The following is a 72,089-nucleotide window of genomic DNA, read 5'->3' as shown; positions in this document are numbered from 1 at the left end:
TGCCAGTATCGCGGTAACGGGCGGTGGTACAAGACACAAAAGATTTATTCACATTTAAATGCTGGAGTGCTCTGACGATAGCCACTTGTGGTTTTCCAGCCAAATATAAAGAAATCACAATATCACGCTTGAATTCGAAAAACTTTTTTTTTGGAAAATTCTCACCAAAATGCTTTTGTACGCTTCTAAACAAGATAATGTGCTGACAATGGAATAATTTTAACAGCTGTCGGATGAGTGGCTTAGAAATGACAGCAGTCTGAAGTTGGTTGTAGTTTTTTTCATCTCACCCTACATGGGTCTACTACCTGTGTTAACTCCCACGCAAAGAGCCACATATTATATTAGGGAGTACAAACATTTAGTGTAGTTTTGAAGGCTGTCTTAAACTTGCTTTCTTGTAGGTAGGCAGGATCACATAGGGACGTACAAAGAAACCAAGAAATAATAACTTTTCGATGTAAAATATAAGAAAATGTTAGAGAATTAGCTATTTCGGACCACCAGGTCCCCAACCCCACCAAGCATATGTCCTTTCTTCATAATAAGTAGTAATGACAAGTAAGTATTTATATTTTAGAGGGCATTTCATATAATTCCCAAATCACAAAATCAAATCAATTTCGTTAAATTGAGATTTAAATTAATCCAGCCTAAAACAAAAGACTTAAGACACAAACCTCAAAATATTAACAATTATTCACGTAAAACTGGAAAATAAGGATTCGATTTTCTTTAAATTTTGAACAATGAAATATTTACACAATTAAATATTTTTATTAGTATTATATGAAGTGCGAAAATGGAGTGCCTCGACCCAATATATTTGTTAATTCACACACATTTCAACATTTTCCAAAAAATATCACGTATCCCATATAAAGTGAATGAAGTAGTCGAGTAGTGCAAATCTTCAGAACCTTTTTGACTGCGGATTCAAAATTATCAAAATTTTATATTGGCATAGATATTTTGCCTGATCATTTCCTATGTCATATTTTTTAATTAATTCTTCACGGAATTTTTAAAAAGAGAGCTTTCAGAAAAAAAAATTTTCTCTTAGAATTGCTGATTAGGACTGTGAGATTTCAGATTTATAATAAAGAATTTCTCAATTTTATATCCGGTCCCCAAACTCTGTAAACAAACTTGGATGGGTTTAAAACAAAAGACTTAAGACACAAACACACATCATTCTCAAATCACCACCCCATAAAAATCTCTTCCTCTCCATTCATTACAACCATGTTTATGAGCGATGCTTGAAATTTTTACTACATGCTCGCATATATGACAATAAACCAAATTTCCGTTTTAATTATGAATTTGTTTATCTCTTTTTTGGAGATATCGAAATAAAGCACAATTTTGACAAAAGTCTGGGAACGCAGCATCAATGGCAATAAATAATTAATTTATTTGATATAAAACGGCCAAAACATGGGAACATGGGAATTGATTGTTGTTATCATAGAAAAAGAGATGCAGAGACACTTAGAGTTGTGTTTTTAAGGCAAAATAATAAAAATTAATTATGCAAATGTCCAAAACTAAAAAAAGAAAAAAAATGAAAATTATTTATGGCCATGTTTGAAAATTAAACCATTAAGAAATAACTATTAACAAAGCTACCGTTAAATCAAACAGAAGCTTATGGCTCATTTCCAACACGTGGAGATGTAAAAAAACCTCAACCAAAAATGCATTTAAAAATCCCCTCCAAAGACATCAGTCAGTCAGAGTCATTCGTCACAAACCTCTTTTAGAGCTAAGTTTTCCAAAAACATAAAAAAAGAAAAGCAGGAACTGTAACCCCAGTCAGGTTGGCAAGACACTGACTGCCCCGGTAATAAATGCCATCAAATCAAGAAGAAAAATAGCCCATAAACCCTCCAAAAGAAAACATTTTTATTAGTGTACGCCGGCCCAAGGAGTCAAACGACATCATCAAAAGAAAGATTTCAACAAAAATGTTAGTTTAATCTAAATTAGAACAAACTCTCCCCCCGGTTAGGAGAGACGTAAAGAGTCTCATATCAATTAACCTTTTTGCCTTCAATGTCATGGCATGGTGCTGCGAGCTAAAGAAATCAATCTGGACCAACAGTAACCATGTACATGTGTCCGAAACCATGATTGCCTCTATAAGGCCATTTAGTCAGCCGGTCTAGTGACAAGTGCAATGGTTAAATGCCCAATGTCCAGTTAATGTGTCTTTAGTTTAGTAAATAAACCATAAAAAATTGCTTAATTTGGAGCTGGCTTCTTTCGCTTAACTTCTTTTTTAACCCTGCCGACCGAAACGCGACAACCGGACGAACGAACGGCCAAGCATACAAAGTCGTAAAACGATTTCCAGAGAAATCCGAGAGAGATGTATTAGCGTTTTTACAATTAAGACATTCCGGGTTTTGTTGTTGTTTTCTTACAGAGCATCTGATAGCGGGAAAATGAACCCTTTTGCCTTCTTCTCTTTTAGGCAATGGGTCACCATAACCACCTGACTCCGGCAATGGAAGAGGCCATTTTATTTTCCAAATTTAAGAAAGAAAAAATGAACAGCACTTTTGTCGTAATTTAATTTAAAACTAACTAATTTGATAAAATGCCCTGCAACATCAAATGATTGCTGCTTTGAAAATTTTCAACATGCCTCATGATCCGTTTGATGGATGGGATGAGCACGCCTTGGCTTGCAATGTTATCAGTGTTGTTGTTATTGTTATTGTAGAGCATTAATGTACTGCAAATAAACATTGATTGCCTTTTAACGATACTATGTAGCAGCGATCCCCTCTCGTTTCCCAAAATAATTCCTTCGTAAATGGCTAAAATGATAACCATGATCATGACGAACCAGCAATGATGATTACCTTCTTCGTTTGTGTTTCGATTCGATTCGTTTCTTTCTTCCCCGTTTTTTTTTTCACCCGACGACCAATCGAACATTTCGTTCTACATTTTGTTTAGCAATGTCAAAACATTGGTCCTGCTAATCGCGTAAAACATAACACCATTACCGCCATAAAATAAATTTTCTGCCATGATATCTGTCCGACTTGGCCAAGCCCGGAATGGACATCTGTGCGGCAAAAAACTATTCAAAAGTAGCTGCAGACACACACGTACATACACATGTGTGTGTGTGTGCATCATAATATTGGTCAAGTGCGGAATGAAAAAGTCAAAACAGCAAAAGAATATCAACAACAGCAACATCAACAATAATATAAGAACATGTTTAATATCATCAATGAGAGAACACAGAGAGAGAAAATCGGGATGATATTTCAATATCGGTATTGAATTGAAAAGGACGTTTGGAGGGTCTTCTATTATTGAAAATCTTCTTCTTTAAGAAAATCTTCTTTTCCACGGACTTTTCCACAGAATATGTCATTAATTCATAGAAAAAAATGAAAAGGTTTTTTTTATCAATAAAACAATTTTAGATGGTGTTCTATCCATAAAAGTCCTTTAGAAGCTCTCCATCCTTAGAAGAACTTTAAAATGTCTTTTTTTTTTCATTTGCAAACCTTAAGAAGGCACTTTATCTATAAAAGTCCTTTAGATGGACTTCCATCGACATACGATATTTGGAAAGCCTTCTGTCCATAGAACCTTAAAGGAGTATGGAATATTTTTATGTGTATGGAATATTTTTAGGAGATCCTTCATCTTTACAATTATTTATATTAAATTTATTCTAAATCTAGAAGTCCTATAGAAGATCTCTGACCTGGGCCTTTGACATTTGGCCTTGAAGCGTAAGAGTGAAAGGTTCAATCGTCTGTGTCTCCTGCTCATCTTCGTAGTGGGATCTGCAGGAATCAACGCCACTGTCTCCACATCTTGAATTCAGAGATGGAAGGCTTCAAAGGCCTGTGAGTAATTTTACTCCAACCTTCATCATAATTCTCTAAAGATGGGTTCGATTAGCAATCTGCTCCACACCAAGTATTGCCAAGCGGCACAACCGACAGTTGAATGCCTTCCAACTGTGAAGATGAGGATGTCCCCAATGTACTTTCGCTGATTTTTCCATTTTTGCCAAAGATTACTATTATGAATTTCTCTGAGGCAAACTTGGCGACTGCTTCTCGTTCTTGTCGACCTATAGCTAGAAGAGCTTTAACTCCCCCGAAGAGTTCTTACAATGCTCTCCACTTTCTGTTGAGAGAATATGAAGCGGTTTGGAACTGTCTTCTATAATGGGCGAGGTTTCTCTATTGTCTTTACAGTCTTAGGTTATGAGCTGAGAGAGGTTATCATTCAACGTCCCTCATACAAGGAATATTTCGGAGTCTCAGACGCCTAAAACTCTTTTTTTGTATATGGTGTATTTGCTCCGCCTTTGTGGTATTTTTTTAGACTGATTGAGCGTTCACATTCACCCCACCCTTAACAGATTTACGAGGGTCGTCCCATATCCTTGGTGGGAGGCTTGATAAGGTCCACATTTCGATATGTAGGAGTTCTTTCTATGGGAAATTTTATCAATATTAAATGCAGTGTGTTCTTCTTGAACTCCCTTATGACTTTATAGATCTCTTAGCCAACTCAGGGTTCTTTCATGTCATCTTAATCTCATCTGCGACCATGTACCATCTGAAGTAATTGGCCGGTGTGCGATCCGACATTCACATTGTTGCATATTTGGTCTTGACACTTTCTGTATCAAGTACCGCGCTTCTTCTGGAAGAAGGCATCAGGATCACCGAAGTAGCCAGGGGTTGGGCCCAGGGGGTCCGGACTCCCTCCCAAATGGTAACTGTTTATATATTTTTAAGACATTTTGCTTGAAATCCACATCCACTATTTTCGGTCAGAATTTTCACGGACAATTTTGTTTAAAATTCTTTGATTTTCTGTTCGTCTAATTTTTATATTTCAAATTTTCGAACATTGATTTTCTGTTTCGAAAAAAAATCCAAGATTTTCCACTTTTATTTCCGTTCAGGAAGTCTTTGAAAAATTATTCATTTTAAAATTTCTCTGAACAATGATTTCAAAATTGTAGAAGACACATCAAAATCTGTAAATGTTTGTTCTCGAGGATTTTATTTAAAAATCCGCTATTTTTGATCTGACATTCCACCGACAATTTAAATAGGATCTTTAACAAAAACAAGATTATCGCTCAGGATATTTAAAAAAAAAAATAAAAAAAAATAAAAATTTTTTACAAAAATCCCCAAAATTTAGTTCACAAGTTCTTTAAACAATTTTTTTAAGCAAAACAAAATAATGATTTTAGGTCTAAAGGTCCCGAAGGAATTTTGTTTTAAAAATTCACTATTTTCGGTCAGAAGTTTCACAGACAAATGTTCTTAAATATATACGAATTCCGGTCGGTAGGTCAGTCCGTTGATTTTTTTAAGCATTAATTTTTTTTTTCGAGCATTAAATATTTTTTACCAAAAAAATAATTTAGATTGGAAGGTCCTTGAACAATTTTTGTAAAAAAAATCTATAAATTCCGATCAGGATGTGCTTAAAAAAATTAATTTAAACAACGAACAGTCGTTTCATCTGTAGAAAATAGAACAAAATCTGTCAATTTCATAAAGAGGTCCTTTAATTTTTTTCTTAAAAATCCTCCATTTTTGGTCTGTTGTGGGTGGAACTCCACAATTGACGATCTTTAACAAAAACACAATTTTCGCTCAAGATACTCTTGTAAACGATGTCTTTAAACATCACGAGTTTCCTTCCAAAATGTTTTTTCACAAAAAATCACAAATTTAGTTCAGAAGGTCCTTGAACGATTTTTTAAACCAAAAATCCACGATTTTAGGCCAAAGGGACCTTGAAAAGAAATTCTTAAAGCCTTCTAAATTTTTAAAGTCCTCTGAAGAGAAGAAATTGTTATACATTGAAGACTTTCTCGGATTTCTATATAGAAAATATTCATAATCCTAAAAAAAAACAATTGAAGGTTTTTCTATTTGTAAAAAGTTCCTTTATTATTTTACAAATCTTTTAAGAATTAAAATTTCAGCTGAGAAATATTTTTCTAAATGTACTTTAGCCTGTACTGGAGGCACCTAAATAATTTCAAGTGTTTGCGTTTGTCTGTTTGTCGTGTTGCTGCAAATACCCAATACTTTTTTCTCGTAGCAGGAAATTCATGTGTAACGATGCGCATATTGATTGCGATGCGCAATTTGATTTATTCCGGCCAACATCATCCGAACACAGAATACAACACAAATCAAACGGGCGCACAGTGCAACGAATATACTCCACGCATTGATAACTGAAAGCGAAGCGATGGAGATAGGGGAGGGGGACGCAGACGGACAGCAGACATACAGGAACAAAATTGCTAGCCACTACACCACCAAGCAAAGTAGCTGACTGGCTGTGGCCAAAAAACACCACCAAATCCCAAATAAAAATTCCAGACGACCAATGTGAGGCACAAAAAAAGCGCCTCCCTGTCCAGCGTTACCGGGAGATGGCCAGAGAAAACACGTACAAGCGAGAGATTCGCGCAAAGCGTTTTTGTCTGACATTTATTGAGAACATCGCACCAATGAACGACAGAACGAAGAATTCAATTCGAAGGCGATGTCAGTGACAAAAATCTCGCGGCCACAGCGAGAACGCAAAAAAAGCCATTGAAGCTCATTGAAATTTTAAGCGCGACCGTATAAAAATATTCTGTTTGGGAAAATAAAAGACATTTTGTCATGAGGGGTTTTTGTGATATATCGCTATGGGGTGGGAGGGTATTTTGAGTTCGAGAGGTAGTATGTGAAATTTTGATTTAAATCACTTCGAAGGAGAAATATTTGCAAGGATTTTAGACAACACATTAAAAAATCACGAATACTTATCTTAAGAAACACACTGGTCTTTGAATAGTCAGGAGGTCCTTAAATATTTTTTCGTAAAAATTCACGATTTTCGTTCAGAACTGTTCATGGACAATTTTTCTTAAAAAGTTCACGAATTTCGACTGTAAGGGCCTGAGAAAGGATAAATTACAAACATTTTTTTATTTTTTTTTTTAATTTTTTTTTTTTTTTAATTTTGAATTTAATTGAGATCAAAAGTGTTTTGCGAAGGAAATTTTTGAAAACATTTCTTTAAAAGATCCACGATTTTCGGACAGAAGATCCTTGAAAAAAGTACTTAAAAATCTTTCTCAACAAGCTAATATTTATTAAAATGATTAAAAATATTTTCTCAATTAATCGGGATTTTTGGTCGAAAAGATTTCATAAAAATATGTAGTCAGATGATCCTTGAAGAAACTCTACGATTTTCGGCCTGAAATTATTTGAAAAATATCAAAAATATTTTCAAATTGAAAGTCCTTGAAAAAAAATTCCTAAAAAATTTATAATTTTAGGTAGGTGGATCGCCGAAAAAAATCTTAAATACCCAGGATTTCGGTCAGAAGGTCCTTTAATTTTTTAAATTCAGTATTTTTGGTTCTTGAAAAAATTTCCTTGAAACTACTATCATCGACAATAAGGTTCGTCAATTATTTTTCCTAAATAACCACCATTTCCATCAATAAGACTTAGAAATGAATTCCATATAAAAACTCCAAGAATTACTTGAATAAAATTCTTAAATATATCAAAGATTTCTTAAAAGGAAGTCCTTAAAAATATTTTCTTTTAAATAACGATTTTCGTTTAGGAGATCCCTTAAAAATTGTCATAGAAAACCATGATTTTCGGTCCATGAATCCTTTAAAATTTTTCTTAAAAAGTTAAAAATTTCGGTAAGAATGGCCTTACGATTTTATCTTTCAATTTTTTTTTTTTTTTTTTTTTTTTTGAAAAAAAAAATAATATTTCGATCTTTCTTCTCTCTTTTTTTAAATATTTGAATAGGAGTTCCTTGTAAAAACTTCCCAAATAAATGCAGGATTAGAAAATTTTCTAAAACACTACAATCTTTGGTCACAAGATTGCCATCCAAATCCAGGATTTTCGGTAAGTGGATCCTTGAATTTTTTTCTTAAAATGCCATTTTTCGGTAAGAAAGTCCTTAACATTTTTTTTAAATTTTCCACAAATTGAGTTTTTTTTTTAATTTTTTTTTTAATATTTGAATAGGGGTTTCTGGAAAAATCCTCAAATAAATGCACTATTTTAGAAAGTTCCAAATCACTTCAATCTTCGGTCTTTTTTTCTTATAAATTAATTCATAAAAATATTGGTCCAAGGGTTCTAGAAAACCACTATTTTTTCTAGAATAAAGTTCTCAAAACAATCCACAAGTTTCGGTCAAGATGTAATTGAAAGCAATCCTAACAATTTCAGTTATAAGGATTATCGGTTCGGGGAGAATCCTTATAATTGTTTTCTTGAGAAAATGTAAGATTTCTCGTTAGGAGATCCTTCAAAGAAATCTATAAGAAATTCATAATTTTGAGGTCAATTGTCATTGCAAAAATCCTAAAAATCTAAGGTTTTCGGTCAGTGGGTCCTTGAAACACTTTGCAAAAAGTCCACTATTTTCTGTCAGAAAGATCTGAAGTATTTTTTAAAAAACGAACAATTTTCTGTCCTTACAAACTATGCATAATGTCCTTAGTTTTCTATTCTTAAAACAACCACGATTTCAGGAAGTCATCAAAGTAAATTTCATAAAAAAAAATATTTCGCCAGGAGGTTCTTAAAAAAGATTTTCGGTCAGGTCCTTAAAAAATTTATTTAAAACTAAAATTTTTGGTCAGGCGTCCTTGATATTTTTGTAATCTCCGAAAAAAATCTTAAAATAATCCAAGATTTTCAGTCAAGTGGTCCTTAATATTTTTGTAATCCTCGAATTCACGACACCTTTTCCTTGAAAAAAATCTTAAAATAATCCAAGATTTTCAGTCAGGAGGTGCTTGAAAAAACTTCATAAAAAAGATAACGATATTTGGTCAGAAAGTCCTTCAAAAGTTGTTTTCTTAAAAAGTCCTTGATTTATATGACCGGCAAGTTTCAATAAAATAAGAAATTTGGCCTTTGTGACCTTTCGAATGTTGATATTAGAAAGAGTAAGTTCGAGAAAGACGTCGTCTATGTTGAAACTCTTATTTTTTTTTTTTGGAAATTTCGAACTTGTTATAGCTTACTGAGCGAGGAACTAAGTTTGGACCAAATCGGATTTTCCCATAGGATATGGTTAGATCTACTCCAAATGTCTCAAAATCAATGTCGCCTAACGAGACATGGAGTCTAAAACCATTACCATTTTACACTGAAAAATGTAATGACCCCTTTTTTGGTTGGATTTTTTTTTTGAAAGAAGAGATGAAATGGCGATTCATCGGACATTAAAATTAAAAAAAAAAATACGAAGACCAGATTTTTTTTTTGATTCCCCCAATTATTGGCATCAATAAAAATTCACTCTAAAACTAACATTGCTGAAGTGTGTCCAAGTGGTCGACCAATGCCTGTGTCTCTAGACCTTATCTTTTTTGTCAACATTCTCATCTGTTAGACATTAAAACGATGATGAACCAGAAGTATCACCTCAAAATGAAATGATCTTGGAATATCTGAACGCAACGGACATCGATCCTTCGGTTCGACAATATGTGTCTGGAAAGAGAAAAGGCACGAGAGAGAGATACAAAAAATTGTGTTTGTTATTTACAACAACAACAACAACAAAGAATGGAGACAAAACTGAGACAACAGCCAATTGTGAGTTTTTTGCCAGCATCTCAGTTGGTCAGATTTTTTGTGGTTTTTGTTTGAGCGTTTCGTTAGCTGTTTGGGATTTGGGGTGTCGTTCGCTGTTGCCTCGGATATTTGAAGCGAGAAATGTTTAATACTGTCCAGTCGTCATGGAATTTTGTTTTCGCAACGCATTGCTTCAACACATCGTGGTCGTGGTCGTTGTCGATCGAATCCTATCATTCCATCAAGTCAACAGGCGAAGCGATCGCGCTCACCCATGGCATACATTTTCAAGTCAAAGATCGATCAGTCGGACAGTCAGTTAAGAGGGGTGTTAGGGAAGGGGTAATCATTGGGCGAGCGAGCGAGTGAGTGATCTGCTGTTAAGTTGGATGGCTGATCTGCCACGTTATCTAGATGACGATGACGATATGTTGACGTTTTCTTGCCCAGCCAAAGATGAGCTTGATTTTTGGCGTTTTTTGTATTTGTTTCTTGGTTGGCTGGTTTGGCAGTTTCTTTCCAAACTTTTTTGTGCCTCACTTGTTGATGTTTATGAACTGTAAAACTGCACTAAAGAAGAGATGATGAATCGTTTGATTGGGCTGCATGGCCAAAAACATCAAATCCTGATGTGGTGTTCACATCGGATGGATGGCTGGATGGATGGTTAGGACGATAGACGGATGGCTGGACGTTTGTTTGTTTGCATGGTTGCACGTGATACAATTATGGTCTTGTTTTTGCTAATTTCACATTTCTTAATTTTTTTACTGCCTCTCTTTGCCACTCTCTCTCTCTCCCATCGTTTTGGGGATGAGGATGATGTTGTGTGAGTATGAATTGGGTGTTGCAGTTTTTTGTCGGTGGCTTCCGTTTAAATTTATAAATCTGCGTAGCTGCGAAATATACGAGTTTCGAATATTTAACGCGATCTTGAATATTTGAAATTTTTTGTAACCACAAATTGTCCAAATAAAAATTTGATTTAAACGAAATGATGGTTATCGTTGTAGGATTGGGTTTTTTGTTATTTCGATAAGTGACAATGTTATGTTCCGCGGCAATTATTTGTGAAGAGGCTTCGGATGTGTGGGTATGACTTTTATGTCTATGGATCCTTATAATAATGATCCATTGCTCCTTTTAAAAGAGATTCGTTTCTTCTATAAAGTAATTTTTTATAATAGTATGAGGACACCTTCTTTACACTTAAATTTGAATATAAATTGAAAATTGAAAAACAATATATAAATTATTAACATAATTTATTTACTATTGTTTATTATTTTGGAAAGAAATTTGGAACAACTATTTTTCAAAGAAATTTTCAAATCAAAAAAATATAAAGTATGATTGTTGAAGTCTTTATATTATATGTAGAAGTCTTCATATCTTCATACTTCTCGAGAATTTAGAAAATCGATTTTTCCGATATTTTCACAAAAGGCATTCTATTTACTAAGGATCACTAAATTTGACACATGTTCTTGTTTGTTCTATTTTTTAATGTTCAGTTTTAATTCGACACGATAACATGATTTAAAAAAAATGGAAACGTCGTTTTTTTTTTAAATATCCAACTATAAAAATATATTTTTTTGGGTCTGGGTTTGAAATTGTTTAAATATATTCTACTAGCAAGTGCCCGCTACTTCGTCAGCGAAAAGTTTTCTTTAAAGTCTCAAATGCGTTGCAACAGTTTTAGTACTTAAAATTCACAATTTGTTCAGTTTGATATTTTTTTTATCAAATCTTCATATATCGGACAAAAAGTTTAAGATTTTTAAAATTATCCAAGTTTTTCCATGATCGAAAAAAATAATGGGAAAAATTCGTTCGTTCTTTTTAAAGTTTACCGAGGTTTAACTAAGCCTTGCACAATGGTTTCACAACCAATTTTCCTGCCCATATCTATTTCAACGTCTTTACATAATAACAAGTAAAAAAGCTGTAAGTTCAGCCGGGCCGAACTTTGAATACACTCCACCATTTGGTACAAATTTAACAATTTTCAAAAAAAAAATTAAATCCGTTAGAAATTCTGTTAAAATCATAAAAATACCGAATGGAGCCGTATATTGGGGTCTCTACGACGTGGACCTGTATAGAATATTCAAACTTGAAAAAAATCTGTAGCTAAAATCATCAAAATACCGAATATCGGGGGATACCATTATATATGAGGGCTATACGAAGACGTGTACCTGCACAGACAATTTTCGGTCAAAGACAGTAGTATTCATTACGAGCTTCAAATACTAAATTTGAAATAGTTCCGCTAAAAAATGTATCTAAAATCATCAAAATACCGAATATAGGCGGGAACCATTCTATGGGGGGCTATACGAAGACGTGGACTTACATTGCCCATTTTCAATACCAAAAGTCCTGCAGACATAATACACATTTGAGTACAATTTTGTCAACCTACTTTATTTCGTTCGGAAGCTAGAATGATTTCCACGGACGGATATGCGGATAGACGGACGGACATTGATAAATCGACATAGAATTTTGTGCTGATCAAGAATATATATACTTTGTGAGGTCTAAAATGTATATTTCGAGGTGTTACAAACGGAATGACAAACTTAATATACCCTCCATACTATGGTGGAGGGTATAAAAACTGCCCACCACCATATCTACAGGGTGAGATAAAAAAAACTGCAACCAACTTCAAACTGCTGTCACAGCGACAGCTGGTAAAACTATTCCAACTCATTATATTGTTTACAAGCATACGAAGCATTTTGGGGAGAATTTTCCAGAAAAAAAGTTATTCGTGGTGGAATTCAAGCGTGATAGTGTGATTTCTTTATATTTGGCTATCGTAAGAGCACTCCAGCATTTAAAGGTGAATAAATCTTCTGTGTCTCGTACCATCGCTCGTTACTATGATACTGGTAACGTAGCCCGACAAGGAAGTGGACGGAAGAAAACAGCAACATCAGAAGAAATGGTTCGAAAAGCAAAGAAGCAACTTGATCGAAACCCGCGTTGCAGTGGCCGAAAAATGCCTCGTAAGCTGAACATATCGCAATATTCCATTCGGCAAATATTGAAAAATGAGCTCCGGGTAAAGCCATTGAAATTCCAAAAAGTGCAGGAACTTACACCGCAACGCTACAGAAAGAAAATAGACTTAAAAGAGCTAAAGAAAAATCATTCGTTGTCCAGCAGATTGTAAACAAACAAAATGATCGTGTTTACTTGCCAAAAAAAGTCAGCTGAAAATGTGCACCTTCGGTTGGCCACCAGACACCAGAACTCAAGCACTGGCCATGGTGATGGTTCGTATTATTCGCGATTATTCGCTCGTATTAATTGACCGTGACATCAGAATAAATGCCGAATATTATCGCGAAAATATTGTGTAGGGTGTATTAAAGCCTTGGGCACGCAAACACAAACCTTGAGCCACAGACCTTGGACATTCCAACAGAACTCAGCACGCGCCGTGGTTACAAAATGAGGTTCCTCGCTTCATTTCCAGCGCACAATGGCCACCAAAATCTCCGGATACCAATCCGTTGGATTATTGTGTCTGGAGAATTTTGGAAAGCAAGTTTGGCACTAAAAAATACCAAAGTGTCGATCACCTCAACCAAGCGCTTTGCCGGGAGTAGGCCAAAATAACGCAGAGCAACATTCGGGCAGCGTGTGACGGCGTGTGTTTCATTGGTCGTTTGAAGGCCATAATTAGTGCCAAAGGTGACCAATTCGAACAAATCTAAACTTATTCTAAAATTTGATGCTAATACCGATTTTTATCAAAATATGGAATATCGGGAGGTACCGTTATATGGGGGCTATGCCAAAAAGTGGTCCCATATATATAAAGTGTCGCCAACAGAGCTAGAACCTATTATGACCTACAAAGACAAATTTTTAGACAAATTCGCAAAAAAATGTGGCAAGAATCATCAAAATCCCGAATATCGGAAGGACACGAGCTAGAACCTATTATGACCTACAAATACCAATTTTTAGGCAAATCCGTGAAAAAACGTGGCAAAAATCAACAAAATACCGAATATCGGGAGATACCATTATATGATGGCTATACCAAAACGTGGACCGATATATCTCATTTTCAATACCAACCATCCTAGACACAATATAAATTGTTCTGTCAAATAATGTGGGCTTTATCGTGATTTTAACAGACAGACCGACCGACCGACAGACAGACGGACAATGTTAAATCGACTTAGAATTTTATACTGATTATAAATATATTTACTTTATGGGGTCTACGATTAATATTTAGGGATGTTACAAACGGAATGCCAAAGTTAATATACCCTCCTTTCAAGGTGAAGGGTATAAAAATAGGCCAATGGTCTGGTGTCAGGGTGGGATATGCCGGCTCACTCCTTCTGGTACCTCCTTCTAATAGCGTCAACATTTTGAATAACCATAACGATTATAAAATGCGAAATACGCCAGATCTAGTTTGGAATACAACGATCCATTCCTTCTGGTACCTCACATACAAAGGTTATAAATTTTGAAAAAAAAATGGGGACAAAGAGTCCGATTGTATTCAAATATCCCATATCCCAATATTTCTAGCAAATCTAGATCTGGTATGAAGATTGGATAAAGTTAACCACCACCCGCCCCTCACAAAGGGTCAACATTTGAATAGTTATAATTCCCATAAAATGCAAAATAATTTACCGATATTTCTTTTTAAAGTTTTACTTTGATGCTAAACCAACACCTCCATTATTAGATCAAGTGTGAATATGGGAATAATGGGCAAATGACAATTTTTTCAATTTTGGAAAAACAATTTCGATTAATTTTCGGACATTTTCTACGATAATCCTTAAAAATACATTTTTTCCAATATTTATTAGATTTTTACAACAAGGACCTTTTTTTCTCATGTCTTTAAAGGTATATTCCGGCATCATCTGGTAATATGGACATACCTATAAGAAACCGATTGAACATAAGAAAACTACTGAGCCTAGACATAATCTTGAAAAGTTGCTGGCCTCCTACTACACAACACCAACACTACCTGCCGCTTTTCCCCATTGCACAAAAGTTCAAGCATTACAAGAACAACAACAAAAAAGGTGTTACTTCTATTGTTGTAATTCTTAATCAGCATCACCATCGTTTTCGCCAATTAGAACAAGAGTTCCCATGAGATTGAACGCCATTTAAGTGTTTGCCAGTCGGCGAGTTGATGGCAACAACAACAACAGTTGCCACACGAACTACAGCAACAGCAGTAAATTGACTTCAACTTTACTCGCAGTTCTTAACTTGGTAACGAAAGTGGCAATGGAAGCAAGAAGCAACGAAGGCGAGAGGAGAGGAGAGGAGAGGGAGGGCAACATTATCATAGTTACAGGTAACCATGATTTTGACCAAATTTGTGTTTTGCAGCTTGGCTCAGAACATGGGAAAAATTGTTACGATTCTTGGCAGTTTTTACATTTGTTTCTCTCGCCACCAGAAGGCAGCCTGAAGACGACGACAACGAATGGTTCTGGCAACGAACTAAAAACCAAAAATTATTTCGCACCTCACAAGATCTGAAATATGTTCCCTAAATGGTAGCTGGATGGCCAATCATCCAAGGCAAAGAGTGTCCACGGAACACCAACTTCCACTCTCAGAAATTTCCTCAACAACAACATGATCGATTATGAATTCTATACACGATTGTTGCACGCTGCGCCAGCAACACCATTGCAATTGGCTAAAACAAACAGCCAAACAAATGTCGCCCAGTTGGGGAGAATCGAAAACAAAAGGTGGGTGCAACGCAAGAGGGGGGGGATAGAACAAACATACATATGTTCATAAGAGTGTTTGTAAATATATTTTAAACATAAAACTCACACCATTTTTTTCTACATGAAATGAAATTCATCGACAGCATCACCGAACGACAGACGGACGGACAGACAGCTCCATCATTCTCATTGCCAACTTCACTGCCACTCATCCAGTGGCAGTCATCATTCTCCTCATCTCCAGCAGCCAGACTTTGTCGTCATCATCGCCATCAGCTGTGACTGTGCTTCACTTCCATTGCCAGGAATAATGAACAGACCAAGTGGTGATCAGTCGTTCGGATGGTTGGTTGTCTCATCACTGTGACTGCTGCCGCAGAAAATATTGCCAAGTGTTGGCTGGCTGACTGTTGGTGTTAATGTATGTCGTTCTGTTGTAGCCGTTTTTGCCTAGTCGCAGTTTGTTATTCGCGTGTATTAAGACTTGTTGACACTTCATTGGCGCGCGAGTTAATTAAAGACTACGTAAGCAAGGTAACCAAACCATCAATCTCAAGCCAAATATGAAATAAATATATTGGCAATACAGTCAGGGGTCAGTGAATGGAGATTGGGTAGGCGATAGAGGATAATGGATCGGGAATATTAAGGGAAAAGCAATAACAGCTCAATAGTTTACTTACATTTTTGGTAGATGTTTTAAAGTTTAAAAATTTTAGACCACAAAAGAATTTGCGTTAAACGAAAACTGAAGCTGCGTAATGATAGCCAGTTTTTATAAAAATTTCGATCTATGGCAAAAATCAGGTGAAATATCTTAAAACTGCTAAAAACTTTAAACAAAAATATTTAAAATGTCTTGGAAATCTATAAAATGAGGGTGCTTTATAAAAACCTGGTCCTGTAAAGACAATTTTCTATCAGGTGAGCTCGCACCCATTTCAAACTTCAAATAGCTAATTTTAAAATTCCATGAAAAATGTCGCTAAAATCATGAAATCGAGTCGAGTATCGAATTAGGCATCGTTTTATGGATACATCGTTTATGGACAACATATTTACACAATATCCCCCGGAACTTAAATTTCCCATTACCAACTTAAAAAACCAAATTTCATACAATTCCGCTGAGAAAGAAAGCCAAAATAAATACTGAATATCGAAATTTGACGTTGGGCGCCATTCAAAAAAAAAAAAAAAAAAAAAAAAAAAATAACCAGCAAAACAGCATTCGAAGCAAGCTCGGCCTTCGCATGCCCTCCACCATTTGGGAGAATATTACAAATAAAAAAAAACGAGTTAAAAAGTATCTGCAGGTTTTGCCGACCCTCAGCCACTGTTTGTTTATTTAATTATATTTTGACTTTATTTATGATTATTCAAACTGTTTATTCTATATTGTGGAGATTCCAAAGGAGTGGGCAAATGTTGTCTATTTCGTATCTGACCTAAGTCTGATATAAATCTGCCACATTAGGCTAGATCGACTCTTTCATTCACCTTTACCAGAGAAATGTAATAATTTTAGGAAAATTAAGAAATGTGGATGAGGTGCCAGATGTAGTGGATCGAAGTATTCCACTTTATCTAATACTGAGAAGAAATATTGGAATTTGGATTACAAATCTTGTGTTAATAGAAATATTGGGATTTGTCAAATTTGAAGGGGATCGGATGTTTACTTGGCCTTTATAAGTAATTTTATTATTCAAAATCTTGTACTCTTTGCGAGAGTGGTACCCGAAGCAGTGCATCGATATATTCCATCTTCACATCATGTCTTGTGTTAGCAGAAATATTGGGATGCGCAAAGTTGGAAAATAATCGGATGCTTATTTCGAGTGTTATGAGCCTCATAGTTATTCAAAATTTTGACCCGTTGTGGGGGAGTTACCAGAAGAAGTCAGCCGATATATTCCATCTTCACACCTAGTCTTATGTTGATATTAATATTGCGATGTTCCAAGTTTGAAAATAATCGAATGCTCATTTCGGGTATTATGAGCTTCATGGTTATTCAAAATTGTGACCCCTTTGTGGAGGAGATACCTGAAAGAGTGAACCGATATATTCCATTTTCACACCTGATTATGTTTTGATAGAAATATATGGATGTGTGAAATTTGAAGACAATCGGACTCTTATTTCAAAGTTTATACGAGTCTTAACAAATTACAAATTTTGACCCTTTGTGTGGGAGATACTTGATGGAGTGGGCCGATACTGACCTGGCACTAGTGCAAATATTGGAGCAAAATTGTATGAGCCTTTCTCTATTTGTGCAGTCAAATATTTTCTTTGAACTTTCGACCTTTCGAGGTACCAGAAGTAGTAGGCCGAAATTACCCATCTCCGAATCTTCAAACTTAGATGACAATAATATTACGATATACTAGGTTTGATTCAGATGCTCCCTTCGAGAGTTATCGTGCGCACCAACCAGGCAGACAGACCGACGAACGGAAGGACGGACACCCCTACACTGACTCCAAATGTCTTGAAACGGATATGATTCAAAAAGACCTAGGGTCTATAACACGTTTTGTCCGTATCAAATGATATATACCCTATGTAGTCATATGGCTAAAGCTCTAACAAGTAAAAAGCACCTTATTTCGGCCGGACCGAAATTTTTAGTACCCTCCACTATTTGGAAGGAACTTGAAATTAAAAAAATATATATTCGATAAATACCTTTTAAATAAATGGAAATCGTTATATGGGAGCCATACGAAGATTAGGACCTGCATAAGTAATTTTTGTCATTGGCTGTAGTACCGTCTCCGAACTTCACATACGAAATTTGAAACAATTCCGGTAAAAAAAATGTCCGTTGAATAATCCTCAAAATGCCGAATATATGGGGGCTACAGGAAGACGTTGACTTGCATGCCCCATTTACGAACTTAACCTGCCTACTGACATAATACACACGAGGGCAACATTTTAGCCTTCTATATCAATTCGTTCGAAGGATAGCTAAATCGACTTCGAATTTTACGCTGATCCAGAATATATATATTTTGTTGGGTTCGACATGAGAATTTCGAGGAGTAACACACATAATGACAAAGTTAATATACCCTCCATAGAATGGTGGAGGGTATTACAATTGGAATTGAAAGGGGTCGCTATACTGGGGGATATACGAAATTTCTGAACCCATCGAACTTAAGGCAGCTGTAACCAAAACCAAAATTTCAGTTGACTACCTCAATTCCTTTGGAAATTTGAGTGAATACAACAGATGGACGAACATCTCCTTACCCTTTTAGCATTTTATTCCGACCAAGATTTTGTGGACTTTCAATTCATTGACCAGCGACTTCATTACCATGTAAGTATGTGGCTGTGTCTCTGCTGATTTGCGGCAATATTTTTGGTGTCGTTTAATAGGTATCGCGTAGTCCATGGTTGATAGTTTTTTTTTGTCCCCAACCAAGGAAAGGGGAGGACAGACAGACATAAAGTAAGTCTTCGGGCCAAAGTGATTCACTACTGGCAACAGCCGTGAGGACCACCAACTGTGCAGGCATTTTTCCAACTCACGGTGCATACTGGGCCAAGCTGAGTGAGTGGCTGCTTCCCAAGCTTTTCCATTGACTTACAATTCAGTAAATGAAACAGAGGAAGAAGAAGTAGCTCTCCGACATGAGGGGAGCCGAGGAGCAGTGTAACACTCACGCCATGTGACCACCAGGCTGCACAAGTTAAGTTGTAAATTCTATATGGTTGTATTGTGTGAAATAAGTTTTGTCCATTGCTCAAGTGTCGCATACCCGGCTCGGTATGTGCAGCAATGCTGTTGGCTGGCTGGATGGTTGCTTGGTTTTGGATCGCTTGGAAGTTGTTATTTCTGTGTTGGAATTCGGAATTTCATGCAGCAACAATAACAACAAGAAACATAACACCATGGATCATGCGCAACATGAACGTCAACACCATTCGATCTGACCGTCTGTCCGTCACTCGGCTCTGTAAATGGCAATTGGTTATTAAAAATTTACATAAAATTAAAACATTTAACTGAGCCCGAGTAGTCTGTGCTCTACTCCTCCCTGGCTTATAATGGCCAAATGAATGGAGAACGGCATAGTGGTTAATGGACCGTTTGCAACAGCATGCATAACGATATGTATGGCAAGAAATTACATATCTCGTTACAGCGTCAACTACCAAATAATGATGTGAGGATGCTGAGGATGGGAGGTAAAATCATCGCCTTGATTACTCGTCGATGATTATTTTAATTCGCTGGTATTAAAGAGAATGGAAATGGGGTTTGAGAGAAAGTTTAACGAATTCAAGTTTCGGGAAAATTGATAAATATGGGGTGAGCACCCTCAAATAATGAATCATTTAGTTGATGTTTACAAATTTATAGGAATATTTCGGAATATTGACAGATTTTTATAAAAATAATGATTATAGGAGATTATAGGAGGAGGAGAAGAAATTCTGATTAAACGCTAAAAAGTGGAACGAAATTGAATTCGAGGTACATTTTGAGAACTTCGGACGATTGTAACCCTCTACATGCCTAGGTTTATTTCTTCTTCGAGGCTCATTCATATTAATTCCTAATAAAACTAAGGGAATTTTTTGACGACTGGATAATTCGAATGAGACAAAAAAAATAAGATTGTGAGCCGAACATCAGCTGGTTGATTTGCTGCTGTTCACTCTTCCCCGCAAAAAAAAATTTTCGACTGGTAAGGCTCTTTCTATTCCTAAGAGGCCATATAAAAGTCGACCAAGGCGATCGGCCGAGAATATCGCTGCCGTACGAGCCAGTGTTGAGAGGTCCCCAAAAACACCCCAAAAACGCCGTTCTCAGCAGTTGGACATGGCTCGGTCCACTTTACAACAGATTATTCGCATTGATTTGCATTTGTTCCCGTACAAAATTCAATTGACGCAAAGAATGCTGCCTGCGGACAAGCCTCATCGATTGGAATGGGCCCAAAGGTCCGTCGAATATGGGCAACCCTGTATTAACAGAAGAAGTTGAAGTTAAATTAAGTTTAAGACTAAGAAGGCCAGCCAAAGTCATGAAGGGTGATCCCACTAAAAGTGTCAACTGAGATGTATGGGTCAACTACACTGTCATCTCTCTGGAAGGTGGTTAGGAGCACCTCAAATCTTTGTAAAAGTCCCAATTTTAAAGAACCAAGGAATGGGCAAAAGGAAATGGCAAAACCATAAGTTGGATGTCGAAGAAATGAGAAGTCTTCCACCTGGAAAAGCACTAAGATTACAACCACCCTGTGGAAGGATTCTGCTAACCATATTGACGAAGCCTTGTGAAAAGAAAAAATGTTGGGACTTCTATGCGACGAGAATATCATGAATAGCGAGGAAATAATATCCTCTTAGTAATAAAGAACCCACAACTAGTAGAAGCGATCAGTGACGTAAAAATGGTTTATGGGCATTGCTAACCTTCCCCTTCACAATGGCTACATTCTGCTGTTTTTGTCTCCGAAAAAACCGTCAACTAGAGGGCCCATGAACTAGAAGCCGTAATTAGAATAACTTCCATTGGATTAAGGATCAAAAAGTGTTTGTGATATCCATAATGGGTTAATCCAACAGCTTTAGACTGTCCCGAACGAGGTTTCATATAAACTTTCAAATTTTTCCTAGGCAGTATCACACCTCTCTTGGTGTCAAACTAAAGCTGGAGTGTGAGTGGTTCCTTTCCCGAACAAAGGAAAGAGATTCTTTGATTTGAAGTAGGAAATTGGCAAAAATTGGCGCGGACGAACAGGCCACCAAGGATATCGAGAAGCCTATGTCTCAAAGAAACAATGACGCTGTGCGTCTACAGAGAAACTCCCTGGAAGTCTGTCTACAGAAGGGTCAATGGCCCAGGAAGAAAATCAAAAACTCTATTAATTAATCAAATATGATACAAATATTGGGTTAATCCAGGGTTTCAGAATCGGATTGGATTTCTTCGACATGCCGATGCCCCTGTGTAAAGGTCTTTATTTTTCTGACCATCGGTACATAAGGTGGAAAATAGCACGGCTTCCGTCACATCCTACGAATTAAAAAAAAAATAATTGAACTGGAAAATTGGTAGAGGAGTTCTATTGCAAGACTACTGTGAATGTCCAGCCATGGAAGATAAAGACAGGAATGACAATAAAATTACAGAAATGTCACTGGAAACATTAGAAAATAGTCGGCCCTTTGAGAGGGGAAATCTGTCGAAGACAATCTGGGGAATCTATAAATAAACTTGCGAAGACAAAGAAGCTTTACAGTTGGTGTCGACAAACTCGGATTTGTGGCTGAAACATTCAAAATATCAACAAGTCAAAAAAGCGCCTAAGTTCAGCCGGGCCGAACTTTTAATACCCTCAAAAATTCGGAAGGAACTTGAAAATTTAAAAAAAAAATGTCGTAGGAAAATACCGATTAAATAAACAGCGATATTTTGGGGGGCTATACGAAGACGTGAACCTGCATACGCAATTTTTTGTCATAGCCTGTAGTACCGATTCAAATTTCAAATACGAAATTTAAAAAAAAAAATCCGGTAAATAGCGTCGATTTTATCATTAAAATTCCGAAAAAAGGGAGATAAATTTATATGTGGGTATTATGAGGACGTGGACCTGCATAGACCATTTTCTGTATTAGGTTGAAGTATTTTTTCCGAATTTTAAATATGAAATCGGAATCAATTCCGACCGACATGGCTTATTTACGAACTTACTACGAAGTATACGAAGACATGAACCTGCATACGCAATTTTTGTCATAGCCTGTAGTACCGATTCAAACTTAAAATACCGAAGTTAAAAAAAATTCCAGTAAATAGCGTCGATTTTATCATTAAAATTCCGAAAAAAGGGAGATACCTTTTTATGTGGGTTATATGAGGACGTGGACCTACATAGTCCATTTTCTGTATTAGGTTAAAGTATCTTTTACGAACTTCAAATACGAAATTGGAATCAATTCCGATAAATAATGTCGCTAAAAATCATAAAAAATACCAAATATCTGGAGGTATCGTTATATCTGGGATATACGAAGACGTAGACCTTCCTAACCAATATTGTGAAAGTCAGTAGTACCCATTACGAGCTTTAAATACCAAATATGAAACAATGTTGGTCTATAATATCTCTAATATCATAAAAATACCGAATATCGGGAGATATCAATATATGGGAGCTATGCAAAGACGTGGAAACGCAATTTTTTGTCTTAGGCTGCAGTACTAATTAATATCTTCAAATATGAAATTTGAAACTATTTCGCTAAATAATGTCGCTTAAATCAGCAAAATTCCGAACATTGGGAGGTATCGTAATATGGGAGCTACACGAAAACATGAATCGACATGACTCATTTATGAACCTATCCTGCCTACTGGCAAAATACAAATGTGTGCAAAATTATAGCCTTATATCTCAATTTGTTTGAAAGATGGTCTGATTACAACAGACAGAAATTGACTTCGAATTTCACGTTTTTGAAGTGTGACATGAGTATTTCAAGGATTTACAAATTTTGACAAAGTTAATATACCCTCCATTGTATGGTGGAGGATCTACAAATCGGCGAGTACTTTTTTATGGGGTATACATAGACATGGACCATTTTCAATACAAAATTTCGAAGTTATCATTTCAACTGTTTTTATTATATAACAATTCTAAGGCTCAACAATATATAATCTGGTCTTCATCTAGATTTCAAAAAAAAAAAAAACAGAAAGGACTTGGCTTATTGAACCTTGAATATTATTCTGATGACTTTCATGGGGTCCCAGGTACATATTTTAAGGATGGAATGAAAAAATGATTCCACCCTCATCACATGGTGAAGTCATAGACAACAGACTCGTTTCACACTACCCTGCTTATAATTAATGCCAACACGTATACGCCCTTTGTACCTCTGATTCATGATCATATATCTTCCCTCCCTTTCTTCCTGAAAAATAAATAAAACCCTCAAAATTCTTCTTTAATTTTGGATTCAAGCATTTATTTTCATACCGATTTTATTTTATTTGTAATAGTTTGCAATTTCTTTTACTTTTTTTTTCATCTAAGGCTAAAAATCATTCAGGCTACTTAAACTAACTAAATTAAAATACATAAATACGCTTATCAAGAAGTTACAACATAACCCTCAAGGTCATTGGTCAGCCATAGCCATGCTGTTACTAAACTAAATCTCTAAACGACTAAGAATACTCTCTTGCTCTCTCTCTCTCTTTCGAATAACTTAAATAAACAGCTACCAACAAAAAATAACACAAATTTGGACACCATTCGCCTTTCACATTGCCTCCTCAATTGACCACTTCAACGGTTTCACAATTTTCCTCCGCATCATTGTTGCCATTGGCCGGATTGTGGAGCGGGGAACGAGTGGTGGCCTCATCGCAGCTATCATCACCCACACAGCTAATGTGACTGCTGTTGCTGTGGCTACTGCTGGCCGAACAGAGGCTTATGTTGCAATCATCCTTTTTGGGACTTAATCTCAGGGCGCCCGACGCGGAGGAGTGTAGGTGGCTTTGTGTGCCACTGAGACGCATACGTTTTTCAGGTTTTTTCAACAGCTCTTCAATGGAGTAGGGATTACGTTTGCGACTGTTGGTGTTGGTTGTGGCATTGTTGTTGCACGATGATGTGGAGGTGGAACTTAAGTTAATGGTGGCCGGCGATGATTTGCCACTGTCACAGTCGCTGAGCGCATCCCCGGCCGAGGGTGTTGTCAAATCAATTGAACTCTCAGATTTGGTATAGCCACCACCATGCATGGAGGCAGGGAAATAGGCAGCCGTTGGAGTTTGTCCCGGATGGCTGGCAGCATAGGGCAAGAATTGAGTGGCCGCCTGAACATGTTGGGTGTAGTAGAGCAAAGAGGGATTCCAAAACCAATGTTTTTGCAATGCCGCCGAATAGGAAAGATCTTGTGGTGTCAGCTGGGGCGTGGAGGTGGAGGGTGTGGCTCCCAGACCCACCATGGGATGTTTTGGTGATGGTTTAATGGGATGTTCGGATGCTGCGGCATGAGCTGGTGTATTGGAAGCCGTCGGCATGTTGATATCAGCATAGCGATATGAGCTGGCCAAGGCCATGGTCTGTTGGGCATGGGCCGAGCGATTGTGTGGAAATCCTGCTGCAGCTTCGCTAACCGCCGGAGGCAAGGGATTGGATGAATTGCTGTACAATTGATTGGGTAGGGAGTAGGGTGCAGTACTGCCGGTAGTGGCTGTGTGATTACCCGAGGCTGCAGCAGCTGCGGCGGCCGCAGCAGCATTTTGTTGATTTGATGTCATTTCATCGGTCCACAAGCCACTGTTGCGTAAAATCCGATTGATGGAACTTATCGAGGGCACCGAACTGGGATCACAGATACGTTGTTGTTGCAATTGTTCCCGTATCTCCCAGGCGAAGAGGCCGCTGTTTTCCTCCTTCAGGCGTATGATTTTCTTTACCACAGTGGGTGTTGCCACTTGCTGGAATGGAAAAGAGAGAGAGAGAGAGGGGGAAATTAGTACCAAAGAAAATAGTTAAATACGACATAAACGAATGTAAGAGGAGAGGAAATAAGAATTTTAAACTTTCGTGCCAGAATTTTGCGAGCGGCAAACAATTAAAAAGCGTGAAATTTCAATTGTGATTTTATGTCAGACATTTATGACTTTTTAAAACGCCAGATTGAAATCAGTGACACGCAATATGTTGCTTGCTTATTTTTTCCAGGTTAAAAGGGGCGTTCGAAAACACAATGCATGTTTGTGAAAAAATGCATTATGTATTCAAACTCCCCTTTTAATTCAAAAAAAAAAAAAAAAAAAAAAAAAAAGACAAGCTATTTGAAATCAAGGAAAGGCCACACCACTTCCTGAGGAACTTTTCAATTTTTTTCTCTAGGGCTTGCATTAGATTTAGAACGATTAGATATTGAAAATGGGCTACATCGGTCCATTTTTTTTTTAAGTCACACTACCTCCAGATTTTTGGTATTTTGAGGATATCAGTTAAAATTTTCAAGTGCATCAGCTTTTTTTTGAAATTTTTGAATTTCCACTGCTCAATGGTAATTTTTAAGCCGAATTTCACTTCATAGAAAGTAGGAAACCACGATACGACTCGGAAGTTCTAATTTTGGTACCGCTATTTGAAAAATATTTTTTTTAATAATGATTTTTATACCCTCTACTTTTGGAGGAGACCCAATAAATGATTGACCTCAAAGTATATATATATTCTGGACCATAGTAAAATTTGAAGTCGATTTAGCGATGTCCGTTTGCCAGTCGTCAGTTGTAATCCGCTATCTTTTGCACAAAGTGAGTTAGAAGGCTAAAATGTTGCACACATGTGTATTTTGCCAGTAGGCAGCGTAAGTTCGCAAATGGGTCATGTTGGTCCATGTTTTCGTATAAACTCCATATAAAGGGTTACTCTCAATATTCAGTATTTTAATTATTCTAGAGGCATTATAGACCGGAATTGTTTCAAATTTCGTATTAAAAGTTCGTATTAGGTACTACAGCCTGTGACAAAAAATCATATGAATGAGTTGAGGTAGAAGGCTAAAATTTTGCAGATATGTGTAAGTTTTTAAATGGGTCATATCGGTCCATGTTTTCGTATAGCCCCCGTATAACGATAGCTCTCAATATTCGATATTTTACTGATTCCGGAGACATTGTTTCAAATTTCGTATTGAAAGTTCGTAATAGGTACTACAGCCTGTGTCCAAAAAAAATACTTATGCAGGTCCACGCCCTCGTGTAGGCCCTTTATATTCTGTATTTGTATGGTATTAGAGACATTACTTACTGGAATTGTTTCAAATTTCGTATTTAAAGGTCGTAACGTATACTACAGTCTATGACAAAAATTTGCGTATGCCGTTCCACGTCTTCGTATAGCCACCATATAACGATACCTCCCGATCTTCGTTATTTTGATGATTTTAGAGATATTTTCCATCGGAATTGTTTAAAATTGTCGTATTAAAAGTTCGTAATGGTTGCTTCAACCTATGACAGACAATTGTCTATGCCGGTCCAGGTCTTTGTATAGCCCACACATAACGGTATCTCCCAATATTCGGGATTTTGAAGATATTGGCGACATTATTAATCGGAATTGTTTCAAATTTCGTATTTGAAGTTCGGAATTTTCTGATTTTTTGCGACATTATCAATCGGAATTGTTTCAAATTTCATATTTGAAGTTCGAAATGGGTGCAACAGCCTATCTCAAAAAATATACAGCCTTTCTCAAAGATATACGTCTTCGTATTTTTTGCACAGGTTTTTTTTTTTAATTATAAAGTTTCTTTCAAATCGTGGAGGGTGTTTTTATATGTTCGAACCGAGCTCACGTGCTTTTTTGTCCGTTTTTTTTTGTGATATATTGTCTCCTTGCTAGGCGGGTAAAATATTAGTTTCCCGACATATCTTCAAAAAAATTTGAAATTTCCTCCACTTCATTAAAAATACATTTGTTTATACCCTGCCCCCATTCTGTGGGGGAGATTATTACAAATTGGTTTTGGCCGATCATTATATCTCCACAGGCAGAATCAATCTAGCCCGTCTGTCCATTATAACTTGTAATCCATTCATGGCCCCAATTATGGACCGATCTACAGGAAATTTAGCATGGGGTCGATATGCAACCAGATATGCTCCGAAATCACCAAATTCCAAAATTAGCTTCTTTCGCGAATTTTTTAATGGTTAATTCGCCAAAAAAAAGTTATTGGGGTTATACACTGAATTTTACCTTTTTTACCTTTTACATCTACGATTTTTTAAACATCCTGCTGCGTTTTTCTCTGCTCTCTCTGAAGCAGTGAAGCAAAGTGGAAATATTCAGGTTGTGTTCTCTCTCTTAATGTATTTCATTTAGGGTATGTTTCTCTATGATGATTCAAAATTGAACAGAATTGGTGTCTCCTTTCAAGTCAATTTTCACAAAAACTTTAGATCTTCCTCTACTTTTTAGGTTCGAAAATACGACAACTATATCATATATTTATGGTTGCCCAAAATTTTCCACATTTCGGATCTGCTATTAACACATCAACCTTGCTCTCCATCCACCATTCACTCAGCCAAGTGTCGGAATAATTTTACAAATTCAAACGCCCATTTGATGTAAGGAACAAAGATATAACTGCTCTTTCCTTTGTATCCTTTGAAAGTAGTCCTTTTTTACAATTCATTGTGGGTATAATGAAGTGAAACAAAAACACACGGACACTTGGACAAAAAGAAGAACACCACCACCACCGCCGGAATGGATAACTCGAATGACGTGTGACTTGGCAGTTCATTAAAAATTCATAAAAAAATCGGAAATATTTGTGGACGGACACAAGAAATGAAATTTTTGTCGGAGGAAGAAAGAGAAAGAGCGAAGGAGGGGGAAACACAAAAGTGGTAGTTCCGTGTATACCTTGAGATCTCTATCACACAGAAATTGTAACAAAACACGCCAACACTATTCTAATGATTAGAGCCGCCAGTTTGGCCATGGGTGGACATACTCATTCATATGGGCATTATTTAAAAAAGGGCTAACACACATAACAGCTAACAACACACACTTACCACAAAAAGAGAGGTGTTAAATGCACGTTTTGTTCTCAAACAAAAAAAAAACGAATGAATGAAACAACAACAATTCGAAAATCTCGATAAGGTGCCAAACAATGTTGTTGTCGTTGTTTGAACAAAAGTGGGTGTTTATGTGACGATTGATTTTCTATTGCCCCTCTCTAGATACGAGAGAGAGAGCGGAGAACGTGTGCTGTTGTTTGTGTAGTGGTATTTTGAGCGCTTCCCATGTATTTGTCTTGTGTACAAATTGTGTGAATCCAAAACCTTTAATTTTTTATTAATTATCAACAAATGATTGATTAACCATTAAATGACAACACCAATTTAGTTAAACAAAAGTATTTTTGTTAAGGGTTAATTAGTGGGGTGTTGTTGTAAAGGTGTGTGGGTGAATGGTGGTTTGAAGTATAATTAGGAAGCTAGATTAATAGAAATCAAGAAATAAAGGAACTGAATATGATACATACATATATTCACAGAGACATTTTGGGCGAATATTTGTCTCAAAAAACTAATAATTGACCCTGAGGTCTTCATAAAAAGAATTTAATAGTTAATGTAAATTGACGCAAGAGTAGAATCTGCTCGATTTTGAATGAAATTAGCTCCCATTCAGATACGGGAAAAATATGCTCACTCCTATTAGAGCGACATAAACTAAATTTTTACTCAATTTTTTCTACTCCCAGGAGTGCTCCCGCTCGAATTCGAGTGAGTCTCACTCTTTGTAGAAATTTGAGCGTGTTTTTCGGGGGTCTGGTACACAGAAATGCATTTTATAGCCATTTCATGGAGCCGAAAAATTTTTTTCCACAAAAATTTTTTAGAAAAGTAGCTATTTCGGCAATGTCCGTCTGTCTGTTGTTATATCGATCCACGTTTCGACATAAGCTCCATAAAGTTCGTGCGGTTGTTTTTGGATGTTTAAAGACTCTACCAGATTCTCCACCCGAAATGACTATGAATTGATATTTCGAAATCCAAAATGACAACTGAATTGCCACCGAGTATATGGGCTGATATCAACATTGACATCTTTACAGATTCCAGATTAATTTTCTTTCAAAGAAAACTGGGAACTAGGCCATATAAGGGTCTGTTACCAACCTATGAACGCCGTTATTTTGCAGAAAGAAAAATTAATTGAAGCTAAATGGTAACGATAAGAAAATTTATAGCCTAAAAAAATAGTAACATTTTGGAAATTATGTTTTCCGCATCTTCTTTCGTATCGAAATACGGAAACAGGACCCAAAAATTCCATTGTCCATTATTTATCACAGAAACGGGTACATATTTTCAATGGATGTGCTACCCCTCGACCTTTTTAGCACTTTCGGTTATTTTTTTTTTTTTCAAAATATTTTCATTGGAAATATTGAAAACTCCGGCAAAGGTATTTATTTCGAAAAATCAAACCATGCCATGCCAAATTCCGAGGCGTAAATACGTAAACAAATTTCAAAATCATTTGTTGTTATCTAACTGCTACCATGTTAACAGCAACAGTATCGCCGCCGTGATAATGTCTCTAAATCAGCACAACCAGTTGCTAATGAAACTCCGCCAGTAGCTGCCACAACCATAAAGTTGGCATTTTGTGGAGATTATTTTCATGACCATAAATTAAAGGTTTCTGATTGATGTTCTGTGGAGAGGGCCAGAAAAATGTTCTAGGGAGCTAAACGGTTACAGTTAATGCCAATGACTGGCTGACTGGCGGGCCAACAAACTCAACCAGGGTCCTGAGAAATTCCTTGACATGGAACACATGGCGAACGTTCAACCTCAATCTCCCGTTAATAACTGATATCTTTGATTGGTAATGTTAGATTTCCTGGTTTATAGACAACAACAAAATAATACAACAACAACAACAACACAAATTGAATATTTTTTGTTGTTTTTTGTTATCTTTGTTTAATAAAACAGATATTTAGGGCATAGCGAAGAGTTTGAGATTGATTTGTAATGGTTGCTGATTGCCATGTTTAACACCCCCGGACACAGATAAGATTTGTGGGTGAAAGGGTGTACATAAGGGAGCGGAGGTTTCTATTAATGTTATGGGTAGTGATTTATTTTGTTATTCAGCAAATTATTTACATATCAGGTCAGGTCCTTCTTCTACCCCGAACATAAAAATTAAATAACATGTGGATTTCTTTTATTGACTTTGTTGTAAATATTGACTTAGCCACAAAGTGTCAAGTGTTAATGTTGTTGCTTGTTTTGTTTTTTTTATGACATTTTTAGGCGTAATGATAACCAGGTACTCAAAATATTCCATCTTCTATTTTTTATTTATTTAATTTTTTTAGTTGCAATTCAACTTACCTTGGTTTTGCTGCCACCAATAGAACCTGGCCGTATGGAGCCCGTTTCATAGAAACGTGTAAGAATTTTGGAAACACAGCCTGCAGATGAGAATGTATTTTTTTAATTAACGTTAGTCTTTAATTTTAACTCCAGTAGTTTTAAGATTACTGGGGCTGGATTCTTGTTCTATGAAAATATCAAAGGAAAAATATTTTCTTTCTAAGATTTTTCATTTGACATTTCTTTCCTTTAAAAAGTTTTCATTTCACATTTTTATAGAACAAGAATTGAGGCCCTGGTTTGGGTTTCAACTTACCATGCGACACCAATAGTTGCCTGGATATATCACAGGGTCTGACACCACACAGCGCCAATTCCACAATACGCCGTCGAACACAATCTGGTAGGGGCCGACCATTTACAAATACCCCTCCCAACTGATTGACACCAGCTTGACCTAAAATTAAAAATATATAAACATATGAATAAAATGGAAAAAATATAACATCGGAATGTCAAGAAGCGTATCTTTGGGAAAAACTTAAAATTTTCATTAAATGTGTTCATTTTTTTTATGAATAAATTTTTTGGAGGATCTCTAAACAAGAAGAGAACCGAAATTAGAAAATATCAGTAGGTTTGTTGAAAGATATACTTCCTCAGTAAATAAAAACTTATCTGAATGGAACCCAAATCTACAATTTTTAAGGAAGGTATGTCAAAGTTCGGAAAAAATCATGGCTCTGCTCACTTTATATGTAATTTGAGATTTTTCAAAATTTTGCTATATTTACAGGGTGAGATAAAAAACCTGCAAAAAAGTCAAAAGCCCCAATTTTTACATTTTTTTAAATTTTATTGAATGAAAGCTAAAAATGTCGGAAATAGCACCAAATTGTAGAATTTGTTCGAATTGGCCACCTTTGCCACGAATTATGGCCTTCAAAAGGCGGTTTTATCGTCATACGCTGCCCGAATGTCGCTCTGATCGACACCTTGATATTTTTAGTGCCAACCTTGCTTTCCAAAATTTTTCAGAGATTTGGGTGCCCATCGTGCGCTGGAAATGAAGCGAGGAACCTCATTTTGTAACCATTCTTGGGAGGCGCGCGCTGAGTGCGATGGTGCTGAGTCCTGTTGGAATGTCCAAGGTCCTCTTTGGCAAGTAAACACGATGGTTTTGTTTGTTCGCAAACTTCTGGAAAACGAATGTTTTCTCATCGCAGAAAAACCAAATTCGGCAGTTCACCACTTTCGGCCCTGCGAAGCAACTCTTTATCTCTTTTGAGTCTATTTTCTTTGTGTTGCGGTGTAAGTTCTTGCACTTTTTGCAATTTCAATGGCTTTTCCCGAGCTCATTTTTCATTTGAAAAAACTGCAACCAACTTAAGACTGCGGTCATTTCTAAGCCACTCGTCCAACAGCTGTTAAAATTAGTCCAGTGACAGCTTATTATATTGTTTACAAGCGTACAAAAGCATTTTGGTGAGGATTTTCCCGAAAAAAACTTATTCGTGATGGAATTCAAGCGTGATAGTGTGTTTTCTTCACATTTGGCTGGAAAATCACAAGTGGCTATCGTTAGAGCACTCCTGCATTTAAATGTGAATAAATATTTTGTCTCGTATCATCGCTCGTTACCGTGATACTGGATGCTGGTAGCGTAGCCCGACTTCAAGGAAGCGGATGGAAGAAAACAGCAACATCAGCAAAAATGGTTCGAAAAGTAAAGAAGCGACCTGATCGAAACCCGCGTCGCAGTGGCCGAAAAAAGGCTCGTGAGCTGAACATATTGCAATATTGCATTCGGCAAATATTGAAAAATGAAAATGTTTTGTTTTCATTCAATAAAATTTTAAAAGAAAATGTAAAAATTATGGCGTTTGACTTTGTTCCATTTTTTTTTATTTCACCCTGTATAGTGAAATTTTGTGTAGAATATTGTTTCTATTGAGATATTCTGTCTAAAATTAAATTTTATTTAAATACATACACCAACCCGAAAAATGTCCAAGAAAAAAAATTGATGAAAAAATGGGATGGTTTTTTTTTTGCAACATTGATGCAAGCATTTTTTTGCCTTATAATAGAAATAGCGATTTCTCTTCTTTGTTGACTTATAGTGAAATTTGATGGAAAATATTTTTGTCTTTGACGTCATATTTCTAAATTAATGCTTTGTAGGAGAATTTTGCACAAACTCACATAACCCTAAAACCCTTTAACCCTAAAATGTGTATTTTTTTAATTTTTGGGGTGTAACAATTTTTTTGACCGAAATAATCCTCCTCTTGTTATAAGTAATATTTCCAACGATATTTACAAGAATTTTAAGGACTATTAATGGGAAAATTTCAAGAAATGAAAGTAAAGGGGGAACGTTCTCCATCTATTTATGACATTTTACAATGTGACATTGTTTAAATAAATACACTTTTTTCTTTTTCAAATTGTTGTCATTTTCTCTTCAGGATTTGATCTATATATCGGTCTTAATACCCTCATAAAATCTCTTTCAAAATTAAAGTACAGATAGAATTGGAAGTCCAATCATTTTGAAATTAAGCACCGCAAAGTAACCAGATTTTTGGACGAAAGTTGTGATTGTCAGTTGAGACTTAGTTATAGCTTCCATATTTAATTCACCTCTATTTTCTATAAGTAATGCACCGTAGTACCATTTTAACATATAAAAGTTCGTCAAAACTTACTACCCCAGAAGAAATCATAAATGACACATTTATCGTTTAAGAACTCCAAATCTTTATTTTTGGTATAAATCAAAAAAAAAAAAAAATATGCATTTTATATTCTCGAAGTCATTTCTTAGCATGTTTTGAATTTTAGGCTACAGAGTTCTCAAAAATCGTTTTAAAGAGTACACCAGAGCTCAATTTTGCTTGTTTTTTTCTCGCGAGTGAGAATGCTCAAAGAGAATGAGTTTTTCAAGAATTTACTCTCTAATTTTTTCTAACATGTGGATACTAGTACTCATGTTTGAAAATTAAGAATGTGAGTTAAAATTTCCAAATAGAGTACGAGGTTTACTCTAAGAGTGATATCGAGGGTAAAACTAAATTTAATTTTTTTTTAATTTTTTTCGTGCGCAGCGGTAGCAAATTGTTTTTGATGTTGCTCTGGATTGAGGGACTTTGTGTGCCAAAACAAAAAAACAGCCTGAACTATTTTATACTTTTTAGTACCGATTGGAGACAATGCTCTTCAAGGTGTTTGTTATACCCTCAAACATAGTATGGAGTGTATATTAAGATTGTCATTCCGTTTGTAACACCTCGAAATACACATTTTAGACCCCACAAAGTATATATTTTCTTGATCAGCATAAAATTCTGTGTCGATTTAGCGATGTCCGTCCGCCTGTCCGTCTATCCGTCTGTGGAAATCACTCTTGCTTCCGAACGAATTGAAGTAGATTGATAAAATTTTGTCTGCAGGACTTTTGGTATTGAAAATGGACAATGTAGGTCCACGTTTTGGTATATAGCCCCCATATAACGGTACCTCCCGATATTCGGTATTTTGATTTTATCGACATTATAACCGATTTTTTTTTAAGTTTCGCATTTGAATATTGTAATGGCTCATGACGAATGTTACCTATGCAGATTCATGTCGTCGTATAGACCCTAATATAACAGCTACATTCGCAATTTTTAAGATTTTAACAGAATTTTATTGTTTTTGAGAATTGCCAAATTCGTTCCAAATGGTGGAGGGTATTCAAAGTTCGGCCCGGCCGAACTTACTTGGTTTATATACTCTAGCTGTTCTAGTTTTTTTTAGAGTATAAAATTCTCAAAAATCATTCAAAAATTATGGTTTTAACATACAACCTCTTTCAAACAAGGACATATTTTCTCATATTTCACCTCAACGATAGACACACAGAAAACCTTCAAAAGAAGGAAACAAGGTGCTTGGCAAAAACAAAAATCCATTTGGGATACCTGAGAGTATTTAATCGTAAATAATAATAACCGTGAAACGAAATTGCCTTTGTTTATGCCGTTACTGTTGTTGTTGTTCTTATTTTTTGCGGGCTGATATTCGTGAGCGGTTTTGGTGGAGTCACACACAGACATATTGGCCATTATGAAACTGGTCTTGGTTTTGCGTTTATGATGATAACATGGCTAAAAGAGTTAATATTTCCCCTCTTCCTTTTGCTGGCGCGGGGAGACCAAATGCTTGGTGTTGCGTGAATATGGTAAGGGGTCATAAAAGTGGTGGCCTGTTTTTCTTGGTCCAAACAATTAAAGAATTACATGGTCTTTTAAGTACTGAGATAATTATAAGTTGTAATGCCTCTTGCGAACATTAAATGTGGGGAGAAAAGATGCTGGCAACTCCTACACACCACACCACACCACATCGCACTAAGTAGCATTTTTGTGTAACGGTGTTAAATTATTTAATGGCTCCGGGGAGCCAAGATTGAAATAAATCTCTGTCTCAAAATTAAGCCACTTCTCCGTTTCCATTTCCACTGCAACTGAAGACTGTTCACTTCGGTTTAGTTTTATTTGTTGTAATAAAAATTAAATTGAAATGGTTACAATGGCGTCATTATTGCCCCTAAAAAATACCCTTTCTCCCCCTCTCCCTCTCCCTCCTTCCTCTTTAAATACTTATTTTGTTGGGACTTACCTGTATGCGGCATTCTGCTGTCGCTGTATTCTTTGGAGCCTCTAAGCGTGAGCGTTACGTTTTAATGAGACGTCAACGGTCGTCTAATCACAGCTATGGTATCTCCAAAGTCCAGAGAGAGTATTTTGGAAGCTATAAAAACACAAACACACACACGCACGCACACCCAAAGCAAATCGGTTTGCTTGAATTTTTATGAGCGTTGACTTCGTCGTCTGCCGTTATACGCTATTCCGTTGTTGTGCCAGCTATTCCAAGGATAGAATGTCCAAGGGGGCGATGATGATGACGACGCCGCCGACTACGGCCACGACAAAAATGACGGGTGAATGGTATTGGATGACTGAATGACTGGATGGATGGATGGATAGATGCTTCTTAAAACTGGATTGAGTTGACGATTTGAGCCGGCGTGTTAGCGTAAGGTATTTATTTACGTTGGAGTTGTTTTTATGCCTTTTTATTCCACGAACTTGCGGTGTTTATGACTGAAATTAAATCATGAAAAAAAAAAACAAAAAAAAAAATTAATTCAGTTTAGAAATAAATGTTTAGAGAATGCTTATGTTTCTTTTTGTTGTTGGTTTCTAACAAGAATATAAAAATTAAACGTTTTTTCTCCTAGATTTTAAAATTGAAATCAATTTTTATTATAAAATCGATAATGACTTTAAATGCATTTTTTTTGAAAAAAAAAACCCTTATGGAATGTCCCATATTTATTTGTAAGGATTATACAAACTGATATGGGACAGTCCATATGGAAATTTTCAAGAATTCCATTCCATGGGACATACCATATGGAAATTTTAAACCATTCGGAATTAAAAATAATTTGAATGGAAATAAACCCGCCACCATACGATGAAAGCAGAGGGCCCGAACTCGCTCCGAAATGGATATGGTTTTTGAATTTTTTTGTACGTTTTGCAGGAAAAATAATTGTTTTGTCCAGTTGGTCGTCGAAATGGTTTCGAAATAAATTTTTGTGTACAACGAGTTGTGTGCAATAGTCAGGATTGCACTTGGAGAAGAATTTAGGGGACCCAACAAGCAAAAAAAAAGGACATTTCCAATGTACCAAGAATGTCAGCAAAGTAACCATTGCGAAGAGGACCCAGCCCAATCTCTAAACCCCTCCTACTGCATACGTTCTGGCTACCTACCAAGAAATGTATTTCGGACCACTTAGAGGGTCCCTCTAGCAAGAAAAAACTTTCCATATAACTATTAAAAATCAGAAAATTTTGGAGAGAACCCGGTACCAGCTTCCCCCCCCCTCAGGGTACGTCACTGGCCAAGAGTTAATATTCACTTTGGCATAAAATATCTATGAAATCTGTTGGAATCAAGATGGAGTCCATATTTAACAGAACTTTGTCTATAATGGCAATGCTGCTTCAAATTTCGATATACCCCTCAAATAGAGGTAACACTTACTTTCTGTTTTTCATGAAGGAATCACCCTGCATTTTCCAACATGCTCAGCTTTAAATTGAGATTTCGTGTTCTTAGGAAGTAGATTCTGTCCTCACTATTTATAATAGGCCCCATATGAACCTAGAAAATAATCTCATTACATAATAATGCATTAATTAATACATTTTGGCTTATCTCCTTACAAAACTGCCTACTAACCCCTTATTTTAACCTGGGCATGTCATAAGAAGTAGTATCAAAACATAAACAAGAGCCGATAAGTACCTACAAAAATCAGTCGTTTTTTTTTGTTTGCAATCCTAGTTTTAAAAGTGTGGAGATTTGAAAGAGCTTCCTTAGGTTATTGGGTCAGATGGATTTACTCTGTGCTTCCGTTACTCTTTAGCTGGTGTTGTAGAAGTAAGTTTTTTTTTGCCTTGTATAATTTATGGGAACAACTCATTTTTTTTTGCCCACTAATAATGCAGATGGTAAGTAGTCCTCATTATTTTTGGAACACTGGTAATGCAGAGAGTATGTGAGTCATTACAAGTAATGCTAAAAGTAGCACATGCCAAAATTTTGCGGGGAGGAGCGTTTCATATTTTAAGCATTGCGAAGGTTTAAATATACAGGGTGAGATAAAAAAACTGCAACAAATTCAAACGTCATAATTCTTACATTTTTTTTAAATTTAATTGAATGTAAGCAAAAAATGTCGGATATAGCATCAAATTTTAGAACAAGTTTAGATTTGTTCGAATTGGTCACCTTTGGCTTGAATTACGGCCTTCAAACGGCCAATGAAACCGTCACACACTGCCCGAATGCTGATCTGCGGTATTTTGGCCGCAGCTCTTTAGCTCTTTTGAGTCTATTTTCTTTCTGTTGCGGTGTAAGTTCTTGCACTTTTTGGAATTTCAGTGGCTGTACCTCGAGCTCATTTTTCAATATTTGCCGAATGGTATGTTCAGCTCACGAGCCATTTTTTCGGCCACTGCGACGCGGGTTTCGATCAAGTCGCTTCTTTACCATAACCACGAATAACTTTTTTTCTGGAAAATTCTAACCCAAAATGCTCTTGTAAGCTTGTAACTAATATAATGAGCTGTCACTGGAATAATTTTAACAGATACCGGACGAGTGGCTTAGAAATGACAGCAGTCTGAAGCTGCTTGCAGTTTTTTCATCTCATATTTTCTAATCAAATTAGCTAAATTTGGATCTCAAACTTTCAAATCAAAACAACTCTTCATCCCTCAATTTTATATAGACCCTATATAAAAGTATACCCTTATTTCCGATCATTTTAGAAGTTCGCCAGAATATTCAATAAAATGGCCTAAAATCGAATTGGAGCCAGCCATGCCAAAACATTTCCGTATAGATCCTAATTTTCAGCATTTCGAAAATTGGAACCAAAATTTGCTCTATTTTTTTTATTATTACTCCAAGAGAATAGAATCACCCTCCAAAAGTTGTTCAAAATATGTGAACTTTTTGATGTTAACCCCTTATGGCTGTACCTACCGGTTTTATTTGTTTTCATGTTCTAACCACATTTTCCAGCCGAAATGTCGGCAATTTCATATTTTGATAACCATACCCTTTATCACTTCCTACCCACATATTTATATTTATTACAAATCGAAGTTTTGAAATACTTTTTAATGAACACACTGCTCAATTGTTGATATTCTGAAATACCTAGTGACAATTTCTAACGGAATCCACCCCCAAATACCAAGAATGTAACAATATTTTCAGATTGAAGATATTTTGAGTCCGCTAGAGACATTTTTCAACCGAATTAATTTAGGTTTTTATTATTTCTCAAATATCTGCTCACCTTTACTTCCTTCACGTCGGAATTTCTTTAGTTTAATTTTTCTCCACCAAAATCTGGATATATTGGGTGACCCATATACCATCCATCCAGGCACGTAATAAGAAATCAAACTTTTTCTAGTTTTTCAGACGACTTTACTCTCCCACAAACTCTCTCTCTCTCTCACACATTTTTACACACTTAAGTCCTATGCCCTCAACCCCCCAAAAAGTGCGATCCTCAATCTTAAACCATACTTCTATTTAATTTATAACCTGAACCGACTTAAATGAATTCTTTTCTGCATTGCATGTCGTTGATTGTTGTAATAAAAAGGCAAATTATGCAAATTCGACAGCCAGCACTTGACCACAATTCCAAATTTTCGTATTGGAACCAAAACCACAAAGCTCATGTAAGTCAAACTTTTTGGCGACCAAATATCTAATGCCTTTTTTTGTTGTTCCTCCTTGAAAAGGACATTGAAACGAAAAAAAAACGACGACAACTCTTCGAGATATGCAAATTCGATCACATTCTCTTTCATGAAAGCCCAGCGAATTACTTCCGTTTCCGTTCCCTTTTTTGAATGGTTTTATTGTGCAACGCCTGTCAACATGCATGAAAATCCTATAAATTTTATTTTTTTTATTTCATTTCAAATCAGTCATATACGCCCCCGCACCCCAAGGACCAGCTGTTTTACCTCGAAGCGAAAAAAAAACTACTCCAAAAAAAAAAAATAGGAACCACTAAAGGTCAGCGTAGAAAAACTCCGTTAAGATTTCGTTTTTCAGGTTATAAAATGTTAATGGAAAAAACGCAAAGCAACGCATTCTCCATCTCCACCTTCCTACCCCCTCTGTTTCCTTAAGTTTGTTGGCCTCCCTCAACACTCCATAGCAAGTGGTCTTATTAATAGCCCTTGGCCAGTTAGCGTCATAGCCAATGTGGCTATTTAACAGCAACAACAATGACCGGCAATTAAGTTGTACAAACCCTCATTTATGTTTTCACACAAAGTAGCTGCTGTTTCGTTTTTTATTTTTATTTGAAGTAGGATAGCAGGGACCTTCGCACAAAGGAAATGTGTGTTTGTGCATGTGTTTTCGAGTTGAATTCCCGTTATCCTGTTGTCCTCTTGTTTGTGGTTAAGCATGTTAATTAAGTCCCATTATAGTTATGATAATGGCTAATTAAAAGGATTTGAAAGACCTGGATGGTTTTCTTAGGGAAGAGAGCGAGAGAGCGAGAGAGAATAGAGAAGAGAGAATCATGCCCAAATATATATTTAAAAAAGCACCCCACTACCAATGGAGCTTTGTTGGGTCTCAGTGTCCTATTTTGCATTTTAAGCGATATAGATATAAAAAATCGGTTTTGTAAGACGCTCCTACTTGTGAAATTAGAGTAGGAGCCTAATCGCTCGAGAGTTTGCTCTAAGAGTGGAAAATAATATTTTGTTTGCCGATTAGTGTTTTGATAATGCTGTGGGAATTGTGGTGGGAACGGGATGATCGAGTACAAAATACGTATAATAACAATCGAAAAAGCAAAGAGTTCGGCCGGGCTGAATTTTGAATATCCTCCAACATTTGGAAAAAAAATTTGGAAATTTTCCAAAAAAAAAAAAAAATAAATAAATAATAGAATTCGTTATAAATTCTGTTAAAATTTTAAAAATAACGTATATAGAGGGTGAGATAAAAAAAACTACAACAAAGTCAAATTTTTACATTTTTTTAATTTTATCGAATGAAAACAAAAAAAAATCGGATATAGCATCAAATTTTAGAATAAGTTTAGATTTGTTCGAATTGGTCACCTTTGGCACGAACTATAGCCTTCAAACGGCCAATAAAACCGTCACACGCGGCCCGAATGTAGCTCTGCGATATTTTGGCCCATTCTCGGCGAAGCGCTTGCTTGAGGTGATCGACACTTTGGTATTTTTTAGTGCCAACCTTGCTTTCCAAAATACTCCAGACACAAAAGTCCAACGCATTGGTATCCGGAGATTTTGCGCAGGAAATGAAGCGAGGAACCTCATTTTGTAACCATTCTTGGGTGGCGCGTGCTGAGTGCCATGTTGCTTAGTCCTGTTGGAATGTCCAAGGTATGCGCCCAAAATGTTTGCGTGCCCAAGGCATTAATAAACCCTCCAGAATATTTTCGCGATAATTTTCGGCAATTTTCTGATGCCACGGTCGATTAATACGAGCGGAGAGCGACCATCGGCTGTTGTGGCGGCCCACGCCATCACCATGGCCAGCGCTTGAGTTCTAGTGGCCAACCGAAGGTGCACATTTTCAGCTGACCTTTTTGGCAAGTAAACACGATAATTTTGTTTGTTTACAAATTGCTGGACTACAAATGTTTTCTCATTGGATTTCGGCAGTTCACCACTTTCGGCCAAGCCAAGCAACTCTTTAGCTCTTTTGAGTCTATTTTCTTTGAGTTGCGGTGTAAGTTCTTTCACTTTTTGGAATTACAATGGTTTTATCCTAAACTTATTTTTCAATATTTGCCGAATGGAATATTGCGATATATTCAGCTCACGAGCCAAGAGCCATTTTTCGGCCACTGCGGCGCGGGTTTCGATCAAGTCGCTTCTTTACGATTCGATCCATTTCTGCTGATGTGTTTGTTTTCTTCCGTCCACTTCCTTGACGTCGGGCTACACTAGTATCCCTGTAACGAGCGACCGGGTTACCAGGTACAAAAGATTTATTCACATTTAAATGCTGGAGTGTTCTAAGGATAGCCACTTGTAGTTTTCCAGCCAAATGTAAAGAAATCACGCTATCACGCATGAATTCCGTTACGAATAACTTATTTTCTGGAAAATTCTCACTCAATTCTCAATTCAGCTCACCCTGTATTCATTATTGAAACTTTAATTCTTTATCGAATTTTATTTTCAATTTTCGAACATCAACTTGATCATCTTCGAATTTCCCACGATATTCGATAGAAGAAATGCAAATTGCCAGCAGTAAAAGAGGAAGAAAAAATTCAAAATTATTGCTTTCCTATCCGAAAATATAACCACGATTCCCATAAACAATATAATTTTATGATATATGTAAATTTCGGTTTAAACTCTGGTCTGGCTAGCTACTTTGGAATACAAATCATATGCAAACGCATGCACACGCGCCGAAAAAAAAAAAAATTGGACCTTTGATTTTCTTGGCCCAACTAAAAAGTGACCAAAATTATTTTCGAAAAATTTAATTTTTTTATTTAAAGATTATAGCCAGCTTTATCTTGCTGCGAGCTGCTGCTGGCAAAAGAGATTAAACAAACATTTTCAAATCAGTTCCACTTTTATTGTTAATTAAGTCGTTCCACAATAATCGTCAATGGCCGATGCGGCCTAGATCAACAAAACAACAAAGAAATCCCCTCCAGAGAAAAAAAAAAACACAAAAAGAAAGATACTCTTCGCGGTTAACATCTGTGACAATCGCCCAGCCGTTTTAAAAATCCAGCTGGATTTGTTGTGAATATTCAAATTAGTTGATCAATCCAATAAATAATTATATGAAAATTGATTTTTATTATCCACAGTGAATGTCTGGCGGATAGCCACCCTTCGATATTCCACTTGTATCTCTAAATGTTATGGGATTTGTTTTTTTTTTTTTTGTTTTTTGGAAATAATTAATTGATAAATGTTTGGGAATCAATGCCGTCGGCTTTTTCCAAAGCCAAAGGCCCATAAAACAGAAGCTGGCTGAGAACTTTTTCCGTAAACTCAAACAGCGGGTCTAAACTCAATTCAATGCATTTGTTTTACAATATTATGATGTTTCCACGGCAATATCTTACGCTTATTCTTATGGATGTTCGGATTCATGGTTTGTCTTTTTTCCCCGTCAATATTTTACTAATTGATATATCTTTGGTAGGTCATTTACATATTCTATGGCTTAGCTGTTGTTGTAGCCATCGTCACGTTAATCTCCATGTATCGTTATGTGTAACACAGGAAATTGAGATCGATCGTTGGATGGATATTGGAATGGTTCGAAAAAAATTGGTTAACCAAGATTAAGAAGCGGCAAAACTGAAGGGCCCAAAATTGAACCAGTAAAAACATAGCTTAGTTCGGCCAGGACGAGCTTTTAACACACTCCACCATGTTGAAGGAACTTACAAAATTAAAAAAAATCCGTAGAAAAAATCCTCTCAAATTATACCTCTTATATTTGACGAATACGCATTCCTTCATAAGTAATTTTTTGTCAAGGACTTTGAAACAATTCTGGTGAATAATACCGCTAAAATCATCAAAATACCGAATATCGGGAGGTATCGTTATATGGGGGCTATAAGAAGACCAGGATCTGAATACGCGATTTTTTGTTAAAGTTTGTTGTAGCCATTACGAACTTTGAATATAAAGTTTGAAAAAATGTCGCTAAAATCATTAAAATGCGGAATATTAGGATATACCGTTATAGGGAGGCTATAGGAAGACGTTGACCTGCACAAACAATTTTTTCTAACATCGTAGTACCCATTACGAACTATACGCGAATTTTTGTCATAGGCTGTAGTACCTATTGCGAACTTCAACAACGATATATATAGGGAGGTGCCATTATATAGGGACTACGTGAAAAAGATATGATAGCGTGATTACAACAGACAGACGGACATCGTTAACTCGGCTTAGAATTTTATGCTGATCAAGAATATTTCGAGGTGTTACAAAGGGAATTTCAGGATGTAAGATACCTAAAATATTGAATTTAATCAATGTATTCAATTACAGGATGAGATAAAAAAATTGCAACCAACTTCGAACTGCTGTCATTTCTAAGCCACTCGTCCGATAGCTGTTAAAGTTATTCCAGTGACAGCTCATTATATTGTTCGCAAGCGTACAAAAGCATTTTGGTGAGAATTTTCCAGAAAAAAGTTATTCGTCATGGAATCCAAGCGTGATAGTGTGATTTCTTTATGTTTGGCTGGAAAACCACAAGTGGCTATCGTTAGAGCATTCCAGCATTTAAAAGTGAATAAATCTTTTGTGTCTCGTAACATCGCTCGTACCGCACCGTGATACTGGTAGCGTAGCCCGACGTCAAGGAAGTGGACGGAAGAAAACAGCAACATCAGCAGAAATGGTTCGAAAAGTAAAGAACGGACTTGATCGAAACCCGCGTCGCAGTGGCCGAAAAATGACTCGCGAGCTGAACATATTGCCATATTCCATTCGGCAAATATTTAAAAATAAGCTCGGGGTAAAGACTTCGAAATTTCAAAAAGTGCAAGAACTTACACCGCAACGGAAAGAAAATAGACTCAAAAGAGCTAAAGAGTTGCTTCGCTTGGCCGAAAGTGGTGAACTACCGAATTTGGTTTTCTCTTTTTCCGATAAGAAAACATTCGTTGTCCTGCAGTTTGTAAACAAACAAAATGATCGTGTTTACTTGCCAAAAAGTTCGGCTGAAAATGTGCAGCTTCGGTTAGCCACTCAACTCAAGCGCCGATGGTCGCTCTCCACTCGTATTAATCGACCGTGGCATCAGAATAAATGGCGAATATTATCGGAGGGTGTATTAAAGCCTTGGGCATGCAAACATTTTGGCCGCAGACCTTGGACATTCCAACAGGTTTCAGCACCATCGCACTCAGCACGTGCCACCCAAGAATGGTTACAAAATGAGGTTCCTCGCTTCATTTCCAAAATCTCCGGATATCAATCCGTTGGACTATTGTGTCTGGAGTATTTTGGAAAGAAAGGTTGGCACTAAAAAATACCAAAGTGTCGATCACCTCAAGCAGGCTGTTCGCCGGGAATGGGCCAAAGTACCGCAAAACAACATTCGGGCAGCGTGTGACGGTTTGATTGATCTTTGAAGGCCATAATTCGTGCCAAGGGGGACCAATTCGAACAAATCTAAACTTATTCTAAAATTTGATGCTATTTCCGATAATTTTTGCTTTCATTCAATGAAATTAAAAAAAATTAAAAATTATGGCTTTTGACTTTGTTGCAGTTTTTTTATCTCACCATGTATATTAAAATCTATTATTTTATAATTTTAAGTATTTATAACTTTTTTTATAAAGAAAATTTTCACATATAACATATAATATAAACACTAATGAGGGTTTGGGACGAGATGCGCAGATATTGAATTCCCGTCGTAAGCCTTTGGAAATTATTTTAATTATTTAATTTTTATTTATTTATTTATTTTTTTGTTTTTTTTGTCATTTTTTAATATTCATTTTCCATCATCCAACCTAATATACCGTAGTTGCTCTCCTAAACCAGGGGGTCACACACTCACTCCCCCTTTGCTCTATTAATCCATTAACGAATTTTTAATTTTTTCCCCTCCTCCTCCTCCTCCCTCTTCTAAATGACAAATTTCGTTGTAAATGGTGTTCCACATAATTAGATCGCACGATCTTTTGAAGTCCAGCCGATGCTTTACAAGTTTTTTTTTAAACCCTGTGTTAAAATACATTTCCATAGATTTGTCAATGAACCTGTAAATGTTGATGGCGATACAGAGAAGACCCCTTCAATTAGATTAGTTAAAATTAAGTGATTAATGGAATTAAAATTATTTCCCTAATTCAGGCATTAACAAATTGTAATTTTCGAGATTATTTGGATTTCGAACATAATTTGTTAATCTCCATGGGAATAATCGAATGTAATTTTCAAAGGGTGGATTTGGAATATTTGTAAAAAGAAAAGCCTGATATAAAAATTTTGTTTAAGATAGAGTATTAAGATAAAATGTAAACGGTAGCAACATGAAGGAGATATCAGGTGGATAGATAATTAAATTATAATTTCAAAAGAAAAACTATTTTGACAGATTACAAAACAATATTTTTTGGCTCTATCAAAAAATACTTGAAAATATAGAATTTGAAGTCTAGAAGTTTGAGAATAAATTAAAAGGTTGAATTTTTGGCTGTGTCATGTGTCCCGTATCTAGGACAAAATTGAAAATTTATAAATTATTTAAATTAGTATTAAATTATTATTTTTACTTATTTGAAGAATTCCATTATAACAAACTTTAAATGATAACATTTTGCTTTAAAGGTGAGAATAAATAAAACGCTTTTTATGACTGGCTAAAGCCATCGGCTGTCTTCTTGGGAAAAAAGGAAAAAAAAACAAAGGAGCTAAGGGCCCAATTCGAACTAAGTCAAAATAAAAATTTGATCCCCAAGAAAGAAGCCAGCCTTTCGCCAGTGAAAAAAAGCGTTTTATGTATGTTCACCTTAAGTCTCTAATACTAATTTTTCCTTTTAAGAAATCTTCCACACTTGTGTAGAGGACCCATATAGTTTTCGTTTTTTTACAACCCTTGATAGGCAAGTTTATCAGTTTACCATGAATGTTCTATTTCTTGGTAATAAGGTAAGAAAAAACAACCAGTCCATCAAAAATAACTAAAAGTCGTTATTTAAAACTTATATACACTAGTTTGGCGAGGTAAAATTTTTATACCCTCCACCAAACTGGACTTATAGCCAAAGTGACTGTATTAAAAATTCCTAAAAAATTTGGAAGTTCTGTCATATTTCGTTATTTTGAAAGAACGCGAAAAATCCATCCTATTTTGGAATTTAGTAACCTCCCGCGGCCTGTGATTCCTAAAAATTATTTTAGAAACAAATTTCAAAATTAAAATTTCCTTATTCCATTATAAGAACGTGGCAAAAATACTCCTTAGCAATGGGTTAGGCTTTTTTCCAGGGCATGTCACACAAAATAAGTACTTGTTTTTTGGTGACAGATAATCGAATATATAAGATGTTTATAAAAAAATCATATGAATATTTTAGAAGAATTACGAGTATTTAATTAATATTAATTATTTTTTTTTTAGTTATATATTCACCACCTGTTTTTAACGATAAAAGCATAATACACACTCACACAATCTCAAGATATGGTTAAACTCTTCGAGAGGCTAATAAATTTTTTATTTATATAGGCTGTAGTTCTAGGATATTTTTTGTAATTTTCAAATCTCAATGTATTTAATTTTTCGTATTTTTTATACCATCCACCATACATAGTATGGAGGGTATATTAAGTTCGTCATTCCGTTTATAACTCATCGAAATAATTAATTTAGCCATAACAAAGTATATATATATTCTTGATATATTCTTGATCAGCGTAAAATTCTAAGACGATTTAGCCCTGTCCGTCCGTCCGTCTGTTTTAATCATAGGAAACTAAAATTTTGTACAGATTAATCTTTTGTGTGCAGCAGGTCAAGTTCGAAGATGGGCTATATCGGTCGACGATATGGAATGGCCCCCATATAACGAAATCCAGATATTTGGTATTTTGATGATTTTAGGTACATTTTTAATGGAATTTTCTCAAATTCTACACAAGAAGCTCACTGTGAGTACTTCATCCTCTGAAAAAGAATTTTCTATATATGTCCACGATATCGTATAGCCACCATACCCATTCCGATATTCGGCATTTTTATGATTTAAGCCAAACTTTTCATTGAAAATCCACACAAAAGGTTTTCTCTGAGTAGTTTATCCTCTGGGAGAGAATTGCCTATATAGGTCTACGCTTTAGTATAGCACCAATATAACTCTACCTCGAGATATACGGTATTTCCAGAATTTTCGCGACATTATTCACCGCAAGTGTGTCAAATTGCGTATTTGCGAAGTTCGTAATGGGTACTACAGCCCATGACGGAAAATTGTCTATGCAGATCCATGTCTTAGTATAGCCTCTATATAACGGTACCTCGCTTTATTTGGTTTTGTGATGATATTAGCAACATTATTCACCGGAATAGCTTCGAATTTTCGTATTTGAAGTTCGTAATGGGTACTACAGCCTTTGACAGAAAATTACTTATCCCGCATCACGTCTTCGCATAGCTTCCATATAAAGTTTTTTTTATTTGAGCGGCATTTTTCAACGGATTTTTAATATTAATATTATTATTATTTTTATTATTATTATTATTATTATTATTATTATTATTATTACTTTATTTATTTTTTTATTGTTATTATTATTATTATTTTTTTATTTTATTTATTTTATTTTTTTTGGAAACTTTGCAAGTCTCGTGGAGGGTAAAAAAAGTTCGGCCTTGTTGAACTTAGCTGTTTTTTTTTTTTTATTTTTTTATAATTTTGTGTATAAAACTGTCTTTATAAACTTAGTTCACACTTTCTATGCACATGTTTCATACATTTCATGAATTTGTTTCTTAACACTTTTTTTATTAAAAATTAAATTAAGTAATTTTCTTTTCACGAACTTTCTTTTTTCCACATCCGGTCATCCGGTGTCACCGAAGTTTAACGCTTTACTAAACTCCCAACTGATTATGCTGAAAGACACCTGTACGGAGGCACCAGCGATAAGCGTTCGAATGCAAATTACAGATTAGTGCAAATTAGATTGGCCGCCACAAAGACGGGGCTTGTTATGAATGAAATGAAATATTAAATAAATAAAAAAAACATAACATAACAAAAAAAGATTGTTTGTTAGCTAATTTTGCAAAATTGATTGAACGACCCAACGATCGAAGAAGGGTCGTTCATTCATAAAGTTCAAAGTGGATGGGTGGTTATGCTAATCGCTTTGCAGCAGCAGGTAGCCAGTCAGTCAGACGATCGGTTGGTTGGTAATTAATTTACATAGTCCGCTCATACATTATGGATCGGCTGATAACTGAATTAAATTTGTTGTTAATAAATGAAACGGGTCCACGGCTGATTATGCCAAGATGTTGCAGATGTTGGGTCAAAGCGTTCGATGATTATGACTCTGTAGCAGATTTTGAATTCATTCATTAAAACTTAAGTCCGGATAATATTCATTCATAAAATTAAAGCTTCGAATATATTTTTGTAATTAATTGGTGCCTCGTCTCAATTAGCATAATTAAATGCGTTTGCTGAGCGATTGAAGTTGTGATGGTTGTCCCCTTTGAGGGTCAGAGTTCATGGGCACTACTTACCTAATATGTGTTTGCAAACAGTAGACGAAGATATCCTTTGGTTTTCGATTATTTGCACTTTTTTTAATTTTTACAACAGTTGGGGATAAATAAATAATTTTTGTTATTTATTTATTTGTTTAAATATTTTTCCAAATTGTTTTATATTTCACTTTTTTGGTTTTTATCTTATCTGAAGCTTAAATAATATTTCTTCCTTGATGCTATTCTCCAAGAGGAGTGCAGCCTAATGGATCCACAACTTGCACGATAATGAGATACGGTTTGGCAACGACCGACTAACTAAGTGCCAGCTACTGTGTTTTGGGTTGTTCTTTTCCTTTTTTTTATTTTTTTTTTTGGTTTGAAAAATTGCAGTTTTTCTGCGTTTCACGGATTCAGTTTTTTTCTTTTACGTAACGGGGAACGACGACGGAACACGGTACGCTTTGGTCGCGCAATCAGCAACTACTGTAACACCGACCGTTGCAAGCAAGAGTCGCGAGTGAGCTAAATACGGACAGTGTGTGTGGCGAAACAAAAAAAAAAAAGAAAACAGCCGTAACGCCACCGAACCTAACAGAAGCAGAATAACAACAACAACAGTAGCAAACACACACACACACTAACGAACACGGGGAGTAGGTCGACCAAGTAGTCCAGCCAGTCAGTGAAGAATATTTTATCCAATAGCACCACCAAATCAACAACAACAACGACCATCATCAACAAGAATAACAACAACAACAAGAGCTACCACGTTCTACTCTTATTCACGCATATTCATGCCCACACACCAAACTAACATCCCAACCATTCACTCACTCTCTATCTCTTAGTTAGCTATGTGTGTGTGTTTGTGTTTGTTTGCATTGAGTGTCACTTTTTTGGGGGTAAACGTTTGCTGATGGATCGATTCTCTTGCTGAAGGTGGAACAATAGCGCAACAAACAGGCTACGGCTTTTCTTGTGTGCGATGCTCTTCAGTCCCGTCCGTCTGTCCTACCGTCCCTACATCCATCCCTCCACACTCTATTGTTTTGTGGTGTTGCCTGCTTCGACTACTGCTGGCGTAGAAAACGAAGAAGAAGCGTTACCGTGTGCGTTCCACTGAATGGGGCGGAAGCGGAAAACCAGTTCCATCACTACCACCATCCATTCACCACTTAAAAAGCGTTTTACGTTCACGCTCCTGCTGCCAAAACCAGTTTCCTACCAACCACATTTTGAGTTGCCGTGGCCAGCCGACGCACAAGTACTCGCCATCTATAAATGCCAGCATGTCTTCTGATTGGTGGTTGTTGGCATTTGTTGTCTCTCTCGCACTGATGTGTACGTGGTAAGAAAATGAAATGGTAAAAGTGAACCACGAAGATACAGTGGTTCACAGGCAGACAAGTATAGAAGTCAATTATTCTATTAAAGACTGAGACAATACATGGGATTTGAAAACATTTTTCCACATTTTATTGAAAAAATTTCGTATTTAATTTGGAGGTTAACTCATAGAGAATATTATGGAGGGTGTGTTAAATTTGTCATTTCGTTTGTAACACCTCGAAATATTCGTCGATAACCCCAAAAATTATATAAATTCCTGACCAGAAAAAAAATGATAAGGTAGACGGACAGACAGACGGTAACGATGTCTGTCTGTTAAAATCAGGATGGAGTCCACATTTTTTAAGCTAGAGCTTTGAAATTTGCCACAAAGGCTTGTATTATATGCAGACTGATTGGTGTTTAAAATGGGCTATATTAGTCCACGTTTAGGTTTAGCTTCTATATAACGGTGCCTTCAGAGTTTGAGATTTTGAATGTTCCTCCAACAATTTTCAACAAAATTATATAAATTTTGACAATTGGCGTTCTCGGTTGGTCTGTTCCCTCCTTGCAAAATATGTTCGATTTAGGTCCTCAAATTGATAAAGCCCTCATATAGAGTACCTCCCTATGTTCAGTACTTTTAAAGTTTCTGTCACAATTTCCAACCAAATCAGCTGAAACTTGACTTTTGGGATTCTTTAAAGGTCTGTTCTCTCCTTGCGAAAGATAATCAATTTAGGTCCAATAATAGGTACGGCACCCAAATAAACGTACCTCCAGAATTTAACATATTCTACACTACAGGGTTGCCCATATTCGTTCGTTCGGATTATTCGCATTGATTTGCATTTGTTCCCGTACAAAATTCAATTGTCGCAAAGAATGTTTCCTGCGGACAAGCCTCGTCGATTGGAATGGGCCCAAAGAGTCATGGGTCCGTCGAATATGGGCAAACCTGCATTCAATTTCATTTTACTTTGGTGGAGGTTTTAAAAAGTTAGGCCTGGCCGAACCTACAGCTTCTTTACCTGTTATATACATATAACGATTTCTCAAGAGATAAATATTTCAAAAGTTTCAATAAAAATAGTAATCTCTTGTTGTACAAATGTACTGCATTTTTCTAAGAGGTCCAGGGAGACAATGTAGATTAAGGTTCCCTATAGTAAAGGAATATGTTTAACTAATCCGTAAGTCGTATAGATAAAGGAAAAGTAAAGGGGTCATATTAACATGATGTTTTGAGATTTCCCACGAAAATTACAATTAATATTGAAGTCCTAACAATTCTTATGTCCACAAAGGAGAACTGTTTAAATTTTAGTTTTTCGCTATATTGAAGGCCTGGAACATTATTTCCAACCAAATCATCTATAATTTGATATTTCGGGTACTCAGTGGTTAGGTTATCCTCTTTCCAAAAATATTCAGTATAGGGGGCACCCTTTTTTATATTCTGGTACCTCTCGATGTTTGTTATTTTGAGGATTTTAATCACATGTTTGCAGGAAATTGTTTTAAAATTTGTATTTAGAGCTTGGAGTGGGTTCCAACTCCTGTCATATAATATTGTTTATAAAGATCCACATTTATGATATTCGGTACTTGGACGATTTTAGATAAATTTTCCATCGGATCTGTTTAAAATTGGGAATTTGTAGTACGAAATGGGTACTACGGGTGGCAAAACAAAATTTATATTGATCCGCATACTCCTGTAGCTTTATGTGACATGACCTCCCTATTTCCACAAGATTGTTTCAAATTTAATATTTGAAACTCGACTAACATAACAACCGCTGTAGCAGAAAATTGTTCTTATGGGTTGAAGTTTTAGTATAGCTCTAATTTAGCAATACCGGCCACTTTATGAGATTTTAAAGAATTTAGATGCATTCTCCAACCGATTTGCAGATTATGGGAGTCCCGATTATGGATACTAAAATTTTGACAGGTTCTTTTTGATATTTTTCGTAACTCCACTAATAAAATCTGAAAAAAAGTAATTCTTCATAGAAAGTCTACTTTTGATTATGCAAGATAATATATCAGATACTAAGTCGATTTATATATGTACGTCCCTATTTTCTAATAAAAGTTGATGCCGATTGAGTCATATTTGGATATAGCTCACATATACATTTTCGCCCGATTTGAAGTTTAGTGTGATATCTGAAATATGTAATATCTGACCATCTAGAACATATGTTGGTATATAGGACCGAGTTTAGCGCAGAAACAAGCTTAATAACATTGATGAAAATCGGTACAGATATAGCAAAAGCTACTATAAATGTTTTTTCCGATTATTAAAATCTCCAAATGACATAATATGCTCTCCACAACAGTGTTGTTAGGTACATGATATTAGGTATAACCTAATATTATGACTATGTGGAGACCTATATATGAAATCGGATGAAATGAAATTATTTAAGCTATACTGAAAACCTCAATAAGGGCTGAGGTTATTTGCAAGATCTCAAATTCAGTCTAACTGGTCCAATAGGAGACATTTATATAGGAGAGGATAAAAATTATCTATTTCATCAATCTGAACTATGTACTAAATTCCAAAACTCTGGCAACTTTTTAGTAACTTTCAGTGAACAATTTTCAAACAATTTGCCTTGTTTCATGCCTCTCACAAATAGTGACCAATGCTATTATACCAAGTACTTCAGCTATTAAAATTGTAATTTTTTCCACCCTGCTATTTTCGAGTTCCAACTACACCACTTTGTATTGAGTATCATTGGTTCCTTTTTTAGTTCACAAAGTTTTGTTCTGAGTCGATTCCGATTTCTAATTTTTGATTCAAATCTATATCCCAGCTCTCAGAATTATAGCTTAAACAGCTCCAACAATGATATATATGCAAAATTTTTAAATTACACCTCTAAGAGAACATTTGATATTCAAAAAAAAACCTTTTAGATTTTTTTGTTAGAATTTCCAACAATTTTCGTCCGTTGCTGTTTATGACTTCAATAGGTATATATAATCTGTTATATAACCTACAATCATCTATAAGTTTTACATTTTCCCCCATTTTCTCTTGGTCAATTTCAAAAGATTATAAAGTTTTTCGTACGGAAACTCCCTTAGATTATTTCTAAAATAATAAGCAGTTTTACCAACAAAAAATATTCAACAAATTTTTGCACTGCACCACTGTGCCGCAATAAAGACCTCCCCTTACTAAAGAAATATGCTGCCGATGTGTGTGTGTGAATATGCATCTATGTGTGTTCATGGCATAGAACTTCGTTTCACATTATAAAGCAACAACAACAACAATAACAGTACCATTAACCATTTAAAGTGAAACTGCCAAGTGTAGCAGGGATAGACCGTTGCTGCAGCATAACGGTTACAGCAACGTTTCAACCCACGTTACGGCCAATCGCAACGCTTTGAAAAGCAAGGAAGAGACCCCAACACCGAACCGGGCAACGGAAAAAGTACACCCACTCGAAGCTAATGAATGTTCGGAGAATGATAAATGAAATGAATATTCGGAAGGCCGCAACCATCCAACTTTTTTTTTTTGTTAAGGGTAACGGAAATTGACGCTTTAACGCTGTTTTCAGCGTTATCCCTCTCCCCAGCAGATTCCTTGCCATTCTCCTTTCGATGTGGGGCAACTCAAAATTGTCACCCATTATGGATGTCATTACGGCTGGGTGAGCTGCTGGTATAAATGTTTTCGTTAATTGAAAATACATATCTGCGACCTTTTGTGTTTGCACCGGTCTGTGTGTGTGTGTGTTGGTTCAATTGTATACAATTGCAAAGTTTTTTTTCGTACACCGAAGAAAATAAATTGAAATTGTATTCGTTATTCGTTATTTTAGGGCATTTGATGTCTTAAGTACATCATCAAATGAAAGCATTCTTTAATTTCAGATTTCGAATGCAGGGAGAGAAACAGATATTGTTCATCTAGTGACATAGTTCATCCTGAAACATGCTCAACCCATCTCTGGACGTACTCGACCTTTTGGAGTATTCAGAATATTTTATACCCTCAGCCATATGGCTAGAGAGGGTATACATCATTTGATACGGAACATGCCTAATCAAATAACGTTTTTTTAGGTCAAATCAATTTTAGGGCATTTGGAGTCGATCTAGGGGTGTCCGTCCGTCTCTCTGTCTGGTTGGCTGGTCTGTACGATAACTATCGAAGGAAGCATCCTATATTATCCAAACTTGGAATATTGTAATATTATTATCAAGCTAAGATCTGATTCGAAGAAGGACAATATTGGTCCACTATTTCTGGTACCTCCTAAGAAAATAGTCTACCTCACATAAATGGAAATAATCATTCCATTTTGTAAAAACTTCATCACTGCTATGTCAGGTACGAAAATCAACAACATCGGCCCACTTCGTCAAGTACCTCCCCCACAAAGGTTCGAAGTTATAAAGTTAGAAAAAATAGTACGATTGTCTGTGAAGGTGGGATATATCGGTATTAAGGTGGGATATATCGGTATTAAGGTGGGATATACCGGTTCACTCCTTCTGGTACCTCACCCACAATGGGTCAACATTTTTAAAAGCGATAAAGCTCGTAAATCGCGACGTGAGTATCTCATTTCTTTTGAAACTCGACACATGTCAATATTTCTATCAACACAAGACCTGGTGTAAAGATGGAATATGCTGAACCACTCCTGATGGTACGGGCTCCACAACGGCTCAAAATTGTGAAAAACCAAAACGATGATAAAAATGCGATTAAAAAAATCCGAAATAAAAATCCGGTTCTCTTCATATTTTATACAACCCATTTTTTTCTACTAACACTAGATGTGATGTGAAGATGGGATATATCGGTTCACTCCTTCTGGCACCTCCCCCACAAAGGGTCATCATTTCAAATATTCATGAAGCTCAAAAAACGCGAAATAAACATCAGATTTTATTTAGCATCTCATCATCCCAATTTTTCTATCAAAACTAGATCTGGTGCGAAAATGGAATATGTCGAACCATCCCTTCTAAAGCCTCCCCTACAACGGGTCAATATTTGGAATAATCGACTCTCTTATAAAATGTGAAATAAGAGTCCCATGATATTCAGATTTCACACATCCCATTTCTTTTATCAACACAAGATCTGTTATCAAGAACGGATAGAACGGACCACTCCTTCTAGTACCTTCCCCACAATAGTCAAAATTGTGAATAACCATGAATAAAGGGTTCAAATTATGATTAACACTTATTCTCAAAAAAATGGCTTAGATCTCTGATTTTCTACAAATTTTGCACATCCAAATATTTTTTATCAATATTAGATCTATATGGTCCAAAAAATCTGGTACCTCACGCATATTTCAATATTTTCCAAAAATTATCACAGATCTCATATAAAGTGGAGGAAATAGTCATGTGGTCCAAATCTGATACGTTATAATATACATCAGATTTGTTCAGATGAGAAGTGGATAATAATGGACCACTCCTCCTTCAGAAAGGGTCAACATTTTGAATAATCAAAAAAAAAAAAAAAAAAAAACAAGTGAAAAAGTAGTAAGTTCGGACGGGCCGAACTTTGAATTCCCTCCACCATTTGGAACGAATTTGGAAATTTTCCAAAAATAAAATCCGTTAAAAATTCTGTTAAAATCTTAAAAAACGGGTCTATACGACGTGGACCTACATAGGCATTGTTTGTGATAAGCCATTACCATATTCAAAATTGAAATAAATGGTGAATAATGTAGCTAAATTCATCAGAATGCCGTATATAGGGAGGTACCGTTATATCGGAGCTATACGAAGACCTGGACCTGCATAGACAATTTTCTGTCATAGGCTGTAGCATTTATTACGAACTCTAAATACGACATCTCAAACCATTTCGGTGAGTATTGTACCTAAAATCGTCAAAATACCGAATGTAGGGAGAGACTGATATATGGGGCCTATACGAAGACCTGGACCTGCATAGACAATTTTCTGTCACAGACAATTTTCTGCATAGACAATTTTCTGTCCCATTACGAACTCTTAATATGTAATTTGAAACTACTCCGATAAATAATGAGGCTAAAATCATCATAACAACGAATATTGTGAGGTACTGTTATATGGGGACTATATGAAGACGTGGACCTGCACAGACAATATTCTGTCATAGGCTGTAGTATCCATTACGTACTTCAAATACCAGAATTGAAACAGTTCCGGTGAATAATGTCGCTAAAATCATCTAAATACCGAATATCGGGAGGTACCGTTATATGGGGGCTATATGAAAACGTGGACCTACGTGGCCCATTTACGAACTTAACCTGCCTACTGGAAAAATATACATGTGTGCAAAATTGTAGCCTCCTATCTCAATTCGTTCGAAAGATTACAACAGACAGACAGACAGACGGCCATCGCTAAATCGACTTAGAATTTTACGCTGATCAAGAATATATATATACTTTGTTGGGTCTGACATGAGTATTTCGAGGAGTTATAAACGTAAATGTTAATATACCCTCCATAGTATGGTGGAGGGTATAAAAAATTATAATAAACTGACATAGGCTGAGGATATACATCTGTTCGAAAAACTGACAAATATTTTCTAACTTGTTTTTTTAATGGAGGTACTATGTTTGTTATGGAGGTACTATGGATAAGTAAGGCACCGTTTCAATAATTCGATTTTGTTACAGGATGGCCTAAGGGCCTTTGGTCCATTGGTTGGAGCTAAAAAATACGGATCGATAAGTTCCATATTCGTTCTACCTCTAATGTTTCCGATTTTATGGTAGTGATTATTACTCACCATTATAAGATGTTTTTGGGGGAGCAGAGGTACGAGAAAGAGTTGTTCGATACTGTCTTCCTTCTCACTTAACTTAAGCAAGACAAAAATATTATGTTCTGCCAATTATTAGGATATATGACATTTTTTTAGAAATTTTTAAACTATCTGGGAAAGTTCCTAGAAGGATTTGGCAAAAAATATCCCATTTTACTCGAATTAATGCTGTCTTGTTTTAGAGTCAAATGGGAGGAGGTGACAATTTTTAAACTCGATCTAAGTTGGATAAAAATATTATTGATTAAGGGTATTTGAATTCTGAATTCCTTGTGCAACCTAGTTCCTCTTGGCTAGAGGAAAAAGCATAAAAGCAGCTCTAAGAGAGAATATTTGTGGTCAAATGTGACATAATCTAGCTTTAATTAATATCGAGAGAAAGAATATTAGTATAATGCATGGATGTTTTTCAGATGTAATTTCGAAAATTTTACATTGTAAAAAGACTAGATTTCTCTTGAAAAAAAATATTTTCAGAGAAATATACTCTTTTTCAGAAATTCAACAACCTTCTTATTTCTCGGTGTATGAATTTTGATTGCTTGTCGGCCAGAAGTAGAGTACATTAAATCTATTTAATAAAATTGGCTAAATGTGAAGTGGCAGTGAATGGCATTAGGAATGAAATGAATGAAAATTCACTTAAACGAACAAATGAATGTGCGAATGTTCCAATGAATGGATGGATGGATGTGTGGCTGGTTGGCTGGCTGCCTGACTGGTTGATAGAGATAAACGAAATGTGTTCACACAGCCATTGTCATTACCCCCTAAAAGCCTTAGCCTGCAATACTCTGACGTCAAAGTACCAGAGGCCATGGTGTGCTTCCCTTTCTCTGAGAGGGAGGATGACAATTTCCTATTGTGGTTGTGAAACATCCCATTGTGAGCGAACGGTAAGCGAGCGATGAACAAGTAGACTGAATGAATGCCGGAATGGTAATGGTTGGCAGTTGAAAGCAGAAATCGTTAAATCTTGATAAGGCCACAAAACGAAAGCTCATTTAATTTGAAAAGGGAATTAGAGAGGGATATTAAAATATAGAAATTCAATTTGAATGGAATTTGCAGGCAATTACGGGTTGTGGTGTAAGTGTGCGTTTATGAGTATTAAATGTAGTGTCGGTAGGTGGATTTTTGCGGGGAATTAATAATTCTATATAGTATATAGAATTCTGAACATAGAATTTTTAAAAGAAGTCTGCTAATCGTACCTCCATGTCCAATAAGGTTGAATTTTAGGAATCTCGTGCTCGTGGGGAACCAAAAGAGCTAAGCAACACTATTTACTATAACGCCGTCATTGGATGAAAGTATAAACATAGAATTTTAAAGTTTTGAACAACAATACTTTATAGTCAACGCCCATACAAAAATACTAAAGCTGGAACCTTCAAACTTTTTGCCGACTTATCAAATTTTCGAACCTTTTCATACCAAAATATAGTAAAAACGGTATTCTTTACGAAATGAAAAATGCACAAAAAAATGTGCCTATTTTTCAGTGAGAGTCCTTCTAAATGACTTTTTACTGGTAGTGAAGAAGGAAAAAAGGTACTTTTGGCTAGCATTCGTCTCCTGACTTCGTTGGGGCAATATAAAGCTTTCCTAGATTTATGAGTTCAATTTTTAGAACAGGTATTTCATATTCACAATACCTGTGAAATGTCCTCCATCTCCAGAACGCCTTTTTAAAGTTATTATATTATATACACATATGAGGACCGACTTAGCCAAAAATGCCTTTGGGAGCATTTCGATAGAAATATTTAAAAAAAAAATATTTTGTGCGGACGCATCTTTACACTCCGCCAAAAATAAAATCCATTGAAAATTCATTTAAAATCTTAAAAATACCAAATGAAGCCGTCATATTAGGGTCTAAACGACGTGGATCTGCACAGGCAACTTTTGTCATATGTCATTAAAAATGTAAATGCAAAACTTGAAAAATCGTCAATATAGGGTATAGGTACTATTATACAGGGGCTATATCAAAATGTGGACCTGCACAGACAATTTACAGCCTTAGGCTGCATTTCAACTTCAAATACCAAATTTGAAACAATTCCGATGAATAATGTCGCTAACATCATCAAAATACCGAATATCGGGAGGTACCGTTATATGGGGGTTATACCAAAACATGGACCTACATGGCCCATTTTCAATACCAAAAGTCCTGCAGGCATAATATACATTTGAGTAAAATTCTATCAATCTACTCCATTTCGTTCGAAAGCTAGAGTGATTTCCACAGACGGACAGGCGGATAGACGAATTTTATGCGAATCAAGAATATACTTTGTGGGGTCTAAAATGTATATTTCGAGGCGTTACAAACAAAATGACAAACTTAATATACCCTCCATACTATGGTGGTGGATACATAAAGGCCTAACCCGAACTGTTGGACGAAATCTTAAATTCTAAGGTGGATTTTTCGCCGACGATGTAGCGGACACTTGCTAGTATAAAATATAGGTTTAGGAGAACTCCGTAAAATTTCTCTCCCAAAGAGAAATTCATTATCCCACTGAGAATCCATTGTATTTTCCTTCTCTTCCACATAAATCTCCAAATAAAATTTAACTTTTTACCGCTTCCACAACACAATCGTTATCATGGTTTTAATTTAATTTAAAATACCAAAAGCCTATTTGACGATAAGGTAGGTGTGTTGATCTCGAAAATATGTCATTTGTGAAATTAATCCGATTATCAAGTCAACAGCGCGTGTGCACATTTACTCTAATTTTTGGGCCACCCAAACATTTGAGGCAACCCCTAATTGAATTGCGGAAGGAACACGCGTAATGCCCTGATTACATTCGAGGATTATCATTTCGGACAGCCGGCTGGAAGTGGCAACAACGACGACGACGAGAAAAAATGGGATGAGGGCGGACAGCAACTCAAAACTTCCCACATAGATTTAGTGGCAAAGGATAAACGGAAGGAAGGACAAGTTAAGTACTCGACACTAGTTTGTTGGCAACGAACGGGGACAAGGAGATCTTTCCCTTGCCGACTATGGTGGTAGGAGTAACTGTATTGCTTAACGGCTTTTGTGTGAGATGAGCAACAACACACCAGGCGAGCATTATCCTTGACATAATGGGTGTTGACATCATCTCAAGCCCTGTCAACTTTTCAATCAAACTTTTTTTCCTCAACTTTTCTGCAAAACAACGAAGTTCACACCAAAAGTCAGGCGTGTCTTTTTCAAGTGGGCTCTTCTTCACTCCCCGTTTGTCAGGGAGGTGAATGTATGTAATACACTCCCATTGAGTTTCCCTTGTGTCTTCCTTTTGTGTTTTTAAAGAGTTTTTTATCGAAGCTTTGCAGGTTTCAGCGATGCGAAACGGGCGTGAGACGAACCGTTTTGTGTGGAAAAAAGAAAACTGAAAACAAAAGAAGATTCTCTCATTTGGAGCGTAAAGTTGAACATGGAACATATGTTCCATCGGCATATTTCCATATTAGCTTAAATGGTGTCAAGAGTTATTTTTGGGGGGTTTTCTCCACGAGGAAATGTAATGGATTTGCATAAGTGTTTTGCGGATTTATTCGCGAAAATCTGAAGATGATACGCAGAAGGGGTTAACCATAAAATCTCCGGAGTATAGAGAGGTGATACAATTGATTTGTGATGATTTTTGAATATCTCTGGTATTTGTTATGGGAATATTCATAAATCTTTATATATTCCACAGGATTTTTGGAGAATTTGAAACTTGAAGAAGGTTCTTCTCAGAAAGACCTTTGGAAGCCTTTCTATAGATGCTGGCCATTTAGAAGGTAGTCTAGTAAGAAAACTATTTGGAGGCTATATTATGTAAATAAAGAATCATAAATATATCACATCCACAAAGGTCCTTTAGAATGTTCTCTTTTATGAAAAAAAAAAACTTTGGAAAGTTTCAACCCTAGTTCTATGAAGGACCCATAGAAGGTTGTCCATATTCGACGGACCCATCTGGCAACGCCATAACTTTTGACAGAGATATCACATCGCTTAATGACATACCGCGTTTGAAGCGTCAGTCCAAGCGGATTTTTACCATGAACCAATACACGCCACGCGAGTTACCTACAGCCACCAATAAACAACATTATTATTAAGTTCATTATTTTCAACCACAACCTCATTTATTAAAAACATCATTATTGTTAACACCATTATTATTAACATCATTATTATTAACATCATTATTATTAATATCATTATTATTAACATCATTATTAGTTACAACATTGTCATAAGCACCAAAGAACTAACACCAATATTGTTGACATTATTTCGTCAGCAATAATTCTCCACTTCAACATCACAATAACAACACTAGTAATAAAACTATGACGGAAATAACCCAAAAAGAAATGTTTACTTTTACTGTACCCAATACAAATTTTTAGCTTAAGTATTTTTCTTGATAGCTCTAGATTTTATGTTCCTTTGTTCTTTGTTAACTCTAAGAAAAATCAATAATTGTAAAATCGCTTAAATATAAGAATTTTTTGAATAAAGCATTAGTTGTATTTGGCATCTAAAACAGAATAATTCTTGTTTTCTTATTTGTCGGCGGTACGGAAGTTAACTGGCGCAGTCGTACGGCCATTGTTGGTGCGGTCTTTCTCAAGTGAAAAAATATAATTAAATAAATGTATCCTTAAAACAGAAAAAAAAACCAAAAAAAAAAAAACAGTGACAAGTTAATTGTGGAAAAAACAGTGAACTATCCTTTAAAGGACATAAAAATTTTTTTTTTTGAGAAAAATTTGGTGAAGAAAAAATATATTAAATTAATTAGGCTTGACGGTATATCAAGTAATCCTTAAGGAGAAAAATCGTGCGCCAACAATCGGAAAAAAAAAGAACCTACGTCCGTACAACCGAGAAAATCAAGTGCCAATACAATATAGTATTTTGTTGAAGGAATATCAACAATTTACTATAAGAAGAGAAGGAATATCTCTTAAATAAAAATATATATTTAAAATCAAAAATAATATTTTGTTGACGGAATATCAACAAACATAACCATCCAGAGAGAATTAATATCTTTTTGGTTGGAATAAATATTTAATAAAAATTGTTGAAGGAATATCAACAAATTATATCTTAAATAAAAAATATATATAAATTCATAAATAATATTTTGTTGAAGGAATATCAACAAATATTACCATCCGGAGAGAATGAATATCTTTTTGGTTGGAATAAATATTTAATGAAAATCGTTGAAGGAATATCAACAAATAATACGGTCATAGTGGATCAGATCAGATAAAACAAGGAAAAAACCAACTAACAAAAACAAATAACAATACAGTGAAGATCAAAAAAAAAAAAGGAAAATCAACTAAAAATAACAATTAAAAAGTTAATAACATATAACAATAACAACAACCGTAACAAAAACGAAAAAAAAAAAAAAAAAAAAAAAAAAAAAAAAAAAAAAAAACAAAAACAAGCAACAATTAAAACAACAAACAACAACTACAAGTGAAGAACAAGAAATAGTCCTGAAGCAGTCCATATCTACAAGCAACTTATACAGGTCTCATCGGAGGAAAGAAGCAGATAAAAACCTTGGAAATCAACAATGAAATTATTTATTATGATACTACTAGGGTAATTATTTTAAGAAAATTATAATATTTATCACTATTATATTACTTTATAAAATATAAAACAGAAATAAGCAAAGAAATATTTCAATTATAAAGAAAAAGGCTAATCAAAATATCTCAAATCAATAAAAAGGGTAATTATATTAAATGCGAAGACTAAGACCAAGACCATATTCTATTCGATACTTAACTGCAATACCGGAACAACAAGAAATGACTACCGTTAATGACATTAGTGCCCCTCAGGCGCTACAATCTCAACAACCGTCACAATCCTCTCAAGCATACGAAACATTAAAAATTCCAGATGCCGTAAAAGATTTACCAACATTTAATGGAAATCCAAGGCAACTAAATGATTTTTTAGAAAACGTTGAAGAGATTTTAAGAATATTAGCGAATATCGATGGTTCTAACCAAGCAACAGTAGTGCTTAGAGCCATCAGAAACAAAATAGTGGGAGAAGCTAATGAAGTACTTAATTCATCCGGTACTCCGTTAGTTTGGGAGGTAATTAAAGCGAATCTAATACTTAAATATTCGGATAAAAGGAGTGAAACCTCCCTTGTGCGTGAACTCCACAATTTACGACAAAATAATCAGACTGTGCAAGAATTTTATGGTTCAGTTATAGAGCTACAGGCAGCAATAAATAATAATATATCAATTCATGAAACTAACAAACATGTCATAAACTCGAGGCGCGAATTTAACGCTAAAATGTGCTTAGATGCATTCTTAATAGGCCTCCGAGAACCCCTTGGCTCAATGATTAGGTCTATGAGACCCGATTCATTAGATGAAGCATTAACATTCTGCATTCAGGAACAAAATATACAATATTCAAGAAGACTTACTTACAACCAACCATTCTACCAACCAAGGTATAGACAGAATACACGGAATTATGCCCCTGCTCGTAATTACCAACCAAATATGAATAACACACATAGATTTACACACGGACAAATTCACCATTACGCACAAAACAATATAAATAGATTCCAAAACACGGTTAATACTCAGGGAAGAAATCAATATAATCCAATAACTAATGCATTTTCACAAAAGGGACCTCAAGCACCTAATGGAAATACCTTTTCTCACAATGGGTCCGGACAGAGCAAATTCAGCAACTTCAGGCAGCAACAGCTTACGACCAAACCCTTACCACCACCAGAACCAATGGATGTTAGTTCTGGTTATAGTCATTTAAGAAAACCTATGACTACACAAACGAGACAGACATCGTACCTAAACAACGTCAATGTGTCTCAAGCTTACCATAATGATCTAGACGGATATTACCACGGACAAACACATGACAATGACTTCGAACAAAACTACACTTATCATCAAAATGATGATAATGACATGAACGATCTAAAAGACCAACAAAATAATGGTATTAGAACGGAATACGAAAATGTAATAGTTGATAATGAAAATTTTCATATGAATGCCTACCCACACCAACGGGATACTTAGATATTAACAAACATGGACACACATTACCCTATATTAACATATCCTCCCCATTTGGTAGACCCCTGAAATTTTTAATAGATACTGGAGCATCGTCATCATTCATAAACCCAGAATTTGTAAATGACGAAGAGTGTATGACTTGCAAACCAATTACAATCACAACAATTTTAACTAAACACTCACTGGACAAAAAAATTAAACTACCCTTATTTACGGAATTCAAACAAAAAGGAGATACAGAATTTTTTGTCTTCAAATTTCACAACTATTTCGATGGACTAATAGGATTGGACATATTAGATTTTCTCAAAGCTAAAATAGACCTAGGTAACAAAACTCTAGTAACAAGTCAAGCCATCATACCTATTCATCTCAAACCCAATTTCACTTCTGAGAAATTCATTATTCCAAGCTCTTCCAGAGTTGTTATTAATGTACCGGTAGACACACAAAATGGTAGCTTTTTTCTCCCAAGGACTTTTTTGGGTTCTGACCTCTTTATTTCAGAGGGACTGTATCATTCTAAAAAGTGGTACAGCCTTGTGGAAATAGTTAATACTTCTGGACATGATAAAATTGCATACATTGAACAACCAATAAAGACGACACCATACAACGACCAGAATTACATCGAAGTTAATAACTTCAGTTTAGAACACAACTGTATGAATGATAATCATGACATTTTAGATTCGATAAGGACCGGTCATCTTAATAAAGAGGAAAAACAAGCTTTGCTGAAGGTTTGCAAATGCTTTGAAGATGTGTTTTTCAAGGAGGGAGAACAATTGACATTCTCGAATCAAATCAAACACCAAATAAGGACAACTGACGACAAACCCATTTTTACAAAATCATACAGGTACCCTTACATACACAAAGAGGAAATACGCAAACAAATCGATAAAATGTTGCAACAAGGTGTAATTAGAAGAAGTTTTTCACCATGGAGTGCTCCTATATGGATCGTACCAAAAAAATTAGACTCGAGCAATATACAAAAATGGAGACTTGTTATAGATTATCGCAAATTAAACGAGAAAACTGTTTCTGATAAATATCCCATACCCAACATAACTGACATATTAGATAAATTGGGGAGAAGTCTCTACTTCACAACTTTAGATTTAGCTAGCGGTTTTCACCAGATCGAAATGCACCCAAAAGATATTGGTAAAACAGCATTTTCTGTCGATAGAGGTCACTATGAATTCGTAAGGATGCCTTTTGGATTAAAAAATGCTCCATCCACTTTCCAAAGGGTAATGGACAATGTATTAAGTGACTTGATCGGGACAGTCTGCCTTGTATATTTAGATGACATAGTTATATATTCAACTTCCTTAGAGGAGCACATACAACACTTGAAAAAAGTACTCGGTAAATTACGTACAGCCAATCTTAAGATACAACTGGACAAATCAGAATTCCTAAAGAAAGAATGTTCTTTTCTCGGACATGTTATTTCCACTGATGGTATTAAACCCAACCCTGATAAAATTCATGCCATAAAAGCTTTCCCCGTACCAAAAACACAAAAACAAATAAAATCATTTTTAGGACTACTCGGTTATTACAGGAAATTTATTCAAGATTTCTCGAAATTAACGAAACCCCTCACAGAATGTCTTAAGAAAGGGAGAAAAATAATATTAAACGAGAGATATTTGAACACATTTGCTACTTGCAAAAATCTTTTAATGAACGACCCACTGCTCCAATATCCTGACTTTTCAAAACCATTTAATTTAACCACCGACGCTAGCGACTTTGCTTTAGGAGCAATACTTTCCCAAGGACCAATAGGTAGTGACAAGCCTATATGTTACGCAAGTCGTACATTATCGAATAGCGAAATAAATTACTCGACGATAGAAAAAGAATTACTTGCTATCGTATGGGCGACAAAATATTTCAGGCCATACCTTTTTGGAAGGAAATTTAAAATAATTACCGACCATAGGCCCCTTACATGGATCATGAGTCTAAAAGAACCAAATTCAAAATTAATCCGCTGGAGATTAAAACTAGAAGAATATGACTATGAAATTATCTACAAAAAAGGAAAATTAAATACTAACGCAGACGCACTAAGTCGTATTAAATTAGACAATCTATCTGTAAATGAACATGTCGATATAAACACTAATTCAGTTGATAACATCTCAAACCATGGTACACAAGGAACAACAATCCATTCCTCCGACGAAAATGTTGACGATGGAATACTGATATCAGAAAGACCAATTAACGAATTTAATATTCAAATTATATTTCAAACTCAAATCGGTGGCTCACCAATAACCTTAGAAACAATATTTAAAAATAAAATACGCAAGACTATACGTAGAGAAAAGTACGACGAACAAACATTGACTAACATTTTCCAAATTTATATAACACCAAATAAAGTCTCTGCGCTTATGGCAGATGACGATACATTTAAATTAATTCAAAGCACCTACTCAAAATACTTTGCAAACAGCAAACTATTTAAGTTAGTACGATGCATGGACATTCTACAAGACATAAGAACCATTGATGAGCAAGACAAAATAATTAATGAATACCATATGAACCATAACCATAGAGGTATTCAAGAGACATATGCACACTTAAAACGAGAGTACTACTTCCCTTTCATGAAAAACAAAATACAAAATTGTATTAATCATTGTCATACATGCCAAACTTTAAAATATGACAGGAAACCACCAAAACCCAAATTTCAAAAACCTGAAATTCCCGAAAAACCACTGGATATTATCCACACAGATATCTATTGTATAAACAAGCGTAATATACTTACCATCATAGACAAATTTTCTAAATTTGCAGCCGCTTACTCTTTAGACTCTAGGAATAGCCTATCAATTCTGAAAAGTTTCAAACATTTCATAAGCCTACACGGCATACCCAAGAAAATTGTTTGTGATCAGGGCGCTGAATTTAATGCATCCATTATAAAAGATTTTTGTAAAATGCATCAGATAACCTTACATTATACATCATTTCATCAAAGTACAGGAAACTCTCCCGTAGAAAGATTACATTCAACCATTACCGAGACCTACAGAATAGTTTACGAAAAGTATAAGTCATCAGAAATACCACTAAATCACGACGAAATACTATTAGAAGTCATTTTTACCTATAACAACGCAATCCATAGTGCTACAAATTTAACCCCATTTGAACTCTTCTATGGTAGGACTTATAACTTCGAAAAGACATTAAGCTATAACTCTGAACATGACTACTTAAATAGACTACAAGAATTTCAAAATGACTTACACAAAATTATTAAAGATAAATTATCCATGGACACTGACAAACGTATAAAAAAACTAAACGCAAATAGGGAAGAACCAGAAGATTTAACTGAAAACCAGACAATATACAGAAGGGAATCAGGGTGGAACAAAATGACCCCTCGCTTCTCAAAGAGGGTAGTCAAGGAAAACAAGAAAGTGACGCTGATAACGTCAAATAACCAAAAACTACATAAAGCCAAAATTAAAAGAAAACGTCTTACATAAACTGACTTCTATTTGTCTTTTAGGTTCGTACCTGTACAATCCGACGTCACAATAACAAACATAACGCAGACTCAGGGACTTATACCACTACAACTAGGCGATGCTAAATTAATCACAGACTTTCAACATCTAATCCATGTTATTAACCTTAAAACATATAACGACAATATTAACACTATAAAGCAAACTTTGGATCGAATAGAGGAGGCAAGATTTACAGCATCACAACTTAGAACTACGAAACTGAAACTGAATAATCTCTCAGCCAAATTGGATATATTAACCCCAAATTATAGGAAAAAACGGGGACTTGTAAATGCCTTAGGATCAGCAATCAAATTCATAACGGGAAATATGGACTACAAAGATGCAGAAGAACTAAATAAAAACATTGACAATTTAACTAGAGGAAATACCCAAATAAAAACAACGCTTAAAAACCAAATGATGTTAAATAACAAAATGATAACAAGATTCGAAAACATTACCAATCACATAAATGAAGAACAAAACCTAATAGAACGTTCTATAATGATGATTCAAAACCAGACAAGAAATGCCATAAACCCCTCGGTTAATGCAATAATCCAAATGCAAAATTTACTTCAAATCAGTTTTAACATAGATATACTTACCGACCACCTTAATGATATCGCAGAATCAGTAGTATTAGCAAGGCTTAACACCGTCCCAAAATTAATATTAACTACTGACGAACTGAATGAAATACACAACATACTTAACAATGCAACGGACATTATATCACCAGAACATATATATGAATTACTACAACTGACAGCATATTATAACGACACAAACATAATATTTGACATACAAATTCCTATAATTTCTAATGAACTATTTAAATTATTACACATAATCAAAACCCCCATAAATAACACCTTAGAAATAATAACCGGTGAATACGCTTTAATAAACAATGATAACCTTTATCTTTTCGACAACCGATGCAAACAAATAGAACAAAAATTTTACTGCAACTATGAAACTCAATACGAAAGAAATAGAGATTGCCTAAAATCAATTTTGCTTAGAGAAGAAACGGTGGCATGTCACCTTAGAGACATAGGATTAACTACGGACATAATATATCCAGAACCAAATTACCTAGTGCTTATAAACCCTCCAATAGGAAACATAACCACAGTATGTAACAACGTAACTAAGAGTCTACCAATCAAGTCTTCCTCTGTTATTAATTTTAATGAATGCAAAATCTTATTTAATAATGTCTGGTATACAGATAAACCGAATATTCACCAAGAAAACATTAGCACAATAACCTTCCAAACTAGCTTCTCAAACAATATTACAACACTCTCCATAAGAGACGAACTAACATTACCCAAACTAGATCAATACAGATTCCAAAATAAAGCAAATATCGAATTTCTTCAAACAGACTCTGACAATTACAAAACAATTTCTTATTCCGCATTTGGTATAATTAGTTCTATAATCATAATATTATCAATAATATTAGTAATAAGAAAGCCTATAAAATTAATCTACTCCATAACCCACAACAATAATGAAGTTCTGGCCACAAATGATCCGAAGCCCCTTTGGCCCTCACTTCATTCTGGAGAGGGAGGAGTTACCTACAGCCACCAATAAACAACATTATTATTAAGTTCATTATTTTCAACCACAACCTCATTTATTAAAAACATCATTATTGTTAACACCATTATTATTAACATCATTATTATTAACATCATTATTATTAATATCATTATTATTAACATCATTATTAGTTACAACATTGTCATAAGCACCAAAGAACTAACACCAATATTGTTGACATTATTTCGTCAGCAATAATTCTCCACTTCAACATCACAATAACAACACTAGTAATAAAACTATGACGGAAATAACCCAAAAAGAAATGTTTACTTTTACTGTACCCAATACAAATTTTTAGCTTAAGTATTTTTCTTGATAGCTCTAGATTTTATGTTCCTTTGTTCTTTGTTAACTCTAAGAAAATCAATAATTGTAAAATCGCTTAAATATAAGAATTTTTTGAATAAAGCATTAGTTGTATTTGGCATCTAAAACAGAATAATTCTTGTTTTCTTATTTGTCGGCGGTACGGAAGTTAACTCGCGAGCTCTCTGAAATAGTTGAAATTTACATTCGACAGAGAAGTCAATTGTGAAAACTCAACGTGCTTTTAAAACATTAAAAAATGTGAAAAAGTGCGCCTTCTTAGAACACCAGTACGAAAAATTTTCGACTGGTAAGGCTCTTTCTAATCCGAAGAGGCCATATAAAAGTCGACCAAGGCGATTGGCCGAGAATATCGCTGCCGTACGAGCCAGTGTTGAGAGGTCCCAAAGAACATCCCAAAAACGCCGTTCTCAGCAGTTGGGCATGGCTCGGTCCACTTTACAACGGATTATTCGCATTGATTTGCATTTACTCCCGTACAAAATTCAATTGACGCAAGAAATGTTGCCTGCGGACAAGCCTCGTCGATTGGAATGGGCCCCAAAAAAAAAAAAAAAAAAAACATGGGTCCGTCGAATATGATAAGATTTAGATAATATATCTAAATAAATATATCACATTCACAAAGTTCCTTTAGAATGTTCTCTTTTATGGATAAAAAAAACTTTGGAAAATTTCAACCTATAGTTCAACCTAGTTCTAGGAAGGACCTATAGAAGAACTTAGCATTGAAAACCATTAGAGGATATTTTAACTATAGAAAACCTTCTGCCTATATGATCTTTGAAAGCTTAACCTTTCCTGTAAACCTTTTGAAAGAGGTTTCCACAGGGTACCTTTCGAACATAACATATTTACAAGATCTGTCATCATCAAAAAACTTTAAAAAAATTGTTATGTGTGGCGGACTTGTAGGTTTTCTATCCGAAGAAACTCTTTAACGAATATATAATGTTTAAATGACCTTTAGTCCATGGAAGGCCTTCAAAATCTAATGCATACATAAAAAATAAAAAAGCAGCTAAATTCGGCCGGGCCTAACTTTTAATACCCTCCACCAATTTGAAGGAACTTGAAAAATTGCAAAAAAATCCATACAAAAATACCTCTCAAAAGAAACGCCTTAAATGTGGGCTATACGAAGACGTGGTCCTTCATAAGTAATTTTGAAATAGGCTGTAGTACCGACTCAGAACTTGCGAAATTTGAAACAATTCCGGTAAAAAAAAAAATGCCGCTAAAATTATCAAAATACCGTACATCAGGTTCGGTATCGTTATATGGGGGCTATATGAAAACGTTGACCGACATGGCCCATTTACGAACATAACCTGCCTACTGATAAAATACACATGTGGGCAAAATTTTAACCTTATATATCAATTCATTCCAAAGATAACGTGATAACAACAGACAGGTAGACAAACGGACACACTGACAGACGGACATCGCTAAATTAAAATATTACGCTGATCCAGAATATTTATACTTTGTTGAGTCTGATATAAGTATTTCGAGTAGTTACAAACGTATGGTGGAGGGCATTAAAATTGTGTTAGAAATTGATGTACTCCGGTCTACGTCATCCGATTTTGTTTCTGAAAACTTCATATTGAAGGTGACGTCAATACCAAAGTTTTTATATCCATATCAAGACTATGTATGTATTGTTCAATAAGTTCCAGCTATTTTAATGAAAGCTGCAATCATTTCAAAGTGTATATTAAAAAAACAGTGACTGACTGACACATTTAACAACCAGTTGAAACGACTAAAGCTATGATCATGAAATTTTTCATGTAGGTCAATGTTGGAGTGTAGAAGTGAGGTAAGGTTGGATATTTGGAAATTCGAACTATAAACGTACCACAAGTACAAAATCATGGTCAAAATTAAATTCTTGTATTAGGCAAACGGATAAACCTAGAGTTCTGAAATTTGAAGTGAGGGTCCCTGATAAATTATAGGATATAGGATGTAACAATTCGAACTATAAGAGTACTTTAAGTACTGAAAAGCACTAAATACAGGGTGAGATTAACAAACTGCAACAAACTTCAGACTGCTGTCATTCCTAAGCCACTGTTAAAATTATTCCAAGGACAGCTCATTATATTATTTACAAGCGAACGAAAAGCATTTTGGTGAGAATGAAAAAAAAATTATTCGTGATGGAATTCAAGCGTGATAGTGTGATTTCTTTATATTTGGCTGGAAAACCACAAGTGGCTATCGTTAGAGCACTCCAGCATTTAAATGTGAATAAATCTTTTGTGTCTCGTACCATCGCTCGTTACCGTGATACTGGTAGCGTAGCCCGACGTCATGAAAGTGGACGGAAGAAAAAAGCAAACATTAGCAGAAATGGTTCGAAAAGTAAAGAAGCGACTTGATCGAAACCCGCGTCGCAGTGGCCGAACAAAATGGTTCGTGAGCTGAACATATCGCAATATTCCATTCTGCAAATATTGAAAGAAAAAAGACTATATAGAGTTGCTGAAATTGGTGAACTGCCGAATTTGGTTTTCTCCGTCTCCGATGAGAAAGCATTCGTTTTCCAGCAGTTTGTAAACAAACAAAATGATCGTTTTTACTTGCCAAAGAGGTCAGCTGAAAATGTGCACTTTTGGTTGGCCACCAGATCTCAAGCGCCGGCCATGGTGATGATGTGGGTCGCCATAACACCCGATGGTCGCTCTCCGCTCATATTAATCCACCGTGGCATCAGAATAAATGCCGAATATTATCGCGAAAATATTCTGGAGGGTGTATTAAAGCCTTGGGTACACAAACATTTTGGTCGCAGACTTTGGACATATAGGATGAGCACGCGCCACCAAAGAATGGCTACAAAATGAGGTTCCTCGCTTCATTTCCAGCGCACAATGGCCACCAAAATCTCGGGATACCAATCCGTTGCACTATTGTGTCTGGAGTATTTTGGAAAAAAAGGTTGGTACTAAAAAATACCAAAGTGTCGATCACCTCAAGCAAGCGCTTCGCCGGGAATGGGTCAAAATACCACAGAGCAGCATT

At 35.6% G+C, this 72,089-nt stretch overlaps 1 protein-coding gene across 1 annotated transcript; it reads right to left on the bottom strand.

Moving 5' to 3' along the window:
* Positions 1 to 23,414: 23,414 nt before the first annotated feature.
* Positions 23,415 to 48,728, bottom strand: LOC101893504 (paired box pox-neuro protein). The gene is made up of 5 exons (XM_020039630.2): positions 48,270 to 48,728; positions 35,016 to 35,503; positions 30,664 to 30,804; positions 30,366 to 30,445; positions 23,415 to 24,902 (listed from the first exon to the last, which is right to left on the bottom strand). The coding sequence occupies exons 2-5, from the start codon at positions 35,026 to 35,028 to the stop codon at positions 23,727 to 23,729; spliced, it is 1,410 nt and encodes a 469-aa protein (XP_019895189.1). The 5' UTR covers positions 35,029 to 35,503; positions 48,270 to 48,728; the 3' UTR covers positions 23,415 to 23,726.
* Positions 48,729 to 72,089: the final 23,361 nt, after the last annotated feature.

Source organism: Musca domestica, unplaced genomic scaffold, assembly GCF_030504385.1.
Source record: "Musca domestica strain aabys unplaced genomic scaffold, Musca_domestica.polishedcontigs.V.1.1 8, whole genome shotgun sequence".
Lineage (NCBI taxonomy): Eukaryota > Metazoa > Arthropoda > Insecta > Diptera > Muscidae > Musca > Musca domestica.
This window is presented reverse-complemented; position numbering and strand designations above follow the sequence as displayed.

Bases quoted from the DNA above. Each gene is read 5' to 3' on its own strand.
- LOC101893504 (XM_020039630.2), bottom strand. The intron at 30,446-30,663 runs GTAAGTTGAAAC...TCTCATCTGCAG, and splicing joins GCAACTATTGGTGTCGCATG to GCTGTGTTTCCAAAATTCTT. The intron at 24,903-30,365 runs GTAAGTTGAATT...TTTCCATTCCAG, and splicing joins TTGGTGGCAGCAAAACCAAG to CAAGTGGCAACACCCACTGT.